The 72089-nt window shown below is 33.3% G+C and overlaps 4 protein-coding genes and 1 long non-coding RNA gene across 7 annotated transcripts; 2 read left to right on the top strand and 3 right to left on the bottom strand.

Moving 5' to 3' along the window:
- Positions 1-20417: 20417 nt before the first annotated feature.
- Positions 20418-22019, top strand: LOC105970265 (uncharacterized). Its single transcript, XM_012995075.2, has one exon. It carries the CDS (start codon positions 20434-20436, stop codon positions 21514-21516), a length of 1083 nt encoding a protein of 360 aa, XP_012850529.1. The 5' UTR covers positions 20418-20433; the 3' UTR covers positions 21517-22019.
- Positions 22020-36541: 14522 nt separating this feature from the next.
- On the bottom strand, positions 36542-38309 carry LOC148768790 (uncharacterized). Its single transcript, XR_016032911.1, has 2 exons — positions 37605-38309; positions 36542-36899 (listed from the first exon to the last, which is right to left on the bottom strand). It is a non-coding gene; the product is annotated as an uncharacterized LOC148768790 (long non-coding RNA).
- A 6712-nt stretch (positions 38310-45021) lies between these two features.
- LOC105970469 (gibberellin 2-beta-dioxygenase 1) lies at positions 45022-49041 on the top strand. Of its 2 annotated transcripts, XM_088822371.1 has the most exons (4): positions 45022-45637; positions 45871-46222; positions 48610-48830; positions 48936-49041. In XM_088822371.1, the coding sequence occupies exons 1-4, from the start codon at positions 45234-45236 to the stop codon at positions 48949-48951; spliced, it is 993 nt and encodes a 330-aa protein (XP_088678497.1). In that variant the 5' UTR covers positions 45022-45233; the 3' UTR covers positions 48952-49041. The 2 variants fall into 2 exon arrangements, with proteins under 2 accessions (XP_088678497.1, XP_012850750.1); XM_012995296.2 differs by having other exon boundaries at positions 45023-45637; positions 48610-49041.
- Positions 49042-50374: 1333 nt separating this feature from the next.
- Positions 50375-52584, bottom strand: LOC105970445 (interactor of constitutive active ROPs 4). 2 transcript variants are annotated; one of them, XM_012995267.2, is made up of 3 exons: positions 52292-52584; positions 51581-51644; positions 50375-51467 (listed from the first exon to the last, which is right to left on the bottom strand). In XM_012995267.2, the coding sequence occupies exons 2-3, from the start codon at positions 51592-51594 to the stop codon at positions 50564-50566; spliced, it is 918 nt and encodes a 305-aa protein (XP_012850721.1). In that variant the 5' UTR covers positions 51595-51644; positions 52292-52584; the 3' UTR covers positions 50375-50563. The 2 variants fall into 2 exon arrangements, with proteins under 2 accessions (XP_012850721.1, XP_012850722.1); XM_012995268.2 differs by having other exon boundaries at positions 51581-51641; positions 52292-52547.
- A 9541-nt stretch (positions 52585-62125) lies between these two features.
- On the bottom strand, positions 62126-64521 carry LOC105970464 (polyphenol oxidase I, chloroplastic). Its single transcript, XM_012995291.2, has one exon. It carries the CDS (start codon positions 64053-64055, stop codon positions 62322-62324), a length of 1734 nt encoding a protein of 577 aa, XP_012850745.2. The 5' UTR covers positions 64056-64521; the 3' UTR covers positions 62126-62321.
- Between the last annotated feature and the right edge of the window lie 7568 nt (positions 64522-72089).

Below are 72089 nucleotides of genomic sequence, written 5' to 3'. Positions count from 1 at the left end.
TACTTGAGTTTAAGCTGGGACTCTTCAAATAAATTAACAAGTTAATCATATGAACTCGATTTATTTCTATTTTTTTAATAAAAACTCATTGATTATTTTTTTAATTCTTTTTTATTTCACTTGAAAGAAACACGTGGCACCAGTAACTAATTAAATTATTTTTGTTGTCACTTTCCGTGATATGTTTTTCTAATTTACTTTGTTGCATCACCCAATCTATGATTCTTTGTCGAATTTCTGTATTCCCACACAAGGCAAATGAATTGTCAAAGTTAGTTACCTTAATTAAGTAGAAAGCTTTTAAAAATAAATAATATAAATAATAATAATAATAATAATATTAATAATGTTAATAATAATAATAATTAGAAAGCAAATGAGATCAATGAGAATGTGCGTATTTCCTCCTAGGGCCTTCTTCTAGAGAAACTGAGATCGTCGCTAATCCCCACAAATTTAATTATGAAACTGGGGCAGTTAGCTAAATGTTTGGTTTAAGATGGTATTTGCAAAATTTTATTTTAAAAGCAAAAGTTAGTGATTGTAAGTTTGAAATTAAGTGATTATTTTTTAAAATTGGTGGTGTTTGCGAATTCGGTGGAATATCAACAAAAATAGATTAAGCAGTAACATGAGTATTTTTAAAATTAGGGCAAATGGCAAATAGGCCCATGACCAGGGCACTTAATTAAAAGAGTGACATCCAACTTTCTTGTCTTTCAAATAAATTCAGTTCATTCAAATTTATTTGCAAATAAGGAAAATTGTTTTATATATACCAAAATTACCCCTAATTCATTGAAACTCAATTCAACTCCAATTTCATGATTTACACCATAATTTAGCCCAATTTAACCAATTAACCAATTTTAACCACAATTTCAATTTGACCCCAATTTTGACCCGCCACCACCGGAGACCGCCGACGTTGATTTTTTTTTTTTTTTTTTTGTTTTTTCTTAAAAAAAATATTTTAATTAATATTACAGTCTTGGGTACAGCAGTTATTTAACTGTCAGAGACAGTAATTTAATTAACTGTTAATTGACTTTTTTTTCTTAAAAAAATATTTTAATTAATATTACTGTCTTGGCTGCTAAATTACTGTTTTTAGCAGTTATTTAACTGTCGGAGACAGTAATTTAACTATTAATTGACTCTTTTTTTTCTTAAAAAAGTATTTTAATTAATATTACTGTCTTGGCTAATTACTGTCTCAAGCTGTTATTTAATTGTCGGAGATAGTAACTTAACTGTTAATTGATTTTTTCTTTTTTAACTTTTTTTTCTTAAAAAAAAATATTTTAATTAATATTACTGTCTTGACTGCTAAATTACTGTCTCCAAAAGTAATTTAACTGTCTGAGACAGTAATACTGTATTAATTAAATTCATCATCTTGGACTGCATTTATGTTGTGTTCGACTGTAATATTACTGTCTCCGACCGTAATGCAATAATATTACTATTTGGGACAGTAATATTAGGAATATTACTGTTCGGAAAAATAATATTCATAATATTACTGTCCCAGTAATATTACTATCTGAGACAGTAATTTAGCAAACAATAATATTAATTAAAATATTTTTTTCTAAGAAAAACAAAATTTCGAAAAAAAGTAAAAGAAAAAAAGAGTCAACGCTGGAGACCGGCGGTCAACGGCAGTTGACCGGCGGTCAACGGCAGTTGACCGGCCGGAAAAAAAAATCAGAACTTTTTTTTTTCAAAAACGAAAAAAAAAGTCAACGCCGGAATCTGGGCGGAAAAAAAATTCAGAAAAAAATTATTTTCTAAGAAAAAAAATTCAAAATATTATTAAAATGGGGGTTAATGTGAGACATTTGTTTAAATTCGAGGTAAATGTGTAATATTAAGGAAGTTATGGTATAATGGATGGAATTGATAAAAATTATATTATGAGGGTATTTTAGACTAAAGACATGGGGATGAGTTTATTTGAAAGACTGTTTTTGTGGACCAATGTGCATTTAAGTCCTTTGTCATGTGCCTATTTGTCATTCGTCCATAAAATTATAACTTAAAACAAAATATTTTTTAGAGACGTAAACGCAAAAGTTTATTTTGCAAACACCTAAAAACAAATTATAAGCAGAAAAAAAATTCATAATTTAGTTTTAAAAGTTCTTGCAAACACCACCTAAATTAAACTCCATTATCACTTTTGTTTAACAATAACAATCCAACATTTTATCAGCTAGAACAGCAGGATAGGTGCGGCGGCGCATTTGGTGTCCCGGTGCGAGAATTTAAATGATACCCTTAATATGAGGGTTCGAAGATAGCGCCCCGAATTTTATTTATATCTAATGACATAATATAAATAAACAAGTGAAGATTAAACATTTCTTTATTTTCAAAACAATTAAAAAGAGTAAACTTTTCAGACTCCATATGGAGCTCTGGGCGTAAGCCCTGCTCACCCCACCCCCAGGCCAGACCTGGTGAATAGGTCGATCGGCCGCGCCTCTTATATTTATATATAGTTAAATGTTTAATTAATTATACACTAAGTAAATAAATAAAGATTGCTTATAGATGCATTTCGAAAAAAGATTGAATTGTTTCATAAATAAATATTGAAAATTCCGTTCTAACTTAACTTTCACCTATATATGTATCGCCGTCTGGAATCTCAAGTAGTGGTTGGCCTTTTTGTTTCTTTTGGAAAATGTTAGGACTAATTTAGTCAATGAAAGAGATGTATTACATTATTAAATTCTTTTGATTTCTAGGTAATTAGTTAACAAGATTTGTGACATCATCGAAGTTAATTATTATAGTAATCGCAATTAAATAATACGAATCCCTTTATTATGTTCGTTGGTCGGATGAGAAAATCTGAGGTCTGGATGCTTCCTTTCGTATTCTAACTCTGCATACTTTAACTCAACAAAACTTAATTAAAACGGTTTAGAACTACTGATTACGTACGTAACCACGTTATTTTCCTTGCGGTTTCGTCTGAATTCGAAAATAGTGGGAACTTCGTCTTCTTGTTAAATCTTCGTCATAAAATCAACGATTGTTAGTGAGAGTTGATTTATGTATCAATTATAATAAATCAAACCTTCTTAGAAGCTTTGAATTTTGAGAACGACAACAATGCCGAATAACTCCATGGAGTTTTACAAATTTTGCGGACCCACGTGCGACCAATTGGCCATTTCTAGGGGTGGAAATCGGACGGAATAGATCGGAAATGTCTTCCTTGGAATATTTTCAATTTTTATCGGAAATTAAAAATATGTTCCAATTTCCGTTCCATAAAAATCGGAATTTCAAAATCCATTTCAATTTCGGAATACCTCGAAATCTGCGGAATTTCGGAATTTCGAAAATTACATTAATACTTAAATTTTTGTTCCAAAATCAAAAATAATGGTAATTTTAGTATTTTTTTCTTCTAATATTTTCATAATTTTACGGCAAAAGGCATGAATCCAAAATAAAAGGTCATAAGATGAAATATAAACACTTGTAAAAACAACATAATCAGCCTATCAAAGCAAACATAGTTCTTGCAAAACATGAATAGAAAAACAATTCAAAAAAAAATATATATATATATATATATATATATATATATATATATATATATATATATATATATATATATATATATATATATATATATATATATATATATATATATATATATATATATATATATATTAATTATTTTAGATTTCGGAAATAAAATCCGACCGAAAATCGGAATTTCCAATAATTTTATATTCCAATTCCGTTCAAAAAATAATCGAAAATCAGAATATCGGAAATCGGAATGAAAAAAAAGTGTTCCAAATACGGATTGTTGATTTATATGCCTATAGAAATCAATTAACCTAAGTTGTAACAGTTAAGTTGTGGAAAGAGTATTTAGTTACAACTGTAAATCTTGTGTTGGCACAGTTATACTCTACTTAAAGTAAATAAACAGAACACAAGAATTAATGTGGTTCAGACACAATTGTGCCCTACATCCACGTGGAGCTGCAAACACGATTTCACTAGGTCAGATTTAAAGTGTACATTAATAGGACTTAATAAAAACACTAAAGACTCCCTCTTTATGTAATATGCTGTTCTTGCACACAACTCGAACTTCGTGTTCCTTCCAACAGCAGCTCCACATCGCGTGCCTAGAACTCCTTTATGGCCTGAACTCCCTTCAGTGACGCGGTTGATCTCTCAAGAGATCTATTCAGCAAATCTGTATATGTTGACACATCCAACGATGGCACAGTTCTGTTCAGCCGAACGTTTCAGCGATTCTTCAAAGCTATGGAGTAATTTTTCTCCCAACAAAAGTGTCACGGTCTTTGTGAGGTGAGGAGCCTTATATAGGCGTGAGATTGGCCTCCAAAGACCTGTCTTCCAAAGGAACCGAATAACTAGGAAATAGAATCCTAGTCAATATCTAGTTCTAATCTAGATAACTATAAAAGATTTCTAACAAGAGTAAAGTACAAGGAAATGAATCTAAGTCCTAAAGAATTACAAAGGTAGGACTCTAAATTTCCAAAATAAACATGGGAACAAATCTTTAGCCAATCTTTACTTCCCAAGTGAGGCGGATTTCTTCCTTGGTGGAAATCTGGCGCCAACAATCTCCCCATTTGCCATAGATTTGGTCAGAACCCATGTTTAACAAGAACTCCCCCTGCATCACATACTGTTAGCACAAAATATCACATACTGTTAGCACAATAGCAGTGCTACATAAGTATTTCCTGCAGTGAGACAAATAAGAGAGAGATATAGTATTAACTCAAAAATAGTTATCAATGCGGATAAAAAGATAACAAATATAGCAGTTAGTTTTAAGATGAAAGACATAAAAACTCAAAAACATAAATCTCTGCTTTAGTAACTAAAGCCAGAGAAGAGATCATCATCATCACGAGAACTGGGCTGTGGAGGAATGAGGAGGGATGCCTGCTTTTTGCCTTTGTCTTTGGTCTTGGTTGAAGCCGCAGGAGTTGGAGTTGTTGCTACTCCCCCTTTCTGACCAGAATGTGCCAAAGTCCGAAGCAGTTGATCCTGAATAGACGCGAGCCCTTGAGCAAGCTGAGCCTGGATAGTCTCCTGAAAACGAGTGAGCTCATCCTTGGTGACCACATCAACTGGCGGCGGAACAGAGGCAAAGACAGTTGGAGCCTTCTTCGCACGAGGGACCGTCTGAACAACAAAAGGATCGACAGGAGGCAGATCAGCAAAATGTTCAGAGAGGACCTTACCATGGATAGTGATAGGACGGCCAGGAGGATCCAACAAAGTGGCATCACGAGTGGGCAGGCCTTGTTTGATCAGAAGCTGATAGATCAGAGAAGGAAATGGCAGATGCTCACGCTCAGTTCGGGAATTGGCTAACACACCAATCTGATTGAAAATCAATTCACCAATATTGATTTTAAGGTCATGAGTGATGCACCATAGAAACTCAGCTTGAGTGGGATTGAGAGTAGCATTGTGAGTAGTGGGAAACCAGTTGGAAATGCCAATTTTAAACAGGACCGAGTACAGCTGAGTCAGCTTGGAAACATGAAAAGCAGACTTTGGACCAGGCCATTTTTTCAAAACTTTGGCAGTGAGAACAGAGGCCAGAGTATCTTTGGAAACAGAGGGTTTGGAAGAAACCTCGTTTGGACATTTATAGAACTCATTAATTAAGGCAGGGGTTACAGAATATAAGGAACCCCTCACATACACTTTCCCATACCCACGAGACCCCTCAACAGAAAACCGATCAGAAAGATTTGCATAGAACTCAACAATGACAGACCGTTCGAAAGGTTGTGCACTCACAATAGTGCCAAGCAACCCTTGAGATTTAAGAAGACGGAAAATCCCAGACAGAGGTAACACAGCCCTAGACAGCACACGCTCAGAAGAGCATGCACGCTTACTCATACTATCCCAATTTTCTTTAGCAAGAGCGGAATAAAAGAGGGATGAGAAACAGTTACCAGCAGAGAGTTGAGAGCCCACAGATGATTCTGAGGATTCAGAACGCAAAGGGTCATCCTCAGGAATAGGCTCAGAGGAAGATGATTGATGACCTCCAGACTCGGAGAGAGGAGTGGAGACAGATAGGCCTTCGTGTTTTCGATTAGAGCGGCGGAGTTGCGCAGGAAACACAACATTGCGGGGGGAAACCTCTGGATCTGAGGGCAGATCATCTTGTGGGGTTGCAGAGAGGCTATCACCGTCAAGAGCAGCTACGCCGGTGTTTACAGGGTCAGGTACATCACTTGTCTTAAGACTCGGTGATGGTGAAGCCACAGGAGTAGAGATAAGGTCCAGATCTGTGGTGACGGGAACAGGAGAGACCTCCACAGCAGTAGGGCGAACTTTCTTCGAGGATTTTCTGGACTTCTTCTCAGCAGGCGAGGCAGATGGAGTGTGGCGTCGTTTCTTGGAGCCCTCAACAGATCGATTCTTGCCCATGGTGAATAGTGAACACAGAGAAAAAACAAGAGAAATAGAAAAATAACGGCTGAAGAGAAGAAGAAAAAGAATAAAGTGTGAGAGGCAAACCCTAAAAGAGGCGGATATTTAAAGCATAGGGACCGAGAAAATAGGCAGAAAAAGAGAGGACTCTTCGGATACTGGATATTTTCAAATCAGAAAAAGATCCCACAAAATCCGCCACCAATAACAATCAAGATATTCTCCACACGAAACATCAAAAAAAATAGAGAAGGCAGATGACATGGCTATAGCCACGTGGCCAGAGACAACTAGTAGCCAAAAAATTCACAAAGCCCAAAAAAATCAAAAAGATTTTAAAAGGATAAAAAAAAATCACATCTTTTTAAGGAAAATAAAATCAAGAAGATCACAAGATTAAAAGTTGAGGGCTTGGTTTTCATGAATTAATTCGATAATCTTAAAGAGAATCACAATAGAAGGTCACCGAGCAAACTCTTGGATGCACGATATAACTATAACCCCATGACCATACTCAAGAAACCATAATTTAGGTAATTTTTTAGGGTTATGAATGCGTATGCGATTAGCACAGCAATTCGATCGTGGACTTCAAGGATAATTTCCTAATATATGCTTGAATATCATCCCAACTTTTCCCTTTTTTTTTTTTTTTTTTTTTTTTGAGTTTGGACTATTTTTCTTCTCCTCCTCCTTCATTTTTTTTTTTTTTGAATTCGAACTATTTTTCTTCTCCTCCCCTTTTTTTGTTGATATGATGCTCAAGCAAACATTATGAGGGCAACCTCCTTAAGAATCCACATAGTTTTTAAATAGAAGTCAGGGATGCATTTGCGGTAGCATAATTCTCCCAATAGAGGTATGATCTTTGAGATGAATGAGGTCATAGACATTGATCACTCCCGATAGAGGGGGCAGCACACTTCTATCATGGCTAACTGTGGAAACAAAAATTAATTCACAAAAACTAACACACAAACAATTAGTCAAAATGAACCTCCCATCATTCCTATTCCAAAAACAATGATGTCACATTTAGGTGACACATATAATGTCCGATTAAAAAATTCAAGTGCAACCCGGACACAAATATTAATTGCACTTATCATAGAAAATTCAGTTTTGCACATGGCAAATTCCAAGCGCTTTACGCAAGGAATCAAACCTAAGGAAATCAAGGGGCTTTGTGAAAATATCAGCTAATTGATTGTATGTGGACACATAATCTATAGTCACACATTTCTGCTCAACTAATTGCCTGATGAAATGGTGTCGAAGATCTATGCGTTTGGTTCTAGAATGCTGGACAGGGTTTTTTGAGATATTTATGGCACTTTCATTATCACAGAATATATGAAGGAGTTTTTCATGAAAGCCATAGTCATTTAACATATGTTGCATCCAAAGAAGTTGAGTGCAACAACTACTCAGATTCAGCTGTTGATAAAGAGATGCAGTTTTGTTTCTTACTGTACCAAGATACTAGGTTGTTTCCCATGTAGAAACAGCCTCCTGTAGTACTTTTTCTGTCATCCACATCTCCTGCCCAGTCAGTATCACTGTATCCTGCAAGACAAGTATTAGTATCTTTGGAGTACCATATCCCTAGTTCAAGAGTTCCACTCACGTATCGTATGATGCGTTTGACTGCACTTAAGTGACTTTCTTTAGGATATGATTGGTACCTAGCACATACTCCTACACTGAAACAAATGTCAGGTCTACTGGTAGTAAGATAAGGTAAACTTCCAATCATACTCCTGTATAATGTGGGATCCACGTCTGTGCCCTCACAGTCGCGTCCCAACTTTTCATTAGGACTCATTGGAGTTTTTAGAGGCTTTGCATTATCTAACCCAAACTTACTTACCAGATTCTTGGCATACTTGCTTTGTGTGATGAAAATTCCATCATTCATCTACTTTACCTGCAAGCCAAGAAAGTACGTTAGCTCTCCAACCATACTCATTTCAAATTCGTTTGACATTTGAAAAAGTTTAAACGTCAAAGCACAAGCTACCGAGAGTAAAAGACGTATTGACTCAAGACGAGCTACAGGGGCGAATGTTTCATCGAAATCTACTCCTTCAATTTGGGTGTATCCTTGAGCAACAAGACGGGCTTTGTTGCGAGTTATATTACCAAGTTCGTCCGTTTTATTTTTAAACACCCATTTTGTACCTATAACGTTTACCTGGTCGGGTCGTGGAACAAGTTCCCACACTTCATGTCGAGTGAACTGCTCAAGTTCCTCTTGCATAGCTTGTACCCAATACTCATCAAGAATTACTTATTTGATGTTTTTTGGTTTTATAGTAGAAGTATAGCAAACGTACCTGACCATTTCTTGGTAATCAACTTTGGGCTTACCTTCATCAAATTCTCCTATCACCTGTTCAGAAGGATGATTTTTTACAACTCGTTTTGATGGTCTTTTTCTTTCATCTGTGCTTTCTTTCACAGCTGTCACTCCTTCTGTGCTTTCCTTCACTGTCGTCACTTCGTCTGTGCTGACGTCTGGCGTTTGTACTGGTACAATGGTTTTTCCAGGATTAGCGTCTTCCTCATCCATATCTGCAGATAAAACTTCATTAAAGCTTACATTAATGGATTCCATAACAGTCATTGTACGTTCATTATAAACGCGATATGCCCTGCTGTTTAGAGAGTAACCAAGAAAGGTACATTTATCTCCTCTTGTAGAGAACTTACCGAGTTGTTCTCTATCATTCAAGATGTAACATTCACATCCAAAGACATGAAAGTAACTTAAGTTGGGTTTCTTACCTTTCCACACTTCATATGGAGTTTTCTTGGTACCTGGTCTGAGGTGTACACGGTTTATGGTGTAGCAGGCAGTGCTCATAGCTTCAGCCCAGAACTTTGTGGCCACTCTTGCGGAGATGAGCATTACGCGAGTCATTTCTTGAAGAGTTTTGTTCTTTCTTTCTACCACACCATTCTGCTGTGGTTTCTTTGGTGCGGAGAATTCGTGAGAGAAACCATGTTTATCACAAAATTTTGTGAATGAAGAGTTTTCAAACTCTCTTCCATGATCGCTTCGAATTCTTCCAATATTGCTGAATTTTTCAATTCGCAATTTTTCGCACAGAGTTTTGAACTCATAAAAGGTCTCTGACTTTTCCCTAATGAAACGTACCCAAGTGAACCTTGAGAAATCATCAACACAAACTAGAACATACCTTTTTCCACCAATGCTCTCGGTTTGCATTGGTCCCATTAAATCCATGTGAATGAGTTCCAAGGTCCTGCTAGTCCCCGCATGATCTGTGTTCTTGTGAGATGTCTGTACTTTTTTTCCTAGAGGACAGTCACCACATGACTCAGGTGTGTCAGTCTTCAGTTGGGGTATCCCTTTCACACATCATGTATTAACAAGACAGATTAGATCATGAAAATTTAAATGACCTAGTTTCCGATGCTAGAGATCAGTGAGATCAGAAGAAGTGTGATGACATTGATCCGATTTGTCAATCTGATCAATTTTGTAGCAATTATCTGATGACCTGTATCCGGTTAGAACACAATTTTTGTTTTCATCAAATACTTCACACTTACGCTTTGTGAACAATACAGAGTCGTATAAATCACACAACTGACTTACACTCAGAAGATTTGATTTCAAACCTTCCACATACAAAACATTGTTCAAGTTTGGCAACCCTCCAACATTTAAGTCCCCTTTTCCTTTTACATAAGCCTTATTTCCATCTCCAAAAGTAACCTGTCCACTAGACATGTTATGCAGATTTGATAAGAAATTCCTTTAACCTGTCATGTGTTTGGAGCATCCACTGTCAAAATACCAAGAGTTAGTAGCACATGCATTTAAAGATAAAATAGCTGACCAGCAGTTAGTACTATCATTTGTCATCCCTTGTTTATAAGAGTTGTTACTTTGAGAGTAGCTAACCCACGCAGCGGATTTGGATGTCTGATATGCTAACTGTTTATTTATTAATTTCCATCTTTTAAAGCATTTAGGCCTGACATGCCCTATTTTGCAAGGTTGTAAAAATCGGTAATCGGGTCCGAGTCGGTCAGGCACCTTTTAAAGCATATATTCTAATAACATAATAAAAGTTTAATAATAATAAGATCATAATACATAAATATCCTTATAAAATATAAATAAAAAGACATTTTTTTTAATTTACATACTTTCTTGGCAAACATCATTAGTTCTTTAACAATAATAATTAACATAAACAAAATAAAGCATAAACTCATTTTTTTTTATTAAAATCCCAACTTTTATTTTGATTTAAAAAAAAAAAAAAAACCGATTTTTGACCGATTTTTTGCCGATTTTTGCCACCGAAGTTTGACCCGCCTTAAAGGTTTGACCGCCTTGGACCGCCTCAGACCGCCTCACAGGCAAAAAACCGATTTTTCAAACCTTTACACTAAAATCGTAAAGGTTTTGGACCGCCTCCGCCTCGGCGACCGATTAATCGGCCGTCTCGGCCGATTTTTAGAACACTGCTATTTTGTGAGAGAAGTGACAGATATGAATAAACTTAGTAGGATAGGTTTGGTTGTTCACACGAGAAGATGTGGAATTGACAAATCTGATTTTCTGGTTTGACCCAGTGTTAGCATTAGATTGTCCATCACAATACCCTAACCCGATTCTTTTGGAATTAGAAGGATGAGCATTTCTGATTCCATCTAATCTATTTGAGGGAAGAAATGCAGTGCGATTTAACTTACTGACAGAAGCCTCAAACAATGTGCTAACAGGCGGTGAAGCATCTTGGTGATCATCAGCATGCATTTTTGGAAAAAGATTTTTCCTGATTCTTTTTGCTCTTTCACCATCATAGTCCTGCCAATACTTCAACAAATCTTTGAGATTGTCGATGTCTCTTTGTGCGAAGTCCTGTTCCACTTCAAAGACTTCAATCTCGATCTCAAGTTCATCAATCTTGTCATTCAGTTTTGTGATAACTCCTTTGTTTTCTTCCTCTTGTTCTTTGATTCTTTCTTTCAGGAGTTTATTTTCATTACTGACTTCATGACATTGCTTTAGGAGATCATCCAATTGTTTTTGAATCTGTTGGATGGACTCCTCACCTTCATCTTCTGATTCGTCACTTCCTGTGGACAGAAAAGGTATATTTAGATTTTCGTAATTTTCATTTTCCTGTGTGACATACCTGAGATGTGGTGGTTCTGTGCATGTGATGTCCTCGAGTGTGTCTTCTGAGATTCTGCAAGTTCCACAGAAATCATTGTTTGTATCATCGTCACTAGCTTCACTCTCATCATCAGATTCTGAGTTGTCATCACTCCAAGTTGTGGCAAGTGATTTTCCTTGTTTTTTCAGAGTGTTAGCACATTCTTCTTGGATATGACCATAACCATGACACTCTCTACATCGAATTCCCTTCTTGACTTCTGGCTTATCTGTAGAGGTCCTGGGTTTTCTCTCAGAGTTTGAAGGATGTCCATTTCTCTTGATGAATTTTCCAAAATTTTTTGCTATTAAGGACATGGATTTTGTGAGCTTGACTTCAAGTGCTTACATAGGAACAATAGGCACAGATGTTGTGGTGTCCGATACAGTTTGCAGAGCAATTTTCCTTTCCTTGTCCATTCTGCTGATGTTCAACTTGTTTTCAAAAGTCTGTAGATTTCCAATCAGATCCTCAATTCGCAATGAGTCCACATCACTTGCTTCCTCTATGGCAGTGATCTTGTACGCGAATCGGTCTGGCATGGATCTGAGCACTTTTCGTACAAGTTTAACTTCAGGATAAGTTTCACCAAGGCTATGAGCTTTGTTTGAAATGTCACATAATTTGGAGTTAAACTCGCTCACGGTCTCATTTTCTTCCATACGAAGATCTTCAAATCGGGTGGCAAGCATTTGAAGTTTGGATAGTCTGACTGAAGCAGTTCCCTCGTAAGCTGTTTGGAGTTTCTCCCATGCTTCTTTAGCACACTCACACGCCGAGATTATCTTGAATTGATTGATATCAATTCCATTGAATATAGTATTCAAGGCTTTGGAATTCATATTTGCTGCAATTTATTCGGCTTTGCTCCAATCTTTCTCATGCTTTTCAGTTTCAATCCCTTTCTCATCTGTGGCAACGGGTCGCTTCCATCCAGTTAGCACTGTTCGCCATGCATCTTCATCCATTGACTTTATGAACATCTTCATTTTAGTTTTCCAATAGGAGTAGTTGGTTCCCGTGAGTAGTGGTGGGCGAGTAGTGGAACTTCCTTCCATATGAGAACTCATAGTACCTATGAACAATAAATGGCAAATAAATCAAATTCCCAAAATCACACACTATGTATATCTAGTGAGAGGCTCTTGATGCCAATTGTTGATTTATATGCCTATAGAAATCAATTAACCTAAGTTGTAACAGTTAAGTTATGGAAAGAGTATTTAGTTACAACTGTAAATCTTGTGTTGGCACAGTTATACTCTACTTAAAGTAAATAAACAAAACACAAGAATTAATGTGGTTCAGACACAATTGTGCCCTACATCCACGTGGACCTGCAAACACGATTTCACTAGTTCAGATTTAAAGTGTACATTAATAGGACTTAATAAAAACACTAAAGACTCCCTATTTATGTAATATGATGTTCTTGCACACAACTCGAACTTCGTGTTCCTTCCAACAGCAGCTCCACACCGCGTGCCTAGAACTTCTTTCTGGCCTGAACTCCCTTCAGTGACGCGGTTGATCTCTCAAGAGATCTATACAGCAAATCTGTATATGTTGACACATCCAACGATGACACAGTTCTGTTCAGCAGAACGTTTCAGCGATTCTTCAAAGCTATGGAGTAATTTTTCTCCCAACAAAAGTGTCACGGTCTTTGTGAGGTGAGGAGCCTTATATAGGCGTGAGATTGGCCTCCAAAGACCTGTCTTCCACAGGAACCGAATAACTAGGAAATAGAATCCTAGTCAATATCTAGTTCTAAAGACCCGTGCCATATGTATGGGATTGCATTTTTTTAATTGAAAATATAATTATTTAGATACATGACAATATAATACTAATGATAGGAAATATATTGTTTTAGGGTTGATATTGATTGGTTGAAATGGAAAAAAAACGTGCTCATTATTGTAATAGTTCATATGATCATGAGTTGACTCTCGTGGTTTGTTTATTTATTATTATTAATTTATAAACATTTATACAAATATGAGCAATAATATTAAAAATTTAAAAAATTGCATTTGAGATATAGACTCAAAGATATATATGTTTTGTAGATCCATATTAAAACCAAAAACCTACTAGCTAGTGGACCATCATTATGATTTTTATGTACTCAAACTATAAATGTTATACTCTTTGAGTACTCAAACTACAAATTTTAATACATAATAAGGGTGTATTTTCAAAATATGATTTTGTAAGAGTTTTTTGAAATAGAAAGAATAAGTGGACTTTTTGCATAAAGGGAAAATTACACTTTTTGCCCAAGTTTATCTTAAATTTCATATTTGATCCCCATTGTTCAGAAAAAAAAACAGATTTAGACCCTCATGTATTTAACACTTTTAGTTTTTCTCCATCAATTTATCGTTAGTCAATCAGTTAAGACAATGACAGACACATGCTTTGATTCCGTTAGGTTAAAGTGTTACTTTTTTTATACATGAGAAACTTAATATGTATTTTATGAACAATGAGGATCAAATACAAAATTGCAATAAACTTATCGGATGAAAAAAATTACTTTTCCCAAATAGTCCATTAAGTCGGAAAAATTACAGTTTGCATCCCTCAAGTTTGCACCGTTTTCACATTTAGTGCCTTTTGTTCACAAAAAAACACATTTAGTCCCTTTTGTTCACAAAAACACACATTTAGTCCCTCATGTTTCAATAATTTAATATTTTTGTTCATTTCCGTCAATTTACCGTTAGTTTGTCAGTTAATTCATTGATGGACATAGGCTTGATTCCGTTAATTTTAATGGAAAGGACTAAAAGTATTGAATTTTTGAAACATGCGGGACCAAATATGAAATTTGTGCTAATACGAGGGACTAAAACTGTATTTTTCCCCCTTAAGTCAGATTACGACCATCAAAAAGCTGAAGTTTGAATTCAATTTGTATGCACAGAGTATTTTTATAGTACAAAAACCATGAGCTGCCTCAGCTTTCTGTTGGCTTGAAAAGCTGAATTTTGAAACTGGTGTAAAACTATGGTAAAAGTTCTACTTATTTTTTTCAAGTGGCGGAATAATATTTTTTTCGAAAATTAGATGACCAACTCAACATATGTGAATGTTTCGGGACAACGCCTCCGATTTAATTAGAGATACTCGTAAAAATTAGAGAATTGGTAAGTATATATATTTAAAAAAACAACTAAAAATGAGGAGTGGGAATTGGAAATCCATCTCCAAATCCCTCAATATCCAAACAAGTCCAAGGAATTTGTTATTATACATTTAAAACCCCTCCTCCAAATCCCTCCATCCAAATGGAGTCTTACTGTTTTTCTCATCAGCGAAGGTTTCACGGTAAACTGTTGGAAATAATGCATTTTTTAGGATAATCTACATCCATGTACAATGTATGATAAACTACACGAATATTTAGATACATGATTATTTAGTAGGTTGTTTGGCTAAACTTATACGATGTTGAAGAGTTTATAAGCTCTTCGAAAGTGTTTGGTATTTTTTTTTAAAAGATCTTAATTTATAAAAAAAACCACACTGTTGGAGAGCAAATAAGATTTTTTTAAAGTACATCTACCTCACCTTTTTATTTAAGATCTAACAAATAAATGCATTATCCAAACACTTTAATGCTTAATTCTAAAAATAAGATGTAATACCTTATTAACTATTAATATATCTTATCAGACGTAAGAATTTATCAACTATTTAAAATAAGTTTAGTTAAACGGACCCTTAATATGATGCGTGTACTAGTTATGCCTACACTAGTATTCGTGATTGTATTTCTAATTCAATAAGTTTTAACAAGAGCAAAATATGTAGAATGAGATGATACATACTCCAAAATATTTTCTTGTTAATTTTGCTCACATGTTCCCGCAAAATATTGAACAAGTGGTATTAGCTAAACTTTGTTATAAAAAGGAAGGGAATATAGTGATCTAGATAGAACTGATGAATTTTAAGACAAATCTAAAGGGGATAAAAGAGTGGGTCCTAGTTGTTTAAGGGGTGTTTGCAAAAGCTTTTGAATAAGTAAAAGTTGGTGATTTTCAGTAAATAGTGAAAATAAATACTTATTTCTAAAAGTTTGAGGTGTTTGCAAATTCTTTAAAAGAACAACTATAAGCAATAAATTTAAAAATTGTTGGCGCGCGTTGCAGATCAAATTTTATTTTAAACTTATTTGGCTGAAATATCTTAATTATCCAAATAAAAATGATTCAAACAAAAACAATAAGGTATGAATCTAAACAAATTGGTAGTTATCTGGAGAAGTGCTTTTAATTCGAGCTACCCCGTAAATGCTTTTGAATTATAATTTAAAACAACTTATTTGAAGTAAACGCAAAAATATTTTTTTGCAATGACTTGAAAACTAATTATGACAAAAAAATGTATAATCAGTTTGCAAACGCTTTTGCAAACACACCCTTAATATTAGTAACACAATACTTTTATCTAATTACTCAATGTTATATTTAAGAGCAATTATTTTTTTCTCGTTTTATTTATTTAAGTGATTCAAATATATTTTTTGTCCTGCGAATATTGTTGTGTTCATTGCATCTACATGTACGACAAGGTTTCTGATGATATTTGATATTGGTTACACTCAAATATAAACGCCTTCGAACCAAAACTAGTTCTTTGAATTTAAATATACTCATACTATCGTGAACTAAAACATTTTTTGAAGAACTAAACAAGATCCGCGTAGCTCAGAGAAAAAAGCTACTTCGATTTAGACGTAAATGCTTCATGAAGCTCTGTTAAGTTAAAGATTTATAGAATTTAATTTTTATTTTTCAATATAAGAATTGTGTGTAATATCGATTCCTTAAATAGAACGATCCTTAGGTAACTTAATATTTAAAATAAAAAAATTGAAATATAAACACTGGTTCCGTCAAATATTTATCATCAATTAGTTAAGGCTAGAGCCTTTCAAGTTAACATGGTTCGTAGAATAAGAAAACGAATGAAATGACGTTTTCAAAACTAAACAATCTTCAATAAACACAACAAACGAGAGACATGAGGATTATGTCGCCATTTTGCAGAGCTTCTGTCACCTGGCTACAATCGCTCTCGAGACTAATTGGATTCCATCCCTCCGTGACTGCAATCGACAGAGCATGTTGACCAGCTCGAGCCTCGGCAACCACCACATCCCGTCAACCTTGAATTCTCTCCACAGTCCACCATAGACAAATTTCAGAAGTCCTAGCCACATTTTCTCACTTTATTTATATGCACATTTCACATTCAAAATTTGCCACTAATTTATATGTATGGACGAGTACTAATATAAACTATAACATACATGATGAAAAATTAATTGAACGTCCATCTTGAATTAGACATTTACATAATATTAATTTGATAATAACATAAATCTACTCGGTCATAAATATCAAAATTAATTCACCATATTATTCACTATCTACATCAATTGTTTAATAATATTGATTTCGAAAATAGAGTACATTTTTATTGAATTTGTTTGCCTCAATGTTTCTATTATTTAGAAGCTCCAAAATAAGAATTTACTCTTAAATATATGCTTATAAAATACTTATATTGGTGAAGATGAAATATCCCATGTATATGATAAGGGCAATGTTAACAATACGTTGAGCAATAAGCTTTTAAAAATAGATTGTGAGCTTTTTTTATCACATAATTTGTTTTAAGGTGTGTGTAAAATCGACTTTGTTTTTGCTTCTCTTAAAATAAGTTGCTTTAAGCTATAATTTTAAAAGCCACCCATGTACCACTATAATTTTAAAAGCCGCCCATGTACCTGCTTTTTCTATTTTAGTTAATTTTCCAGATTTTTTGCAAACACCCCCAACTTTTAGAATTAAGTACTTAATATCAACTTAACTCACAATCACCAACTTATGCTTTTAAATAAGCTTTTGCAAACACCACCTAAATTTGAAACTAACCAACTTATAATAATTTAATGACCACAAATGAGAGTTTAAACTAAAAGATTCATTTTAAAAAAAAAAAAAAAATCTATGCTTATAAATAAAGGTAATATTTATTTTCTTGCTCGTCCCAAGCACGCCCTTAATATTTGTTTGTAGTGTGATTTTGTTAGATGTTAACGGAATATTAAGGGAAGGATCACGTTGCGACAATTTCAGGAGATGAGGGATGATATTGATGCATATTAAAGATGATGGACTAAAGTGAAACCAAATTTATATTTGAGGGACTGTAAAATAGATCAGTTGGCTTATATTGTTTAAAAGGTACACAACTCCTCTAACTGTCAATCTACAAATAAAGAACTGCGTGGAGAGTGATTTCTAACGACATTCCCTTTAAATCCAAAATTATAAAAAAAAAAAAAGTGGATTTTAAAAAACTATCAACTTATTTTTTATATAATTTGGAAACCATTAATAATTTTTTTTTTAAATAACAAAAACATAGTCACGTAATAAGACATTTACCCGTTGTTAATCGGGCCGGCTACGGTTCTTTTCTTTTCGATTTTTCAGAAAGGTGAACCGGCTTTTCTGAATCCATGGTTGAATTTAACCAAAACTGAAAATTTAAACGACTATGGTTATAAAGCGTAAATCATGTCCATAACGAATTTATATTCGTCAATTTATTTTAATAAAATCAAATTAAATTTTCGTGTTTCAAGATCCTTAACTAAATCTAAGACCTTACTTTTTTATAAAACAATAATCCTTAAAAGCGAAAGATCAAAAGTGGGGATGGAATGGGGTTTTGAGAAGGACCACAGAACGGTTCCGATGTCCTTGTCAATATCATGGTCACTTGCATATATTCTTCGATCCGTAGTTAATCATCGTTCTATACAAATCACAAAGTCGATGATACACGAACCTAAATGCTAGAGAAAGCTGACATTGATGGCTATATATTATACAATAAGCAATTATTTATTTAGATACTACTTTGAAGAAAATTCAGATCCATATCTGCTGGATAATTTCAACTCTAAATTTTATGGGATTTTATTTCTTTTAGCAATAAATTTTCGGGATAATTAACTATAACTCCCTACAATACTATAATTGGCTCCATGAAAAACCTATTTTCTTTTTATCAACTATTACCTATGTAGCACGAACACGCGATGGTAACGCCGACACGGATAAATGGGCACGGTAAATCCCATATGCCATAACTGGATACCAAAATATGGGAAAACTTGTAAATTTTAAAATATATAGGGTATATTCATAAAGTTTTAAAATATATATATGAACATATATCCTTATCGTCAGGGGCAGACTCCGGGGGTTTTGGGTGGGGGGCTAGAATATGTTTTTACACTAGAATGGTTAAAATTTTAATTGTGGGAGACTAAATTATATAAATTAATAGATAAATAACACAAAATATTAAAACAAATTAATAAAAAAACTGGTAAAATAAAATCCTACAGGGGCGGGTCCCCCCAAGACATACCTTGGGTCCGCCCCTGCTTATCGTCAAGTATAGATAGATGTGTATCCACAAATTATATATAGTTTACAAGTCATAATTCGTATTATCAATCCACAAATTATATCAACGGTAGAGAAATGTATCTTAATGTAGGATTATAGCATCCACGGAAAGTATCAGAACATCACTAGAAGTGAAAAATGGACATAAGATTCAAGACTTTTTCAAGCATATGCAATCTTCACCCTAACGCTCCATGTATGAGTGGTCAAGATTGTCTCAGTCAAATAAACGGTCAAGATCAGTCTCCCACTTTAAGAGACCGGGTCAAGATTGATCAATACTAGGGAGACTCCGGTAATGGGTTACTCAGGATAAAAACAAGTCTTGCCCAATTCACTGTCATTTTCGCCCACAGGTTTAACAATTCTTCACATTTGGCCAAGGTGGATTCTTCGGAACTTTTGAAGGACATAGATGCAAGTTCAAAGGAGTATTATTGGGAGGAGGATCTTTCCCGTTCGGTTTAGGTAGCTCTTCGGTGCAACTATCTTAGTTATGGTTTAATCCTTTTATAATCTCTGAGATCGATTGTCTATTTTTTCCTCACTACTGGAGGTTTGCAACATTTATTCGACAGATAAGTATCTTGCTCGGTTTTTATACATGTTATTAGGGGTACTTTTTTCTTTGCACAGATCCACAAGATTTTTAACTAGGCCACAGTGGATTTACTAGAATAAAAAAAAATTGACGAAAAAAAAAATAAAAAAAAAAAACAAAAAAGAAACTCGCAATTTTGCATTTGATGCTCCAAAAGTAGTTTACTAATGCGCCACTTCACGTGGGGGTCACTGCCCTTTTAAATCTAATAATTGTGAATGATGTGATAATCATCATATTGTTATGACCACATGGACTCAACCAATAGAATTAGGTATATACATATGCCTTCACGTGATCTTCATATGTATGCCTTGTAGACCCTTGTATTAATACGTGTATTAATTTTAATTAATGACTATCTAAAACATATGATTCGTGTCATATCTGTAATAGGTAATCTCATGTATAAATAGATGTAATCTGGTGAGATGAATAATCACCTTTTAATTATCAAACATAATTTCTACACAGAAGCTTTGAGTGGCTATATTCCCTTGTTTTCTTGTATTAATTCTAGTATAGTTTCTTTATATTATTTTATACTATATTCTACAACACGTTATCAGCACGAGCTTTTGCTCTACAAATTTATAGGTTTGTAAAATTTATCTTTTCGTTGTGCTATTTCTACTTATTTTATTTTACGATGGCCGGAATCGAAAAACAAAAATTTCAAATCCTTGATGTTACCGGCAGTAACTTTTTATCCTGGTGCTTAGATATCAAATTACACCTCCAAGGGCTAGATCTTGTAAAAGCCTTGGATTGTGTAGATATCAAGGAGGCAAACAGGAAAGATGAGGCAAATGCTATGATTTTTATTCGTCATCATCTTTCCGAAGATTTGAAAGACGAATATATACAACTTGAAAGGCCATCAGAGATATGGCAAAAACTCAAAGAACGGTTTGATCACACAAAAACTGTGATTCTCCCACAGGCCCAATACAATTGGCAGCATCTAAGGCTGCAGGACTTCAAATCTGTTGCCGACTATAATTCGGCACTGTTTAAACTTGAGTCCCGATTAGCCTTGTGTGGAGTTAAAATATCTGAATATGATAAATTGGAGAAAACTTTCTCTACTATGCATGCCTCGAACTTGGTGCTCCAACAGCAATATAGGCAGCGCCAGTTTAAAACATATTCGGAGTTGATCTCTGTACTCCTCACAACAGAAAAAACAAATGAATTGCTGTTGAAAAATCATGATTTGCGACCATGTGGGTCCCAAGCTGTGCCTGAAGCACATGCTAATCAAAATAGAAATATGGGCCGATTTAGAGGCCGTGGGCGTAGATACTGGCGTGGTGCACGCAGAGGTGGTGGACGTGGTCCCCCTCAAGATGCCCGAAATAATGACCGAGGTGGATATGAATATCCCCGTCGAAATAATAATAATACGGTCTGGCAGAGACAACCATTTCAGGCAAAACGCGATAAAGGCAAGATGCCCGCGGAAAGAATTCCAGAAAATATGTGTATTAGATGTGGAATGACTGGACATTGGGCCAAAGTTTGTAGAACCGCCCAACATCTGGTAAATCTGTACCAGGATTCAAAAAGAGACAAAAGAAAAAATGTCCAGGCAAATGTAACTGAGGCAGAAATGCCACTTGCTGTTCTTGAAGCCAGCACATCTGGGAGCATGCTTGATCAAGATCCTGCTCAGGATGGAGCCTCTCTTGAGTTATCAGATTTCTTTACAGATCTTGATCCTCTTGTATAAATTGCCAAATGAGCATCTCTTTTGGGTTATTTTGTACTCACTATGTATACTTTGTATATATCTCTCTCGGATGATGTAGTACCCGAGATTGAGCTAGTTTGTCTTTTGATGTATCCATGTACATATCTCCCTTGGAAGTTATGTTCCCGAGGTCGAGCTGATATTTTGATTATGTATAAAATTATGAGTTTGTTATTATATCATTTACAAACTATATTACGATTCAATATTAATTTTATGTTATTTAATTCAGGCAAACATGGAGAACATCGACAAAAGAGAAAATTGCCTACTCGATAGTGCAACTACACACTCAATATTCAATAATAAAATATATTTCTCGAGTGTGACATTGTGCAAGGCACAAGTTAAAACCATAGCAGGTTCCGCGGAAATAATAGATGGCTCCGGGAACGCAACAATTGTGTTGCCTAATGGTACCACTTTGCATATTGAAAATGCATTAATATCAGGTAGATCAAATAAGAATCTACTGAGTTTTAAAGATGTGAGACGTAATGGATATCATTTAGAGACACTGGTTGAAAATACCGTGGAGTGCCTCTGCATCACATCATATGTTATGGACAAAAGAATTGTTCATGAAAAACTCGAAGCGACAGCTTCTGGAGTGTATTGTTTCCAAATTAGAGCTTTCGAATCCTACGCCACTATGCCATGGAAACTTGTTAATCCCAATATACACGGATTATGGCATGATCGACTGGGTCACCCAGGAACGACTATGATGCGTAGGATTGTACAACACACTAAAGGACACCCATTAAAAGATACAAAAATCTTGATGTCCAATGAATATTTCTGTGAATCATGTTCACAAGGAAAACTCATTATAAAACCTTCCATTGAAAAGGTCGGTTATGAATCACCATCGTTTTTACAACGTATTCATGGTGATATTTGTGGACCAATACACCCTGCAAGTGGGCCATTTAGATATTTTATGGTTTTGGTGGACGCATCTTGTAGATGGTCCCACGTATGTTTATTATCTACGCGAAATGTTGCATTTGCGCGTTTGCTAGCACAAATTATTAAACTCCGAGCACATTTCCCTGATTATCCCATTAGAAATATAAGAATGGATAATGCCGGAGAATTTACATCAAAAACTTTTGATGAGTATTGTGCAGCACTGGGAATAAATGTCGAGCACCCAGTAGCATACGTTCACACTCAAAATGGACTGGCGGAATCTCTGATTAAACGCGTCCAAATAATTGCTCGTACTTTGCTGATGAGATCTAAACTCACTAGTGCAGCGTGGGGCCATGCAGTATTGCATGCATCAGCACTGATTAAATTACGCCCCACTGCTTATCATATGCATTCCCCAATGCAATTGGCATTAGGCTTTGAGCCCGATATTTCGCACCTTCGCACATTTGGTTGCGCTGTGCAAGTGCCAATTCCTCCTCCTCAGAGGACTAAAATGGGTCCCCAACGCCGACTTGGCATATATGTTGGGTTTGATTCACCGTCGATTATTAGATTCTTAGAACCAATGACGGGTGATTTATTTACCGCTAGATTTGCGGACTGTCATTTTGATGAGACATTATTTATACCGATTGGTAAAGATATTCAGAATATCCGTGATAATGATAAACAAAAACCAATCGAGAATCTCACATGGTGTGAGCAACGCTTATCTCATCTCGACCCACGTACCTCTGAATGTGAAAATGAGATCCATAGAATCATTCATTTACAAAATATTGCCAATAGACTTCCTGATGCATTTAATGATGCCAGTAAAGTTACGAAGTCTTATATTCCAGCTGTGAATGTTCCAGCTAGGATCGCTGTTCCTGAAGAACATGCGAAAATGGATGATGATCCCCCACGACAAAAAAGGGGTAGACCAATTGGATCAAGGGACGTTGTTCCTAGAAAAAGAAAGGGGAAAATTGATGAACCCTCGAACCAAGTGGTTCCTAGTGAGAATGCTCCAGATAAATCTGTTGAGCCTGATATCGAAAAAGCGATATCAAATCCCGGGAATATCGAGAATCCCATAAGTTATTGCAATGAAATATGGGATAGAAATGAGATAATCATCGATAATATTTTTGCATTCTCGGTTGCACAAGAAATTATGTACGGTGATTATGATAGTGAACCGCGTTCCATAATGGAATGCCGCCAAAGAAATGATTGGCCTAAGTGGGAGGAAGCAATAAAATCTGAACTGGCTTCCCTAGAAAAACGAAAAGTATTCGGGCAAATCGTTCAAACTCCGGATAATATAAAGCCCGTTGGGTATAAATGGGTATTTGTCCGTAAGAGAAACGAGAACAATGAAATTGTAAGATATAAAGCCCGCCTTGTAGCTCAAGGTTTCTCCCAGCGACCTGGGATTGATTATGATGAGACGTATTCACCAGTGATGGATACGATCACTTTTCGTTTTCTTATCAACATGGTCGTCCAAGAAGGACTGGACATGCGTCTAATGGACGTTGTAACGGCCTATCTATATGGTTCACTAGATTCTGATATTTATATGAAAATTCCCGATGGATTTAAAATGCCAAACTCTGGCGCTCCTCGTGAGCTGCACTCAATTAAATTGCAAAGATCATTGTATGGTCTAAAGCAATCTGGTCGCATGTGGTATCATAGATTGAGTGAATACCTTATCAGGGAAGGTTATAAAAATGATCCTATTTGCCCATGCGTTTTTATTAAACGATCAGAAACCGGATTTGCTATTATTGCGGTTTATGTAGATGACATGAATCTCATTGGCACTCCTGAAGAGTTGGCCAATGCTGCTGAGTATTTAAAGAAAGAATTTGAGGTCAAGGACCTTGGAAAAACCAAACTCTGTCTTGGTATTGAGCTTGAGCATAAAATTAACGGCATACTTATACACCAATCTGCATATACTAAACGATTGCTCAAAAGATTTAATATGGAAAATGCTAATCCATTGAGCACTCCTATGGTTGTGCGCAATTTAGATCCTGAAAAGGATCCGTTCCGACCTAAAGAATTTGACGAAGAGATACTTGGCCCAGAAGTACCATATCTCAATGCTATCGGAGCGTTAATGTATCTAGCACAATGCACTCGACCTGATATCACTTTTGCGGTAAATGTGCTTGCGCGGTACAGTTCTAAGCCTACCCGGAGACACTGGAATGGTGTTAAACATATTTTACGATATCTCCGTGGTACTGCAGAATTGGGTTTATTTTATTCAAAGAATGCAACTAACCAAGGGTTAGTTGGTTATGCCGATGCAGGATATAGATCTGATCCCCATAAAGCTCGTTCACAAACTGGATATTTGTTTTGTTATAATGGTGCAGGTATATCTTGGCGATCTACCAAACAAACATTAGTGGCCACCTCATCAAATCATTCAGAAATAATAGCTCTTTATGAGGCAGGCAGAGAATGTGTTTGGCTAAGATCGGTTATATCGCATATACGAAATTCCTGCAAATTACATCCAGTTACAAACACGCCCACAGTCATTTACGAAGACAATGCTGCTTGTATAGCGCAAACAAGGGGCGGATACATAAAAGGTGATAGGACCAAACATATATCACCAAAGTTCTTCCACACACATGAGCTTCAGAAGAATGGAGAGATCGATGTTCGACAAGTTCGCTCATGCGACAATCTTGCTGATTTGTTTACAAAGTCCTTGCCTACTTCTACATTTGAGAAATTGGTATATAACATTGGTATGAGAAGAGCCAATGTGACTCAAGACTGAGAGTCCATCACTGCTCATTTCAGGAGAAGCCATGATGTGCTACACTCTTTTTCCCTTATGACTGGTTTTGTCCCATTGGGTTTTCCAGCAAAGGTTTTTAACGAGGTAGCCTATACACATGACGTTGATTTTAAGGAAATGATGTTTCGTCCAAGGAGGAGTGTTATGACCACATGGACTCAACCAATAGAATTAGGTATATACATATGCCTTCACGTGATCTTCATATGTATGCCTTGTAGACCCTTGTATTAATACGTGTATTAATTTTAATTAATGACTATCTAAAACATATGATTCGTGTCATATCTGTAATAGGTAATCTCATGTATAAATAGATGTAATCTGGTGAGATGAATAATCACCTTTTAATTATCAAACATAATTTCTACACAGAAGCTTTGAGTGGCTATATTCCCTTGTTTTCTTGTATTAATTCTAGTATAGTTTCTTTATATTATTTTATACTATATTCTACAACACATATATATATATATGGTTAAGATTTGGAATAATTTTCTGTTACTGGTCAAAATATGATTGTGAAAAGCAAATTCCTGACCACCCATTTTTAAAAGGAAACGACACAGTTTTGTTATTCCGGTTTCAATATTTGTCACTGCCAGTTATATCATTCAATTATATATTTATATGTGCAATTCCTGACCACCCATTTTCTTGCATACCCTAAAATAGAGGTGAAATAAAAGAAAATAATCATAAATTTCTGAAAGTCTTCCAACTTGTATGTAGAAAGAATGTTTAATGATAATAATGTAAAAAATTGTCATTAGGGGTGTGCATTAATTGAGAATAACAACTGATCAATCCAAAATTTTTTTTTAGTGTCTCTATATATTCTCTTTTATATTATTTGTCGATTTAGAATTTCACTGCGGAACAATTTTGTTTGTCCAAATTCACCCTATCACTAGTGACCAATTAATACGGTGATAAATAAAGAGAAAATAAAAGCCCAAAAAGGGGTATGCAGAGATGTAAATGAGTTGAGCTGGCTCGTGAGCTTAATGAGCCGGCTTGACAAAAATTCGAACTCGAGTTAGAGTTTTTTGAGCTCGAACTTTCTGACTTGTTGAGCCTGAGCTTTTTTTTTTATTTAATTATGTTTTCTTTTTATTGTAATTAATATAACTAATGTCAAATTTAATAATATATTCATTTAAATAATTAAAAAAGGTAAATTACAGTAAAAAAAAATTAATTTTTATTTTTGTTATAATTTATAATTGTAAGAACCTATAATATTAAAAAAACAAATAAAAAAAATACACAAAATGGGCTCACACTCCAGCTCGAGCTCGACATGAATAATAACACTATTACAGTGATTGAGATAGAAATTCATAACTCTCTCATTCCTATATAATAATAATAATAATAATAATAATAATAATAATAATAATAATAATAATAATAATAATAATAATAATAATAATAATAATAATAATAATAATAATAATAATAATAATAATAATAATAATAATAATAATAATAATAATAATAATAATAATAATAATAATAATAATAATAATAAAAAAAAAGAACAACTCACATGGATCTACTTAATTAATAAATTAAAGAAAAACAATTTATTCCATTGGGGCGTGACCTAGTTCGTGCAACAAGAGAATGTGGTGTTCGAATCTCCATCCATCAATTGATATCTTCTAGGGCTAACTCGATACATATAGTTAGCGCCTAGAGTAGTTTATATCTCTCATGCAGTTTGCGAACTATTGTACGATAATAAAGTTTTCCTGATGCCACTACTTTGAGCGTGGTTACGGTTTCTTTTATCAATAATAAATCACTTAGTCATGAATAAAGAAGTGAAATGCTTGTCTAACATTCATAAATATAGGTATGCCTAAACGTCATCCCCATGCAGCAAAGACCGGCCACGAAAATCGGTGCTTCTTTGGAGAAACATACAACTTTCTAACCGAATCATTAATTTCTAACGGGAATCGTCATTAATGTTTCGATTTCGAATTGCAGAAAGAATATATCATGTGACAAAGTTATCTATTTTTCAATGTTATCCTCATGAAATTCCAAACATTTTATGAATGTATCTTACATAGATTCATCGTATTGTCGACTCTAACTTATTCAATACAAACTAACAGACCCCTAGACTTACAAACTGTGCACTTAAATTTTAATTTTGATGAAAAGCAGTTGGGGAAGAATTTCAAATAATAATTCATCATCAGCACTAATTCGAATTGAGAATTATTCGTCACATGCAATCAGATATTAATCATTTTCAATGATAGGATTTTGATTTTATGACAAGTTAAGAAAAATAAGGTAACATGAAGTCATGTATTCGTCCAAAAAAGGGATGCAAAATCGAGAATTATAGTAATTAAAGAAAAGCAAAAAAGAAAAAAGAAAAAACATTATGACAAAATAATATATATATATATATATATATATATATATATATATATATATATATATATATATATATATATATATATATATATATATATATATATATATATATATATATATATATATATATATATATATATATATATATATATATATATATATATATATATATATATATATATATATAGGGGCGAGTCCCACCCAAGGGCTAGGGTGGATTCAAGCCCCCCTCACTTCCAATTTTTTTCTCATTATATATACTAGTACTTCACCCGTTCGTTGCACGGAGGTCAATTTTGAAATGAGAAAAATAATAATATGGAAACGACTATCTTTTTATAACAACACGAATTCAAGTATAATAAAATGGAAGAAAATAAAAAAAAAAACATAAACTTTATCTCTTAATTCATAGTTGTAACATATGAAATTTAATTAAATATTACAAATAAGAAAACGCGAAGCGAGCAAAACACGATATGAAGATTACGTGAAATCATTTAAAACATATTATTTAAAATATTAAAAATAAATAATTATAAAAATACCATTAGGGGTTCTTAGGGTAGAACATATTATTTAAAATATTAAAAATAAATAATTATAGAAATACCATTAGGGGTTTTTAGGGTTGCCTACCGTTGCTTTCTTTTATATATATATATATATATATATATATATATATATATATATATATATATATATATATATATATATATATATATATATATATATATATATATATATATATATCCTATTTACTTTTTTAGTTTATTCAATTATATGATTTAAGCCCACTTATTTTCAGTTCACTTACTCAAAGCCCCCAATGTCTGACGTACTCTCATCTTCCATTTGTCAACTTCGTTACGTTTCGTGAAAAAGAAAAAGAAAATTAATAGCGGTTAAATTGTCACCCACCGACGATCGTTTAGCATTTGACAACTTCTCTCTCATCTTAGTTTTCAGATTGGATATCAATTAGAAGTCGATTGTGTCAATTTGATAATCGACTTGATATTCATGTTTCTTAAATTTTCATAGCAATTTAGCTTTCGCGATTCATTTTGATATTATCTTCTGAAAGTGAATAAAAAAAAATTCATATCAAATTTTCATCTCAAATTTCTTTGGTAGCAAATTTTTTTTCGAGAGCGTTGTCCCCGAAACCCCGTGTGTTTAAGCCCCCTCAACCAAACTTTTTGGCCTCGCCACTATATATATATATATATATATATATATATATATATATATATATATATATTATATGAGTTCTCGATCACAATGAAATTAAATTAGTGCAATTCAAGTTTGATATGAGTATGACATCTAAATGAATATCAATTTTCTAGAAATGGTACAACGACGCTAAATGCAACTTGATAACGATGCATGTCATAAACACGTGCAGAGCACGTGAAGACTCGTGTGTAGATATCGTAACATCAACGCAAATACACAATAAATAAGTAATCTGATAATAATATTTATTTTGAGGGTCTTTCTAGGGTGAGATACCCCATGTTCTAAACTTTTATGAGATATGCATTAATCACCATTAATTTTCTAAGATTAAATCTGGACCCTAGGAAAATAACATGGCTTATGTTCTAAAAAATGAAGTACTTTACCAAATTATCCTTCGATTATTTTTTTTATTAAATTAATATAAAATGAACATTGAATTGTCTAATTTACCCCCTACTATATTTTAATTAAATAATTAATTTAAATTCATTGTGAATGAGTTTTATATGATAAATAATCGAAAAAAATGCATTCATTGGAAATTGAACTTGTAACCTCTTAATACATTTATCATTCCAAACCATCCAAGCACATTAACTTATTATGAAATATTTAACCATAATTGTATAAATACTGTTAATGCAAATATTAATTGCAACATTCATTATTATTAAATGGTATTAAATAAATTATTAACAAATTTAATAAAATAAAGTTTGAAAATATAAAGAATTGCAGTTCAATACGCCAAACATCTATCATTAATTATATAATATTAGAAGTATTAATAAAATCCACAATTTAAAAATGTAAAGAATGCTCAATTAAATAAAAAAAATAACTTAATTCAAACTCACTTATGTTATTTAGTCGATAGTGTGGCAAATCCAAATAAAAATTAAAAAAAATATGTTTATTTAGAAGAAGAAAAAATTATAACTCATTCCAAGTAGTAGTTTTCTTACTTTAAAATAAAACTATATACTACAAATACTATATTGTGAATTTTCTTTTAATATTTAATTTAATCAACTAGTAAGATTTGAATCGATGAAGTACAAACCCTTTCAATTAGTAAACATTATTCAAATATTTGAATCAGTTGCTTAACTATTGACATAACATGTTACAAAACTGATTTAACTATTTATAAATAATGTCTAATATCTTTTTAATTCAATTTTGTCATAAAAATAATAAATTTAATTCCTAACACACGTAAGAACCTAATCGTAAATCATAATATTTTATCAAAGCGTAATATTTGAACCAATTAAGCTCAAGTCCTTTCAATTCGTAAACATTATTCAAATATTTGAATCGATTCATTAGCGCGCTCAACTATTGACAAGAACGTCTTAATCAAATTAACTATTATTAATTAAAGTGTAATACATTTTTAATTCAATTTTATCATAAAAAAATAATTCCTAAATTACGCAAGAATCAAATCATAAGATTAATTAAAGCGTATGATTTGAATCAATTAAGCGCAAATCCTTTTAATTTGTAAATATTATTCAAAAATTTGAATCGATTAAGTTCAACCACTGACAAGAACGTATTAATCGAGTTAACTATTTATAATTAAAGTCTACTATCCGTTTAATTCAATTTTAACAACAAAATAATAATTTAATTCGTAAAATCGTAAGAATCAGATCGTAAATCGTAAGATTTAATCTAACCATGAACCGATTAAATCTTACGATTTTTACCAATTAAATTTTATTATTTTTTATAATAAAATTCAATAAAAAAAAGTTACTAAACTTTAACTATACACAGATTGATTAATACGCTATTATAAATTATTGAGTTTAACTGATTCAAATATTTGAATATTGTCTACGAATTGAAATGAGTTGAGCTTAATCTATCAAATCTTTGAATATTGTTTTTGAATTGAAAACACATGAGTTTAATTGATTCAAATATTACGATTTAATTAAATCTTACAATTTACGATTCAATTCAAACTTCAAATTCTTTCGAAATTAATTTTTAAATTACACGAGTCGAACAACATTTACTTAGATTTTTAAATTATATTATATAAAGATTTGTTAGTATGGGATATTTTTAATATATAATAATAATAATAATTATATGAGAATTAATAATTTATTTAACATTATTTATATAAGTTTTATAACCATTATAAATTGTAGCTTTGTGATATATATCCGTATTGTTAGTTTATTGTCAATTATGTGTTGTGTCTTAATGGTAAGTATTCTTTTGTGTTTTCAGATGGTCACGAGTTCGAATTCAGGTTGATGCAATTTTGGATCGGTGGTTTAATGATTTTTACGAATTTTAATGATATAATTGACATTATAAATTTTAATTCAGCAATAAATATATATTTAAAATTGCATTAAAAATATAGAGGGTAAAATTGACATTACATTAATAATATATAATGGCCGATTTTTTGAAAATATTAATTATACGAAGGGTATTTACGACAATACGTAAATGAGGAAAAATTGGATTTTTTGGCAGGGACACGTGGCGCAATATAAAGGGGGTATCTCATAAAAGTTTAGAACATGGGATCTCACCGTAGAAAGACCCTTATTTTGAATATATTTGTATGGAAATATATAAAAAAAAATGCAATAAATAAAAACTTATAGATGCTTATTTATCATATTGTATCTTTTTTTGGGGTGGAGCGCTGCCCCGAAATCTAAAAATTTAAGTGCCCCGAAACCCAGAAAATTTAAGAACACCCCGTACCAAATTATTGGAATCGCCACTTATTACAAAAAAATTCTCGATAATCTGTTCAATCGGACAAGATCCGCTTTTCATTACGACCTTGAATTAAATAGTTAAATGGCAGTTCAAATGTCAAATGTTTGACACTGCCTACATACACAAATTAAATTAGAGATGGACGAATACCAACTTTTGATTCCTTTAAATACCCTCCAAAAATATAGAAGTGACCATATAGTGGGCAGAAATCAGTAGTATAGCCAAATGTTTCATTTCTTGGAGACAATTGCAAAGAAACACTAAGCTAGTACTCTACTAACTGTCACTCTATCTAGTTGTTCACTCAAACCAACTTGCATATGGTATTTTTGTATTTCTTGTTCAGATTCATTGCATCTCAAATAAAATATTTGTTAAAAGAAAAAATAACAAAGGAAACATGTAAATATTATTTATACTTGGACTTTATTTAATGTTAGGTATCTGATCCCCAATAATTTCTGGATCAACATGTAAATATTATGTTACCGCACATTTGTATTGTCTTTGATGGAGTTTTTTAATTGGATATTCCAGTTGAGGGGAGAATTATATTTCTGGTCTCTCATGTTTGGGTCGATTCCACTTTTGGTTCAATTGTTTCAAATTGAACAAAGTTCACCTCCAAGGTTCACTTTTAAACATTTTTTGTCCCCACTGTTACATATCCGTTACCAAGCAACGGAAAACACTATTCTGGGGTGAAAATTGAAATTTTAAATTTCTAATTTTCAGAAAAAAAAAATTTAAGAATTCAATTTTCGCGCCCAAAATAGTGTTTTCCGTTACTTCCTAACAGACATGTAACGGTGGTGACCAAAAGTGTTTAAAATTGAACCTTGGAGGTGAATTTTGTTCATTTCGGAACAGGGGGAGCAAAAGTGGAATCGGACCAAACATGAGGGACCAAAAATATAATTCTCCCGACAATTGAGTTTCATTAGACAATTTATACTTATTTTGACTGATCTGATATTGGCAACCAAACGATGACTGCTAAGTTAGAATTAGCCAAAATAACATTAAGTAATCTAATTAGTTTTACTGTGAAATTATAACAAGGCTTCGTTTGGTTGTCAAGAGAAGATTCAACAGTCTAATGAAAACTTAGTTATTTTTTCGGACCTCGAGAGTCCAACAAAAAAACTAACTAAAAGGCAGTCATGATAACATAATATTTACGGATCGACTCAGCAAGTTATTGAGAATATCAAATATCAAACAAAGTCCAATAATTTAGTTAGTAATTACTAATCTCCCCAACTAAACAATGCCTAAGTATTTATATATGTATTGAAAACCCATGTAACTAGACGAGGGAAAATTCTATGATACACCCGATTATTAATACTGGGTGATTGTTAGCCGTAGATTTACACATAATCACACTCACACTCACACTCACACTCACACTCATATGTATGTGTGCTTAGTGAGTGGTTATTTAGCCTCATCTACGGTTAACTAATACCTAGTATAAATATTGTATATAACTTCTCCTAGACGAGACCTAATGAGTTATTTCAAGAAGTTTATTTTCCAATAATGTGACAAATGTTTGCCAAATTAATGTAGCAAATTTGTTACATAAACAGCTTACATGCATTGTAATAAATAATAATTGTACCCAACTATGTATATTATTGACATTTTCACTGTTTTGATAGTATATTTATTTTACTATTTCTGGAGTAGCAAGTGAGGTCTCAATGATAGAAATTGACAGGAAAAAGGTAATGGTGACAGATCTTTTGAGTTCAACTAGGCATCAACAACTGAACATCCAAACTTCTTCCATTTATTTCTATCCTCTTTAAGATAAGTATTATCACCTATTAATTTAGTTATCTTAAATGTAATAATTATAATTAGTTGTTTGAGCCAGATTTTTAGTGAAAATTGAGGAAATTCGTCCTACTTTGGAATTAAATGATTGGTAAAGATTTGTTTTCATATTTATTTTGGAATTAATTAGAGTCCTATTTTTTAATACTTTTATTATGACTTATATTTATTTTCGTGTATTATATTCTAGTTAGCTATCTTTTGTACTTATATAGAATAGAAATAGAAATCGACTATGATTCTATTACCTAGTTAAATCGATTTATTTTGGCTCAAGTTACGTTTAGGGTGGTGAATTCCGTGCCTATATAAAACCTTCAACCTCATATGAGTCACATGGAGCTTTAATCGAAAAATCCCAGTATAAAGGCTTTGAAGGGTGCAGCCGGTGCTGCAGCCCTGTCTGCACGTCAGGTGTGGCAACATGACGGGTTTCTTCTACCAGACCATAAAGAAGATCGGCGTTTTCGGGTGAAGGGCTTAAAATATCTCGGAAGAGGTCGATCCGCCGTCTGAAGGGAGTTCAACATTGGAGGGAGTCCAAGAGTGCGGATGGGGGAATTGCTTTGAATATCAACAAGTTCGAGTCGTGTTCAAGAACAGCATATAACATAAAGAGGGAGTCTTTAGTATTTTTACTAAGCCCAATATTGTACACTTAAATCTGAACTAGTTTGCAAGTCCTCGTGGATGTAGGGTATATTTATATTCGAACCACATTAAATTCTGGTGTTATTTTATTCTGCTTTTAGTAGATAAATTATGTATACACACAAGAATTTTGTTACCACACCTGATGTAACTAATAATCTATCTCAACAGAACGAGTAGATTTTCATAGACATATAAATCAAAATTAACAAATATACATTGATAGCAAGAGTGACTTATTTGATGAGGTAAGAGAATAGAATGTTAAATGAAGAGAGTTTAAATTTGTTTGCTAATATTTTGGAAATAGAGTTCATTTTACATGGCTTAAATATAGCAACTAACCCTCATTAGAAGAGTTCATACATAACCTTTAGTAATAGGGTAAATGTCTAGGGTTTGAGTACTCTCTCCCTTACTTCTCCTTGTAATGTACTTGAATGTACTCAAAAAAAAATGTAGCTAATATGATTTACATTTCTTGTTTGTTGTGCAAATTATTACTCCTTCTGTTCCACAATAACTGTTTCTTTTTTAAAATATTTTTAATCTATATTGTCTGTCACTTTAGATTTCCAATACGGCGTTAAATACATTTTTTATGTTTTAACCTTATCAATGAAACTCTAATCATTAATTTTCTCTTTTAAATGATAAATGTTGGTTTAGTCATTTTTATATGATTTTTCTAAGGGGTAATATGCTGCAAGTCCCTTAAACAAAACTTAATTAGATATGGAATACGAGCCTAATATTTTTTTCGTAACTAAATCCTCCGTTTGGTAAAATATATGAAATAAGGGAATTTTTTTTTAAATAATCCCATATTACCCTTATTATTAACAGAACGTTTGTGACGTTCTGTGGGGTTACATATTTTAACTAATATCACGTCCCTTTAAATTAGGGATCACGTATCAATCACGTTCCAGATTGAGATTAACTGTATCATAATCTCATATATATACAACACGCCAGTGAAGAAGATTCACAGATATCAATCTGCTAAAAATTGAGTGTGTTTTTTTAAGATTTAGCCGCAAGAAGGTATGGGTTTTCATCGTCACGTAGTAGCGGGTTTGTGTTGTGTGTTGGTTCGATTGGGTACATGATTCTTTACCGCATGTTTGCAGATTCAAGTTTTGAAATATAAGGGTAATTTATGGCGCCAGATGCATATTGTACGATGTCTATTTTTTTTCTGTTTTTCATGGTGATGGTTTATTTAATTATTTAATTGTGTATAATCGTTATGTGTTCACGTTAGGTGTTTTGTTAAAAATATTTGTGTTCCGTTGCATATTTCGTGTTTCGTTGCATATATGACTCGGTATATGAGGTGTTGAGTGAACCTGTTGTTGTAGTTGATTTATGGAATAAATCATGTTCATGCCGAATGTGGCAAATTTCGGGATTCGCTCATGCTGCTTGTGTGCTCTACAAAGCTGTGAAGATGGAAGGATACAATTATGTGGAAGAATACTTTCATATTTCGTCATACAGACAAAGTTATGCTAAAGCAATTTTTCCATTTGCTAGACCTTTTGTTGACCCTCCGTTGAATGTCGTTGGTCAGCCTGAGTTCCAGCCAAACCGTGGTAGACCAAAGACGAAGATAATTGCTTGTAGAGGTGAGAGTGTAGCGAGGATGATGAAGTGTAGTAGTTGCAACCAGGTTGGAACGCACATCAAGAATTCATGCACGCACATCAAGAAGACATGCATAAGGCGTATTGACTAGGTTCATTTTGGATTGCTTTTGAGCTGTTTTAATTTGCTTTTAAAGTTGAACATTAGTTTTTTTTTTTTTTTTCATTCGTCGATTTATGTTTGAGAAGTACTTTTCTCATTTCAGCACTGTGATATTTTTGCGGTGGATGTTTTCTTTTACTTTCATGGATTTTCTTGTTGATTGAGTACTTGAATAGTTATTGCAGTTACAAAATTCAAATTTGCATAATCTTGTGATTTGTTTTCTTTTTACATGTGTTTGGTTGTATTTTGTTCATATATGTTCCCGTTAAATTCAACCATCTGTAGACAAGTGCGCATAAACATTCGATAGAAACTTATTGTATTGTTTTTGTGTTTTCAATTCATATCAAAGACTGTCTTGGAACAATGGCCATTTTCGAAGATAATGCAACTTATTCGGGGATGGTGCACAATAAACACTCATTGCGCAAATACCAAGTTCATGTAGCTAAACATAGCATACAAAAGACGCATACAGTATATCATAGGATTATATAGTCGATAATCCTTGTAGAGTACTACCAGGCTGTGTAACAGTGGGCATTTGGTTAATTAATTTACGTAAAGCAGGCCATACTCCAAACGTACGAAGATATGCAACAGTATATGTCACATGATATCAATGACTTCAACTCATTAAATTGAAAAGGTACAATAATATATAGATACGAAGCAGTGCTAACAATGACCGGCTAGTCTCTAATATTTTTACCCAAAAATTAAAGGTTTAAAACCATAATTATGTTTAACTAGGCAACACTGCAAATATTATTCGCAAAATGGTTTTCATTTGCGTACAAGAAACAAAAAAAAAATGGGAGAAATTAATCGTTCATTCCATCTTGTAATTTAAAAGATATTATATAATGCTCCTTCTCATGTTTGTGACCCCCTCTTCTGCTTCTTTTATTTCCAAGGGCGACTGAAGAAAACATTGTCTCGCCTGCAAATTTGACAAATCATATTTGTTACCAGGAAAGCTAAATGTATGATAGAAGATCAAAAAATACATAGACTATATAGTTTCAAAAGCAGTAAATGTCTTAATGAATTTGACATTTTCTAATACGTAGACAACTACAGAATATCACAGTACCTATAGAGTACCACAGTATTACATATGTATATAATTAGTTACCAAAAAACCTACATATCCAAAAAAAAGTGGATTAATGAATCAGGATTCAAGACCTCAACATTGGTATGATTGTGTTTATTCAATAATAAAATTTTGAGTGTCTTATAGGACTTGCACAAACTGGATGTACCCAGATCATGAATTGTCCTAATACGTTCAAGGAGATTAGATAGACTATAATCATTAAATCAATACTCAGCCTATCACCGGTACCCATAGAGTACTATAGTACCCATAGATTATCCATAGATTATCACAGTAGTACATAGAACACATAGATAATTACAGATACATATAGAACAATAATCTTCACGAATCACCCAACTCAATAACGTTTACATAATATGCAGTATTGTACCACTCATATGTAATAAAAAATCTAGAATATATACTACAATCTTCACATAATCAACTACAAAACAAACCACCAAACTTTTTTTGTATAGATTTGTGTCATAGACACCAAAATACTTCAATATAATTAAACAGCAAAACATATGTATTTCGTACCTGGATCTAGCGCATTTATGTCTTGCGTGCCTTTCATCCTCATCTCCCCTGCGAAATCGATTTTGTAAATTACAGAATCAAATTTGTACTCGATATATGAATAAACGTAGACATTGGAATGAATAGATGGCAACGAAAGTTGGCTTCTTCTGTTGTATACTACATCGGTGTTCCCGTCCGATTTGCAGAATAAACACCGTCCAATTTGCAGAATAGAAAGAAAGGAAAGAGAATAAAATTGGGTGTGATATGATGCGGTTAATAAGGGATTCGGGAAATTAGAATCACGTATATTAGTAATGGCGAGATTAGTGGGATTTTATTTCAACTTGCCAAATCATAAAACACGGCGTTAAAAATCACCGTAAGGGTAGTATAGGAACTATTTTACAAAAGGATGTGGGGCTAATGTTTTTCTGGGCTTGAGAGTAGCTTCTAATATGTTTTCCCACTAGGGATGTATATCTTAAAGCCCCTTTTTCTAAAATCAAGCGATATTTATTGAGTTCCTTAATCTTTGTGAAAAGTGAAAAGAGACACGTATTTAGAAACGGATTGAGTAATAAGAATAGAGGTTTACTCGCTGCACTAATTTTGGATTCATTCTAATACCGATACCATACCGAGAATTGTGATATACCAATGTTCAGTATACCATTACTTTCGGTACGATATGATTGGTACGTTGTATACCACCAATCATTTACTTGCATCTAGACTTGAACGATGTTATTATACAAAAAAAGACCAAATTATTTTATTTTTCTAAATAAAAAATTGACACATTTAAGAAATCCCAACACCTAACTAAATATGTGTTCGTATTCAATTTACTATTGTTAGATAGATCCTTTTATGGACATGACGTAGTGATAAAGTACAATCAAACTAATAATACGTATTGTTAGTTTGAATCTAGTCAATATTGTTGTAGGGGTAGAATAAAAAGTCTTAATTTTATCCTATTTATTTTTATTTATTATGCTTTATTTTTATTGAATTATTATGTTTTGTTATTAGTACAATCAACTATATTGTCCTCGTATAGAGGCCCATAATTTTTTTAACGAGGCCTCCATTGACCATTAAAATATGAAAAAAAAATAGCCAAAAAAATGTATGGTCAACTCATAATTAAGATGCAAGAGTTACTTGCATTGATGTCCATTGTTCCATCAGTAGAAGATGCATTTGGTGTGTTTTATGAGTGAAAATTGTAGTGCAATTTTTTAATTTGGCCGATCACGATCTGAATATTTTTTTTTGATTTTCGAACAATATCTTTAGTTCTGAATTTTGAAAGTTCCAACTTTCGATTATTTCCAATTTTTTTGGGGGAAACAAATTTGAGTATATAAAAGATTACAATCAACTTTAATTTAGTTTCTGAATAATATTTCCAAAAATTCCAAAATTTTTTTCTGAAAATTATACCTATAATGTATATCAATATTATTATGTATTACATATTATTCATTTCAATTTATTTTAGGACAAGTTTTTTCTTTCATTTCAATTTATGAATTTTTGATTTCTGATTGTTACTATTTTCTTTTTTTACTAAATTGTAAGAGCAACTTCAGCCCAAAAATAATAAAATGAATTATCAAATATTTGTTTGTAAATTATTTGCTCCAACCATAGGTATCAAATAATTGTTATTTAAAAATAATTAAAGGGACTATATATTTAATAAACACGTGTCATTTTCTAATTGGTAATATAGGTCACTAAATTATGTAACTTCAATTTGATATTATTTCTTCAAAATGCATTTTTACATACCAATATTTAAATTATTAAAATAAAACCTCAGTTGATAACTTTATTGGAGTGGAAAAGTTTTAGTTTGGATTATCAATGGTGGTTAAGGGTTTTGACACCCCATTTATGAGTTCAGTTAATACACATAAAATTAGAATGTTGGTTGTTATCAAACTTTGGATCATTGTTCACAATCTAAGCTAGATTGGATAGAGAAAACCATCGGAATAAATGTAATAAATTATTTTAGCAGGTTTGCATTAGGGGTGAGGAACTCGGACCCATCAACCTGTCGAACTCGTCTAACTCGGTAAAAATTGTCTTGCGGATCGGACGGTTAGATCCATCAATATGATTGGGTCCTGAAATGGAGAAGACCTGCGGGTTTGGGTCTAAGAGGGGTTCATATTTTTTTAATACCCGTGAAACCCGTGCCGCCCCGCCATACATATATACGTCATTTTGTTTATATTATGCAGTATAATAAGTTAATAATATATAATACATTAATAAAGTATCTCTTACATGTCAAAACTAATATATATAACGACGATATCGTCTCGTTTTGTCTATAATTATTTATTTAATTTTAAATCTTATCTTATAAAACTTTGAATTTATTTACAATTTTAAACAAATTTATGGTTAAAGCTAATTTAATTTTGATTTACTCTTCACATTTATTATTGATATTATTCACGTTGGTTTCAATTTAAAATTTTACGCTTGGTCATTCATTTTAATTTCTAAATAGTTTCGCCAAAAACTTAAAAATTATTAAAAAAATATAACATGTTTAAGTTATGACCGCTTTCGACCCGCGAATATTGGGTCCTACTATAAACCCGCCATGGATCTGCCTGCATGTCCTAAACCCGTCGAAAAGCCACAAATTTGATTCTTTTAAATCAAGAACCGTTGGTTGACGGACGAATGCGGGTTTTGTTAGAATCCGCGGATTTATGACCAACGCACACCCTTAGTTTGCATTCACTATATGGAGTAAATGAAGTAACTCAATGTTGTTGTGTTGATTCATTGTGTTAGTACACTTTGGCCTGGTTTAGTTGAGGGGATTAGTCGTTATTAATTAAATATTATATTCTCATGGCTTATTTTGCTTTTTAGTTAGTTTTTTTGTTGCACATAATATAATAAAATATTTGAATTTTCATTAGATTATTTAATCTTATATTGACTAATCTTATTTCGACAACTAATTGAGACCTTTGTGTATTGAACATGATTAATTTGAGATAGTTTTATTCACGTTGGTTTAATTAGTGCAAAAACTTGCATTGGCCTCTCTCGGAGTAAAGTGAAAAAGTCGCATAGTAAACCGGAAAACGTCATTCAAACTCAAAATTTGGTCAAACCGAAGATTTAAAACCTTGTTGATATCTAAAATCGATTTAACAGTTATGTATTCTCAATTTCGGTAATCAATCCCTTAATCGACTATGCCTTAAGTTGATAATCGATTAATACACCTGACAGAAAAAAAAAAAAGGTAAAAAAAAAAAGATTATATAAAATTATATAAAAAAGGAAATTATTATTATTACATTATTATTATTATTATTATTATTATTATTATTATTATTATTATTATTATTATTATTATTATTATTATTATTATTATTATTATTATTATTATTATTATTATTATTATTATTATTATTTTAGAGTTTAAAAACAGAAAATTAATTTAATAAATAAAAAGAAAGGAGAAATGAGTATGGGAGAAGGAGGATAATATAGTGGAAGGGCAAATTTCGGAATTAGACAGAAGGTGAAAAGAGTGTAGATTTATTTCAAATTATGCAAAATAGTTTGGGACTTTCCTATTAATGAAAATATTGAGGGGTTCTCTCAAAGAACCTCTAAAAAATCTATAAATTTATGCGTATTTATCTTTGAATCACAGGACTTGGATCCAAACAATGTGTCATATATATAGAGGACAAGGGCAACCTCTGCTATGATGGTATGATATATATTGATAGTGGTGTGAACGGGTCATAAACCCGTGGGTTCTAGCAAAATCCGCCCTCGTCCTGTTGACAGATGGTTCTTAATTTTAAGGAACCAAACTTCTTGGTTTTCGACTGGTTTAGGATAGGCGGGTCCATGGTGGGTTTATAGTACGACCCAACCTTCACAGGTCAACCCCTAACAATTTAAACATGTTATTTTTTGTAATAATTTTTAAGTTTAACGCGAAACTATGTAGAAATTAAAATGAATGATCAAACGTAAAATCTTAAATTGAAACCAACATGAATAACATCAATGATAAATGTCAAGATTAATCAAAATTAATACGATTTAACCATAAATTCATTAAAAATAGTAAATAAATTGAAAGCTTTATAAGACAAAATTTAAAATAAAAATAGATAATTATAGATAAAACGATGCGATATCGTCGTTATAGATATAATGTTGACATGTAAGATATACTTTATTCATGTATTATATATTATTAATTTATTATACTACATAATATAACAAAAATCGTTTTGTATGGCAGGGCATGGCGGGATTCACGGGTATCAAAAAATGTTGAACCCGTTTTAGACCCAAATTCGCGGATCTTCTTCATTTCAGGATCCAATCCTATTGATTGATCTATTCGTCCGGTCCTAGCGGAACGGTTTTTACCGAGTTTGACGGGTTCAACAGGTTCATTGATTCGAACTGCTCACCTCTATTTATTGAAAAACAACTTATCATGGTTGTTCCGCAACAGAGATGCATAGATGCGACTAGGGGTGTAAGTTGGAACTGAAAAAATTCCAATTTTCATCGATTTTGATATGAAAATTTTCGATTTTGGAACAACTTTTTTCAATCCAACTTCCGAAATTTGATTTGTAAATTTTTCCGATATTTTTGTATTGGAATTGGAATTATATAAAAAAAAACAATTTCCTATTTCCTATTCGATTTAATTTTCGAAATTAATTCCGAAAATTTCTGTTTTTTTTCTCAAAATATACACTTATAAATAATATACATTATATAATACTTGATTCAATGTTTTTTTTTTTTTTTTCCCGAAACAGTAATTTGATTTAAGTTTTGTTATAGGATTTGACATATTTAGCATTGACAACATGAAAGTTGGAAGACCAAATCCATCAATAAAATTCAAGTCAACATTCTTCAAAATATAGCATTTGATCCGAGATTAAGTCGGGAGACTCTAGAGAGTTGTTATTGAAGAAAGTAATCAAATCCGGAGAATATAAATTGTTCTTGAGAGAAGAATCAAATTATTAAATTATAGATTGTAAATCACGATATTTAACTTGATTCTATAATTCATATTTATGCAAGTTTTTCTTATTTATTAGATTCGTAGATAAGAAAATTTTGTTGCTATAAAGTATAAACATACCGTATGTTCACGTCCAATTTCAACCATTTTTCAAAAGTCCATCAATTTACTGTCATATTTTGTTAATATACTCAATTTTTCATAAGTTTACTTTCAACTTTGAAAATTTACTAATATTTTCAAAAGTTCACTATCATAACATTGCTTTCAAACAACTATTATGATATTAAAAAGGTTGTGGCTATATACAATATTAATTACACTAGTGCAAGACTAAATTAGAGAAAGATTCCAAAAGAATCTATTTTATTAAAATGAAATGACAAATGTACCAATAAATTAAATTGACTTTTGTTTGCTAATGCAAGACCAAATAACAAATAATGCCAAAAAAAAAAGACATAAAATTAAAACGTACAAGAGAAAACCCAGCCCCCCTGTGAAACCCTTCCCGTCGCCACAGCAACGCTGCCCAAGCTTCGCCACCGCAAGCTCCTCGCCAACCGCCGCCGCCAGCCCCGCCGCTCACAATCATGAGCGACCAAAACCCGCCCAACTATGCTTCAAAAATGCTAATTCTCATTTTGTTCAACTTTAAAAGAAAGAGGAAAAAAAATTAAATTTGAAATTTGTAAAAATCTACATCAAGGTGTCGAAAAACTATACTAGAAATCGACACTTACGCGTCGAAAAAAAAGACCCAAAAATTCGACATCAACGATATGTCGAATTTGATAGGTAAAAATTGACACCTGAGATGTCGAGTTTATAGCAGAAAAGTCGACATTGTGAAATGTCGAATTTGCTACTACAAAATCGACATCTCAGTGTCAATTTTTACCTATCAAATTCAACATGTACATGTCGACCGCATCTGTGCCGGATTTTTTTTCGGAAAAACGATATTCTAGCTAAATACACCTTCTTGGGTTCTTCCACCGTAAAATCTTCTATTTTGATGTGTTCCGACTCCATATTTGCTATCTTTGTAAGATTTGTTGAGTTTTGATGATTTTGAATGTTTAGGTTTTGTGGGTTTATAGAGCAGGAAGGAGAAAATTTTTGTGGGTTTTGGAAGATGGAGAAGATGAGAGTTGATCTTGTGGTTTTGTCATAGGTTATTTTGTGGTTTTGAGTGTTTGGTATTGAACATTTGGATTTTTCTACTTTTTTTAACAAGCAAGGGTATTATAGTATTTATACATTTTATATTTTTTAATTTGGTCTTGCACGAATGAAATTAATATTGCATATAGCCACGGCCTATTAAAAAATGTGTGCAAAAATGTAAATTACAGAAGTACTAAATTATTTCAAATTCACTGTGTGACTTCAAATTAGCTTGGCCGACTTCAGTAACGACATTACAATGAAATGTAATATAATCTTAAGCAGGTTTTACATGCTAATGAAATAAATCGGGTGATCTTAAATTATTAACAAAAATACTCATGTATATACGAGTGCTTAATGAATGATTATTTATATAGATCTATAATTCAAATCTACACTGTAAATTATACTAGATATAGCATCTCATGAACAATGATAAGCATGCTTGAAAGATAGTAACAAACTTTTAGTACATCAAAATTTGAGGGGTTAACTTTTACCCAAGCTAAAAACATATGTTTTTTTTTTTCGTTTGTGCTAACTTAAGCTTATTTTCAATATAAATCTATAACTCCTAAATCATATTTAACAAGTGTAAATTACATCTACCTCTGAGGTAATGTTAAATTACGAAATCTCTCCTTTTGTTTGGGTAATTACAATCATCCCCTCAACTATGAATTTTCTTACTGTGTTAAATTTAGTGGAATCTTCTAGATTATATGGAATATTCTCAAATTTGTACCTGTTTTATCTCATTCGAGCTCCAAATTTTGAAGCTAGATGATCATAAGATGTGTTTTTTCGGCTTGTAAATATCAGATTGTGGTGCATCAGAAACTGTATTTTTGCACAAAACGAGTACAAATTAGAGAACATTGCACATAATCTAGAAGATTATGTTAAATTTGACATGTAAGAAAATTCATAGACGAGGACGTAGCTGTAATTCACCAAGCAGGAGGGGATTTTCGTAATTCGATCTTACATCGTGGTTGTAATTTAGCATTATTTAACAATGAAGGCAACATTTTCTATTAGAAAGAAATGCATGGTAATTACTCTTTTTTTTTTTAAAGGAAATTACTACCTTATGTAAGAGAAAAATAAAAAAATAAAAAATTAAATTGACCCCTCACCCCAACACACACACACACACACACACACACAGTCCCCCAAAAACACTCTATAAATAGGCAAGCAGCTCTTGAGCCCCATGCCTTCTTATATACCTGAGCTACCTTCCACAACTCTCCAGCTCATCTCACAATTAATAAACCTTCTCTAAAATCTCTCCTTCCATCACACAAATCTCTCTCCCATTCTCTCTTATCCCACATCCAAAAACAAAAACAAAAAAATTAAATTCATTTCTTTTCTTTTTTATAAAGAAATCATAATTAATTATTATGGTGGTTCTCTCAAAACCATCTCCAATGGAACAGTTCACCACCACCGCCACCACCACCACTAGCACGACATTATTCCCATTGATCGACCTCTCGGAACCACCCGAGTCGTCGAAGACGAAGCTAGTCGCCGCCTGCGAAGAATTCGGATTCTTTAAAGTAATCAACCACGGCGTCCCGATTGAACTAATGGCGGAATTGGAATACGAAGCTCTTAAATTCTTCTCTTTGCCCCTCTCGGCTAAGGCGAAAGCCGGCCCGCCCGACCCGTTTGGCTACGGCAACAACAAAATCGGCCGCAAGGGTGATGTCGGCTTGGTCGAGTATTTGCTCTTGACCACCGATACCCAATCCGATTACCAAAAGTTCGCCTCCATTTTCGGGGAAGCCGCCGAGAAATTCCGGTTAGTTTTTTTTTTTTTTTTTTCATATTACAGTTAAACCTCTATAAATTAATACACTCGGGACTAGCGTAATTCTATTAATTTAGCGAATTATTAAATTATCGAGCGAGTTAATAATTGAACACATTTTCACCGAATCGGGGACAGAGAAAAACTATTATTTAATTGAGGTTATTAATTTATCAACTATTAATTTATCGAGATTCTGCTGTATATATATTTTTTTTGGGTAGATGCGTGGTGAATGAATACGTGGCGGCGGTGAAGAAAATGGCGTGCGAGGTTCTAGAAATGGTGGCCGACGGGCTGAAGATTCAGGCGAGGGATGTGTTGAGTAAGATGCTGATGGATGAGGAGAGTGATTCTGTTTTCCGGCTGAATTACTACCCATCGTGCTCGCCGGAGTTTCAAGATTCCGGCGGCCGAAATCTGATCGGATTCGGGGAGCACACAGACCCGCAGATAATTTCAGTGCTTAGATCAAACGATACTTCGGGGCTTGAAATATATTTGAAAGATGGGAATTGGATTTCGGTGCCGCCGGATCAGTATTCTTTCTTTGTTAATGTTGGCGACTCGTTGCAGGTAACCACCGCTTTCCTTTCTTTCTTTCCCGCCGTCAATTTATTATTATTTAATTTTTATTTTTATTATATTATTTTTATTTATTTATTATTATTATTATTATTTTATTTTTCTTTTGTGGGATTGCATTAGTTGAAATGTGAGGATTTACATGAAGGGTTTTTTATCTTTATATTTTTATATAAATTTTTTTAGAAAAAAACTAATTCTTATAGAAAAATAGTTTTGCAATTAAGGCTTTTTAACAATTTTGCTCCTTAATTTCAAGAAAAATTAAAAAATAATTCTTATATGTGGAAACTCGAATATTTTTTCTCTATTTTTATTAAATATTTTTCTTTGAATTCATTGTTTTTTAGTACCCTTGTATCATATAAAATTACTAAAAAAGACTCCCCATATTATTAATATTACAAACTCCTATAATTCATTTTTAGTACACAACTCCTAAATATTAAAATTTTATAGAGTAGATTGCTAAAAATATTATGATATTAGGGGATGTTATTGATATTAATAATATAAAAAATAACAATTAGAGTAAACATAAAGTGATGAATACAATAAACCCTGTTACTTTCAAAACCTTTTAGATTTGACCTAGTGTTTAAATAATCATACTCCAAAAGGAAAAAAATAATATAATAATAATAAAATAAATAAATAATCATACCTCTACATGTGATAATGATTGATTAAATTATTATGTTTTACATGCAAGATTTAGCTAATTTATTTATACCAAATAATTATAATTTGCATGATGATTTATGATTTTATATATATATATATATATATATATATATATATATATATATATATATATATATATATATATATATATATATATATATATATATATATATATATTAAAATAATAATATGAAATTACACGTAAATGAGAACGTGTGTGGGTATAGGATGATGTGAAAGTTTACTAGATTTGACTAAGAATTATTTTCGGTTGGACAGTGTGTTGTGAGCCCATCACTTCTCCCTTATTTCCTGCACGCGTTTCTTTCATTCATTTTCGTTTTCCATAATTAAATAAACAATAAAAAAATAATTCTTTCTTTTTTCTTTTTTTTTTGAGAAAATAAATTAATTATTCAATGGACCTACCTTGATTCCTCCCCAAATAAATTATTTCAACTCATTTTCAACCAATTAGTGCTTCTAGAAAATACTTTGATTTTTTATTTTTTTTAATGTGAATAAATTTCATCTCAAATTGAATATTATTGTTTTTCAATAAAATATTTAAATTGAGTAAAATCTAGAGTTAGCTAGAAATAATATTTCAATTTGTAATTGCTCTAGATATTCAGTAGATAGTACGTACATTCGATGTAATATACCAGACTATTAACTATTGATCTGCACATAATTACACACACTCTCATTTATTTGTGTTTAGTAAAAAGTTATTTCGCTACATCAATATTTAATAATTACCAGTATTATTTCATCGCGTGTAGCATCTCAATAACCATATATACACCCACACTTATTAAATATAAGTGGGGATTGGTATTAAACACCATATTCGAAATGGGTACGGATTTTATGATTTTTCAACATGTATTTGTCCCTCCCGTACCTTGTTGGCATAAATAATTATTTATAATACAAAAAATAATTAAAAAAAAAAAAAAAAAAAATCAATTTCAACTCATTATGTAGGGTACTCGATCTACTCCTTGAATTTGATATATAACATTTTATCTTGTTAGCAAATATTGAGGGCCATAGGTATAATAAATTGTGCCTATAGTAGTACGAACTGAGTAACTAGGGGAATTTGATATATAACATTTATCTTGTTAGCAAATATTGAGGGCCAAAGGTATAATAAATTGTGCACACAGTAGTACTAACTGAGTACCTAGAGGTGGAAATTGGAATGAAATTTCTAATTTATGCTAATTCCGATCTAGAATTTTTTTGATTTTGGATTAATTTCTTTCAATCCGAATTTCAAAATTACGACGTCCATTTTTTTTCGAAATTATTTAGATCAGAGTTGGAATATATATGAGTTTCCGATTTTCTTTTCGAAAATTTTGATTTATTTTCCGTCTTTGGTACAAGTTTTTCATTCCTACATCCGATTTTCCTGAGGTCTTTTGGGACGTAATTGAAATTAGTTTTTCACCTTCGGAAAAATCGTATTTCCTTTTCTTTTTCAAAAAGGCTAATTCTGATCCGTTCGATTTACACCCTACGGGCTTCCAGTATATAGCAATACTCACTCCATTGTCATCCTGCAACTTACTAGGAAATCAAAATTTATTTATTCGAAGGATCTTCTTTATTTTATTAAATTTTGAAAAAAAAAAAATTAAATTTTTTTTTGGTGTGTGTGTGTGTGTGTGTGTGTGTGACAGGTAATGACTAATGGGAGGTTCAAGAGTGTAAGGCATAGAGTTGTGGCGAACAGCAGAAAAGCAAGAATATCAATGATTTATTTTGGAGGACCACCTTTGTGTGAAAAGATAGCTCCTTTGCCTTCTTTATTAATTCAAGGGGATCAAGACAGCTTGTACAATGAGTTTACTTGGTTTGACTACAAAACTTCTGTCTACACTTCTCGTCTTTCTGATAATAGGTTGGGCCTTTTTGAGAAAATTGCTGCCTGATCTTTCTTTCTTTTTTCTTATTAATTGTCGAAAATTCTTAGATTTTTTTTTTTTTTTTTTTTTTTTTGGGATAGGTATAGCTTTGATTGATTTTTTTTCACGAAATCTCTACTCTTCGTATTGGATTTTCCCGAACCCCGAAACAATAACTAGTTAGAAATAAATTTTACTTGTTAAAGACATTGATTGTTGATGCGTGTACGTTCGTGATGTTGCTTCGATCGAGGTTGGATAACTTGGAAGCCATCTCAAAGATATGATAGATAGAATAGGGAATGCGATGGGTCACCACCATATATAGACGAGCTTGAAGTAGTTCGACACTAGATATTCATTTGTGGACCTACGACAAAGTGAAACATTAGGTGACTCGTCGAGGTTGCCACAACGATTATCCTCCAAACGCTCGAATCAATTATTGGGCCAATAAAATTTGTAGAATTCAATTAAACACTTGAACGATATGAATGAGTTCACATTTTTTTGTTCCCACGGGCTTTTTCGATGGATTAGTTAGCTTGGCTTAACTTCAAACCCCTAAACTTATAAGTAGTGCATAATTAGGTCTATTGGGCTAATATCCATCTAGGTCAAATTAGTCATGGTATACATATCGTAGTAGTCTTGCGACTATAATACATCTTCGTTAAACGTTGGAAGTCTTACGACTAGAATACATCTTGGTTGTGATCGATATGGAATAAAATGTGTAAGGTCAACGAATTTAAATGTGGAAAGTACTAAATGGATCGGTACGGAAAAATGCAATTGTCGTTGGAGTTCAACATTACGGGGATATATATATATATTTAAACTTCTAATATTATTAAATTTCGCAAGAGCAATATGCGACTACTGAAATGTTTACCAAAAATCATGTAAAGCCGAAGATGATTTTAGATCAATTGCAAAACCCGCCCCATTGCCATCTCTAATTATTGGTGTCACCCTGGTGGAAGTTTTTTTAATTATTGCATTAGCATTTACGCGCCAAGAAAACAAAGAGTACTATACATTGGTATTGTATATATTGAAAAAGGCTTCTCGTAAAAGGAAGTGGATTAGGCGTAATTGTGACAGATAGAGAGATAGGAAATGTGTTTCCGACCGCAAATCATCTATTGTATCTATTCCAAATCAATAGGAATGTGGGTGTGGAGCTTGTGTGTTCTAGGCATGGAACTCCATTAGCCACTCCCATTTGGGGCGTGAAACATCGTTGCTTCCGTCCATTTTGGACCTGGAACAACTAGTTTAACATAATTTGACTCTTAGAGAGAGAAACGCATGCACTAAAAGTTGAAACCACTCGTAAAAATAAAACAAAAAATAGCATAATGTATAATAACAAATAGTGTGATTCGAAACTCGGAATCTAGTTATAATTTTGGCATCGTTCGGTATTTCATCGAAACTCCCTAATCTCATAAAAAAAATAAAAATAAAAAATCAAAATTGTGTTGGGATGCCAACATAGGCACACTACCTACCTAGATAAATCAAAACTGCCATGTTTTTGGTAAAATCCTAAAATCATATTAGCTAAACCCCATTTTACACTAAGCACATACATTCAAACACATACAATCAAACAACAAATCCAAGAGAATTAGGTCTTATTACATCAAACACTAGAAACAAACACATGCAAAAATGGTAAGAGATCAAAACCATTTTCCTAAATATCATTGTGAAAAACACTCTACTTATGGCCCTTCTTTCTCCACAAGTCTCCAAACATTCGAATACCCGAAACTCTCCTCTTTTCACCGCCGAAAGCATCCTCGTGTTCATACTCAAATGCACGACCGTAATACTTATTGTCCATCGAACCACATCTCTCCGATATTCCTCTACCGTTGATCTCCAATTCCCCAGCCAAAACCGACGCTGCAGATTCCGCCGCTTTTCTCCATTGCTCCGTTTGCACTTTAAGCCTCTTCATCTCGTTTTCTAGCTCCTCCTTTTCCTTTTCGGTAGCATCTAGCTTCTCGCTCAAGCGGGCCCCACTTACTCTACTCTTTACCACCTCATCTTCGGCCTTCCTCAACTTCAAACTCATTTCCTCAATCTCCGATTCGGACGACGACAACTTCATCGACTTATCGTCCAGCTGGCGCTTCAAGTTCTCGTTTTCTTTTCGGAAAAACTCCAATTCTTTTTCTCTCTCATCCAACATTGACTTTACCAAATTTATGTCATCTAAAGGAGATTCGGTCAACTTAGATTCCACAACTAATTTCTCTACCGAAACTTCGAAAACGTCAGTTCCCTCATCTTCATTGTTCGATACTCGAGGAATATTCTTCGATAGATCCTCGGATTTGTCGTCGAGTACTTCTTGAGCCGCGATCTTGTGCTTGAGCGACTTGAGCTCGTCTTGCGCTTGACCGAGTTGAGATTCCAAATCGGAGATTCGGGTTCCGAGTTTCTTTTGATTCAACGGCTCCGATTGCGAGGTGATGCGAGGGGATCGACCGTTCGATAGCCTCGGACTCCTCTCGGTTCGTGGCCGGTGATGTAGCGGATCCGAATCGGAGCTCGACGATGTACGGATATTAGGTGGGCCCCGCAGAGATGATTGCCGTTGTGGCATTTCTGTGGATCTATTGTGTACAATATATCATAATGATCAAAATCAATCCAAATTCACACACACAGATTTTATATTTTATTTAGATATTGCAAATTAAAAAATAAATAAAAAAATAAAAATTACCTTGATCGAGGCATTTTATTTCTTCAATTAAAGCAACTATGTGAATGCAACCGCGATGAACCTGCTGAGATAAGTTTGCACGTACATATTAGTTATTACAATTTGCTATGAATATTTTTTAATTTTTAATTTTTTCTTTTTTTTTAGAGAGTGAGAAAACATTGTCAGAACAACAAAGACAGCTCTGCTGCTTTAATTTCTGCTTATTGAAAAAAGTTAAAGTAACTTTATTACAGTCACACTTTATTGCAGCCATGCAAAATAACAGTATTATCAAAAGATGTGATTTTGCTCAGTCCAAAAATTCATTTCTTATCAATAATAAAATAATATCAAACAAAATAAAATAAAATAAAAAATGAAAAATTCACCTGACTTATTTTCAAACTGATATTAGCGTTGAGCCCATTAATTAATAAAGTAAACAATATTGTTAACAAAGGTCCTCTTAATTAATAATAAAAATAATAATAATAATAATAAAATCCTCAAGGAATTTTTCATTTTTTTTTATTACACACCAGAAGAACATAAAAATGGAACAAACAGATGTCTGTAATGGAAAACATACAGCAAGGAAAATAATAAGCCCACAACATCATTAAAATCCACAAAAGTAGCAGAATAATTTATACTATTATACAATACATATATATATATATATATATATATATATATATATATATATATATATAACATAAAACATCTTACCCTGATTATGTTATTCTTGGACGATCAAACAAAGGAGAAGAGGAAGAAGAAATGGAATTTTAAGTTTGAATGGCATTTATATTATGAATACATATGTTTATTTTATAAAGGCTAGAGAGAGAGAGAGAGAGAGAAGCTCTTTTAGGGAAACGAGAGAAGTTGTAAAAACTGTACGCATAGTGCATTTAACCGACACCAAGTAAAGGCTAGAGAGAGAGAGAGAGTGAAAGAGGAGAGAGAGAGAGAGAGATGTTTTGAAAATTTGAATTAAAGGGTTGAAACTATAAAAACATGGGTACAAAAGTAGCAACTGTTGGGAATGGAAAAGGAGAGAGAGAGAGAGAGAGAGAGAGCGTGCGGTTGGAAGAGGACAAGAAAGTAATTTCGCAAGGTTTGAAAGAGGACAAGAGAGTAATTTTAAACAAAGTTTTCATTATTGATGAAAATCTTGGGAAGTGCCAACTTGGACGACACTAGTATCTTTTCCCAGCTTCTCACTTTCAATTCTCTTGTCTTTTGTTTTCAAACGAGATCTTTCTCTCTCCTCCTCTATCTCTCTCTCTCTCACTCACACATAGTGTGTGTGTGTTTGTGTGCATCAATATTATTAGTTAAACTTTCTTTGATCTTTTTTTCTCAAAAAGGTGGAGAGTGTCTCTTTTGTTGTGAGATTCTTGAATTGTCACATGAAAATGGTGTATTTTATAACTTCCTTGACTTTTTATTATTATTTATTTCTTTTCGAAACGAGTTAACCTCACATACTTAAGATTATTAGACTAAGGCCCATTGAATGATAAAAACTTAGGCAAATTACGGTCAGCTACCGAGTTATGGTCAAATTACGAAAATCTTCCTCTTATTTAGGTAATTACAGTCACCTCCCTTAATTATGTATTATCTTACGAAAAGACCCCTGCAGAGGTAAATTTAGGAATTTTAATTTGGTAAAATCGAACCGAAATTTCGTTACACCAACACTTCATACCGTTTACTGAACTAAATATACAATTTAGTACGTGGATTTATTTTGGATTAATTTATATTTCTGTTTTAATTTATGGATTTGGTATCTTATAGGTACAAATCGAATATTAGGTGTCCAGGAAGCAAAAATGATCAAAGAGTAAGAAAAGAGTTGCAATTAGAAAAATAAAATCAAATTAGAAGAGAGAATCCCAGAACATCTTTGGTAGTGTCCACGAAGTCGAGCATAACTTTCTCATATGGACTCCAAATCAACTGGTTCTGGCGGCATTAGAAAGCTATTTCAGCTGGCTACAGTTTTCTGTCTAACGGCAAATTTCCAAATTCGGGCTCGAACATGGTCAAAATTGGATTCCAAAAGCGATCATGAAAATACGTAATACAGTTCGAGGACATGAATGCGCATCAAGAAACGTGCACAAAAACACTCGCTCAAAAAGATACGCACACAAGTTAAAGTACAAAAGCATGCACAAAAAGGATCATGAAAACACAAACTACAATCCTAGGACATTAATACAAATCAACAAACATGCACAAGCACACTCGCTCAAATGGACATGCACAAACGTACATGTAAAAAAAACATGCGCAAAAGTGCATTCGCAACAACGTTCTTAAAAACACGAACTACAATACTAGGACTTTAATACGCATCAACAAACAACAGCAAAAACACTAGATAAAAAAGATACAGTGGAGTGTAGAAGTAAAACTCTACGTTTACGTTTACGTGGATTTTTATTTGGATTAATTTATATTTCTGTTTTAATTGGTGGATTTGGTATCTTATAGGTTCAAATCGAAAATTAGGTGTCCAGGAAGCAAAAATGATCAAAGAGTAAGAAAAGATTTGCAATTAGGAAAATAAAATCAAATTAGAAGAGAGAATCCCTTAACATTTTTGGTAGTGTCCACGAAGTCGAGCATAACTTTCTCACCCGGACTCCAAATCAACTGGTTCCGGCGGCATTAGAATGCTATTTCAGCTGGCTACAATTCCTATCTAACGGCAAATTTCCAAATTCGGGCTCGAACATGGTCAAAATTGGATTCCAAAAGCGATCATGAAAATACGTAATACAGTTCGAGGACATGAATGCGCATCAAGAAATGTGCACAAAAACACTCGCTAGACAAGATACGCACATAAGTAAAAGTACAAAAGCATGCACAAAATTACTCACCCAAAAGTGCATTCGCAAAAAGGATCATGAAAACACAAACTACAATCCTAGGACATTAATACAAATAAACAAACATGCACAAGCACACTCGCTCAAATGAACATGCACAAACGTACATGTAAAAAAACATGCGCAAAAGTGCATTCGCAACAACGTTCTTAAAAACACGAACTACAATACTAGGACTTTAATACGCATCAACAAACAACAGCAAAAACACTAGATAAAAAAGATACAGTGGAGTGTAGAAGTAAAACTCTACGTTTACTTTTACGTGGATTTTTATTTGGATTAATTTATATTTCTGTTTTAATTGGTGGATTTGGTATCTTATAGGTTCAAATCGAAAATTAGGTGTCCAGGAAGCAAAAATGATCAAAGAGTAAGAAAAGAGTTGCAATTAGGAAAATAAAATCAAATTAGAAGAGAGAATCCCTGAACCTCTTTGGTAGTGTCCACGAAGTCGAGCATAACTTTCTCATATGGACTCCAAATCAACTGGTTCCGGCGGCATTAGAAAGCTATTTCAACTGGCTACAATTCCTGTCTAATGGCAAATTTCCAAATTCGGACTCGAACATGGTCAAAATTGGATTCCAAAAGTGATCATGAAAATACGTAATACAGTTCGAGGAAATGAATGCGCATCAAGAAACGTGCACAAAAACACTCGCTAGAAAAGATACGCACATAAGTAAAAGTACAAAAGCAAACACAAAAGTATCACGCAAAAGTGCATTCGCAAAAAGGATCATGAAAACACAAACTACAATCCTAGGACATTAGTACAAATAACCAAACATGCACAAGCACAGTCGCTCAAATAGACATGCACAAACGTACATATAAAAAAACATGCCCAAAAGTGCATTTGCAACAACGTTCTTAAAAACACGAACTATAATACTAGGACTTTAATACACATCAACTTGTATCTTGCCCAAAATGCCCCTCACAATATAATTCACATAAATTTCATCCATAACGTCCCAATGTAGTAATTATTGCGCATTGACCCTCAATTTTAACAAATATATCACATAAACTCTCAATTTCACAATTTTTTGAAAAAGTATTTTTTTTTTTCAGAATTTTTTTTTCCTGAACCTTTGACCGCATGTCTCATGCGTTGACTTTTTTTTTCCAACAATACTATTGTCTAGACATGGCCACGGGTCCAACCCGAACACTGTGGAAACGGACCCCAGTTTGCGTGGGTCGGTTTCGGGTCTTGATTTTGCGAACCCGAGACCCAACGGGACTCCTGGGCGCGAGTCGATCCGAGGACCCGAAAGTTTTAATGTGCAAATAACACAAAAATGCAATGGTTAGAGGTCGAACTTGGGGTGTTCGAATGGTTTTGTAGAGTACTAACCATTCCGGAAAGACAATTTCTTACAATATTACTAATTGCAAACATATAAATATGAATAAAACTGTAAAATAATTGTTGATACTTCGTCCAGGTATTGGAACAATTTATTTATGTTTATTCATAAGCTCTGATTGGAAGAGGAGGTTGTAGATTTGGGGAGTGGCGCTGGAGGAGCCTCTGGGGCGGCTCGTCGTTGTACTTGAAACGCCGTGGGATTTTGCTGATTTTACGGATTTCATTTAGTTGTTTCTGCCGACGAAAAATGGGCGGTCTAGTTCCGACGCCGTGGCAAACTACAGCTTTTTTTTGGCTGGTTTTGGTGATTTAGTTGATTTCAATATTTCTCATAGTAGGTTTCGATAATATTGTAGTTGGTTTCAATATATTGTAGTTGATTTCGATGATTTTGTAGTTGGTTTGAAGATTTTGTAGTTGTTGGATAAAATTGTAGTGTATTACTATAAATTGTATTTGTAGTTGGTTCCTAAAATTTGTAGTTAGATTGAGGTGTTTTATAGTTATTTTTGTTATAAATTGTAGTCGTATTCGAATTTTGTAATTGATTATTGTATTTGTATTTGATTATTGAAATTTGTAGTTGTTTAATGATGTGGCAGGTATGCTAGGAAAAAAACTGATTTTATTAAAAAAATTGAATTTATTAAAAAAAAAAATTTGTTAAGAAATTAATTTATTAAAAAGAACAAAAGAAAAATGTAGAAAATAAAACAATATATAGGTAATGGGTAAGACCGTAAGAGGGATGGGAAATTAGAATAAGGGTAAAATAGAATTATGAAAAGTTGTGGGGTGGAGGCTTGGGGCGGAAAATGGCGTGGACATCATAGAAGAATCTTTGCATTCCGAAGTCTAGAGGGGGCATGGGATTCAGGGATTTAAGAAGTTTCAACTATGCATTGTTAGCCAAGCAGTTGTGGAGGATATTAACGCAATCGGATAGTCTCCTTTCCAAAATCATCACGGCTCGTTATTTTCCACACTGAGATATTTTTAGAGCAGGCGTTGGTACACGCCCGTCAGCTACTTGGAGAAGTTTGCGAAAGGCTCGTCCTTTTCTCACTGCTGGAATTAGAAGAAGGATTGGCGACGGACATGAGACGGCAATTTGGGCAGATCCATGGTTATGCGATGACGGAAATTTTAAAATTATTACGCGAAGACCTATGGACTCAAGTTATCCCGATCAAGTGTCCGATTTAATCGACCAAGATACTAGGACATGGAGGGTTCAACTCATTGACAAGGTTTTTTGGCATGTGGACAGGGAGAGGATTATGTCCGTCCCAATTGGTAGTAGAATTGCACGGGATAGATGGATATGGCATTACACTCATTCTGGGCATTTCACAGTCCGATCATGCAACCACAACATATTGTCGAACGACCGTTATTTGAGTAGAGCTGGATCTGGAGAAGATGGTTCAAGCAGCGGCGAAAATGTTCGGCGATGGAATCTTATTTGGGAGATTCCTCTTCCTCCGAGAATTCGTATTTTCTTATGGCGGGCATGTTCGGAGATACTACCCACTGGCGCTGAATTGTGGCGGCGAAAGGTGGCATCATCTCCAATATGCTCTCGATTCAGAGCAGCTGTGGAGACAGTTATCCATGCTCTCCAAAACTGCGGCGGCATGGGGATGGTTTGGAACTCATCACCTTTCCACTCGAAACCTCTTGAGCAGACATGTTCTATGTGGGAGTGGGTCAATCACATGCACAACAATCTTAATGGGAACAATTTTCTCTTGGCTCTTATTGTTACTCGGAAAGCATGGGAGGTAAGGAATAGGGCTATACATGGAGAGGAAGGGATTACGGAGGAAGAATTGGTTCAATGGTGTTGGGCTTATCTCTCCGCTTACCAGCAAGCACAACTGTCAAAGTTTGCTTCTCCAAGGGCTCAATTTCAAACTTCCTGGACTCCACCCCATGAAGGAGTAATTAAAGTGAATTTCGATGCAGCTATTCCCGTGGGCAATAACTTTTATTCAGTGGCCATGATAGCTAGAGACTGGCGAGGAGAGTGTTGTAGGTGGGTTGTCCGTAAATTTCCGGGGCGGCCAAAGGCGGTAGATTGTGCAGCACATGCTGCTCTTGAAGCTATTGCACTGGCTAAATTACATGGTTGGAACTCGATCATTTTAGAGGGGGATTGCTTAAATGTCATCAATGCCTTGAAAGCCGGAGTTCTTTCTTCCTCCTCATTTGGAGCATATATTGAGGAGCTCTTAACTATTACTGCATCTTTTGATTCATGTAACTTTCTTTTTATTAAGCGTAACGGCAATTCTTTGGCACATGTTCTTGCCACGAAGTTAAACTTTACTTTCAGTGAAGGGACTTCTCTTCCCCAGACTTTGGCGATATATGCCCAATAAAATCATCATTTTCTCAAAAAATAATTATGAAAAGTTAAGAGGCTACAAATAACAAACTGGATCAAGTTCTATTAAAAAAATAAGAGGGGGTCTCATTAACAAAACCTTTAATTTAAGGAAAAAATAGTGAGAATTTCTTCACTAAGCGACCTAATTTGAGGTAATGACAATAAACACCATTTTTATACGAGCTAAGTCCCTTGCAAATTTTTCTAATTATAATTTATCAACTTACACTAAAAATCAACTGATTTCAGCCATCTCTCCCATTCTATCTATGCCCATCTCGAGTCAGCTATTTTGAATAAGCTGAGTGAATATATTAACAATTGAGTCAATTAACCTAAACAAGTCGAATCAAGTTATTTTAACTTAGTTGATCGATTCAAATCAGTAGAGTAGATTGATTTACAACATAGTGAATGAGTTATTCAACATATTTTAAATTTCACGAACAAACTTGTGGTAGTACGTTTTCATAAAAAAATAGTGTGACGCATATTTTTTTTAGTAACAAAGTAGTGCTAAGCTTCTCTCTCTCTCTCTCTCTCTCTCTCTCTCTCTCTCTCTCTCTCTCTCTCTCTCTCTAAATGTTCTTCTTATGTCAAATGGAAACATATTTGATGTTTTTTGTCAAGACATTAAAATTTGTTACAGTAGGACATCGATAAATTAATAATCTCCTTTAAATAATAATTTATTTCGGTCCTAATTCAGTAAAACCCTACCGATGGTGCTCGAAATCCGCACCCTCAAGATCTCCTTATAAACCTTACTCGTTAAGTCGTCGGAAAGTTCAACACCCGTTGGATTAGAGACCGGTGGCGTTAAAACAGTGGACGGAATATAGAGAAGTAGAGAGAGTTTAGAGAGATATGATTATTATTGATGTAAAACGTAACCTTAATTAGGGTTGTTACAAGTGTTTATATAGGTGAATCATTCTAGGTATTTTCCTATTATCAAAAGACGTGTGATATGCCTAATTGGGTCAACCCAATAAGCTTACAATCTCTCTATCTACTGGACCACGAATCCGATTTAGAAGAACACTATTACGAAAGCCCAATCACCTTCAAATAAGGTTTTGGGCCCAACAAATTAATCTCAGCCCAATCGACAAGGTATAAATAACGATTTAATTCATTTATTAAAGATACGCCCTATTATCTGGACAATTCGACAATTCATATTCTCTAAACTACTTCTACTATCCGCACGTCTGACTTGAGTGTCGGAGGGGTTTCCAGATCAACCCCCAGCCTAATCAACGTTTTCTCTGTTCGCAGATATCTCAGGACCATCTAGCACGTGAGCAGTGATCCACTTTGCTCTCCCAGCTTCTTTTACCTCAACTACTTGAGGTGATCGATTTATAACATCATCAGCTTGTAATATGCCAATCATCTCTAAATTACACATTTCCTTCTTAACTAAGCCAATTATGTCTCCTTTCCTTATATAAAATATCTACTTTCATTCTTCTCCAAGTCTTTCGGTGCAGTTCGCACCTTGTCGCACGTGTTCTTGAGCTGAGGCGAGCTCATCACTTTAATTGAGGCAAGCTCGTCATCTAGTTCTCCCAGGACTAGCCCTTTTGCGAGCTCCCATCCTTAAATGCAACTTGTGAACTCCCAAGCCCGTCATCATAAGGCCCCCTTTAAGCTGCTAATTCGTACAAAACTCCTCAGGTCTAGCGTCCGCTTCCTCCTTCAGCCCACTTTCTTGAGCCCAGCCCAACCTTGTCAAAATGGCCTCCATCACCTACTAAATTATTAGTTCGATAATTTAATATTTCATTAAATTAAAGAATTTTACTAATCCTAACTATTAATTTATAAAAGTTTAATTATACAATTATTACTAGTTAGCAGCCCTCTCTTAATAGTCAATTTCGACTTTTCAAGTAGTTAATTGCAAAGAATAGCACTATCATGGCGTCAGTTCAACCTAACACAATTGACAAAGTCACAAAGTATATTATAAGGTGGGTTTTGCAAGAAGGCGGCTAGCCAGCTGTCACTCCACCTTGGACACACTCGGGTTACATCTTACACGTTGACATTTATAAATTTATAAGAATAATTAGATGTTACTTCGTGTTATTTATATCAGGAGAATTTTAACGGTCGATCACTACATAATCACACGCACATTATGTGTGCTTAATGGATTGTAAGATTTTAGGCAGGAGTGTTCACTCGGTCGGTAAACCGATCAAACTGTACCGAACTGAAACTTCGCTACGTGCCAAATACCTAACCGAAATTCGATTCGGTATTTGGTAATTTTTTTTGAATTTCGGTATTCGATGCAATGTACAGTATTGATGTTGGGTATAGTGTACATACTAAATAACAAAATATTTAATATATATTTTTCTTTTATTTTAAATCCTTCAATGTTATAACAAATTATACAATACTCATACATTGATAATTTTTTTCATTATTTACAAATTAGACTATTGATAATTATTTTTTTTTTTATTTATGATCGATTATTGAAATTTGAATGCCAAATTCAAGAATAATTAGTTTAAATATCTTTTTTTTTACCTTCTGTAGAATAAGAAAATATATATAGTTTCAGTTTTACTGATATCAAATCGAAAAAACTGAATTAATTTGGTAAAAAATCGTACCGAACCGAATAGTTCGGTTAGATAAACGGTATAAATTTTTGGTGTACTGAAATTTTAATTTACCGAAATTCTAGTATAGTTGGTACGATTTTACCGAATAAACATTGGAGACCCTCATGAACTATGCACTAATTTATTTTTATAAAGAAAAAGTACACAAATTATAAATTATATATAATAAAAAGTGAGACTAACTGTATTCTAGTCATAACAATTTGTTATTATGGACCCCATATTATATTCTACAAAACCAAGTGCAATGTATTATTGCTGATTAAGAAATTAGTGATTCGACTCCACCACTAAGCAGATTGGACAAATTAAAGATGCACATCATTAAAATTAATTTTTTTTTTTTTTTTAAGTGATTCGTAAGTTTTAGAAATTTTTGAATCATGTTACTTATATAATTACAGATTAAAAAAATGAATTTAAATAAAACTAAATACATTTGAAGAAAAAAACCATTTATCTGCTCGAACCATACAAAGTAATTTTAAAAAAAATTACATTTTTTTTCTTTGTCATGCAACTTTAATTTAATATATCCATGTAAGTAAGTATATTTTACTTGTGTATAAATAATATTGAATATAGATTAAATATCTAAAAGTATTAATAACAAATATAATTTTTGGAATAAAATTGATATTTTGGAAAAAATTTTGAAATTAAAATCAAAAAATTAAAACTTATTGTTGTTCGCTTCCGATCCACAAAAAAAAACATGAAGGAAAAAAATAGTTAAAAACAATTGGAGAAATCTCTTATTATTTTTTTTATTTTTTTATTTTTTTTCTTGGCCAAAATTTTATTCCATTAATTACTTTTGAAAGTACAAGGGGGCCTCGTTAAAAACCTTCTGGGCCTACACCACGAAAAGAGTACCCCTATAAATGTTAAGGAATAAAAACGGGGAAAGAAAAACCCTATACAGTCTATTACAAAGTACGAAAGTCACAAAAGAGGGATAAAATTGAAAAACCAAAAATTAAAAGCTCCTATTCTGCTAATAGATCGTCTAGCATTCACACATACTCACTACGCTAGGGTATGTATTGAGGTTAACGTGGCTCAGCCACTGCCGGAGTCAATTTTCATCGGAATATCGAAGGATGATGGTTGGTGGCAGAAGGTTGAATATGAAGGAAATCATATGTATTGCGCTTACTGTGGGTTATTGGGACATCTAGTAGGTGAGTGTAGAGAAATCTCTTATTAACAATGGCCAAACACACATTATTACACAAATTTCAATTTCATTTCAACAATAAATATCACTTAACAAGATCCAAACCACACAAACAACTGGAAATTCTATGCTACACCTGATTTATTAACACCGGGTAATTGTTTAATGAAACCCTCATCTACATTTAATAAATATCCGATGTAAATAACCCGGTGTACGCAGCATATAACTTCCCACAAACAACTCTCAATCGTCGGCATAGATAATATTGATACCACCAATAGTAATATCCTCCCCGCCCGCTTTCGGCACCAACGTAACGAGAATCTTGTCGTCGTCTTCGACATCCAAATCTTCTAGAAGCTCCGTCAGCCCTAACCTAATCCTCGTCTTAACGGTCGTCGAATTCCTGTGCGGCACGTGTGAGTAACTCCCCGCGTACTCGGCCTTGTCCAGCTCATCAGCCGCCTCGTCATCCTCGTCGTTCACAAAAACATCGAACTTCACAAACTTCGCCGTGTCGACTTCGATCCCTTCGATCACAAGCAACTCCTCTTCGTTCTCTTTCTCCTTCTTGCTCCTCGATTTCTTCGGCCTGCTCACGAGAACCTTCACCACCTTGTCCAGCTTCACCGGAAACACCGTCTCCGGCGGCGGCGCCGCCGTACTCGCCGCCACCTTCGACTTCGTCACACGCGCCGTCGGCCGGTTTTTCAGCCATGGGAGGTCGACTTCTTGGTAGACGTACCCCATTTTTTCGTTCTCTAAAGTGTCGCTGTTCTTCACGCGCACCAGACGCGCGTTCTCATCGTAGAATAGGTAATCGGCGTTCAGCCAATCAGAATCCGGGAAATCCTTGGGCTGCTTCGGCCCTGATCTCTGGTTCCGCCATATAGTCCAGAGACGGTCAACGTTTGTGTGGTGACTATAGAAAAGTGGGTCCCGCCCTGTTGAGTAGAAGTTCCCCATATCCTCTCCGCTGGCGGTGTTCTCACCCACCCACGCGTGCATCGCCGTGTGTGACCCACGCTCCACCGACCCGGGACCCGGATCCGGTTTCGTCCCGACCACGTACTTCGCCCCGTAGAAATCTTCCAGCTTTTTCACGTTCCGCACCATCTCGCCGTACATGATCGTCAGATTATTAGGGATTATCTTCTTCGGATTCGTCGGCGACTTCGCGGAATACGCGAGGTCCGTCGGCGTCGGCGGCAGGTGCGTCTGGTTCCGCCGCGGGTTGAACAGCGGCGAGTCATGAACGGCGAACCGCTCCGGCATCACCATTCCGGCGGGATTGTCCCAGTTCCAGAACGGCAGCCCGAAAGTCGGGTCGCCGATCAAGTTTCCGAGAATTCTCTCGTAGAAATACAAATACCATCTGTGCCATGGGAAGAAATGCCAGCAGTTGTGGATTTGGAGCTTCAGTTTCGGGTCGCCGGTTTGCGGGTAAGTCAGGTTGCAGTACGCGCAGTGGACGTTCGCCTGCTGCATGAAGCTCCGGGGGTCGTCGGCCGGGAGGGCTTTCATGAGGGCGATGGCTTTCTCGAACTTGGCGTAGTACTCTTTTCCGGCGAGGTGTGCCGCCGGGCGGTACCGCATTTTGGTGACCGGCGGGAGTTGGTAGTCGATGATCTCAGCGGATTGTGGCGGGCAACAGTTGATGTCCAGGGGCTTTTGGGTGTTGAGGTTTGTGCCGGTGGTGCATTTCGATATGTCGGGAGATGTGATCGGAGCTGCGAACGCTGCCGGGGGATTATCGGCGGAGAGGAGGTGGGCTGCTCCGCCGTATACGCCTCCGATTCCGAGGAGGAGGTTTCTTCTGTCGAGTTTCGGAGTGGGTTCCGTGTTTTTGTCGTTGTTGGTGGATTTGCATGTGATGTTATTACAGCGGCGGGTTTGTGTCTTGAGGGAGGAATTTGACGGGGAAGGTAATTGGGAGGAGGCGGCGGCGCTTGACCACGAAAGGGCCAGAGAAGCCATGGTTGTGTGTTGGTGTTTACTAATTGATTAGTAAATTCGTGCATGGCGAATAAAGCAAGAGGCTCTACTCATATTTATAGACTTAGTTTAATATATGTCGGAAAAAATAAAATAAAATAAAATTATTTTCGGATATCAAAATTAGATAGAAAAATTGGAATTTCAAAAGAATTATATAAAATTCCAATTTCAATCAACAAAATATCGGAGAAATCGGAAATGGTAATATCGGGTATCAGAGTGAAGATATTTATTATAAAGTCGAAATTTTTCGAATTGAAATCGGTGGCATTAAGAATTTTTGTTTCAACTCGCGCCCCTAGTTAATATGTATTTAATTATTGAATAATATTTGCAAGTGACTATTCATGTATTAATCATTTTGAATAACGTTGTTTCTGCATCCAAATTCCAATTGCAACTTGTAAAAAATAAATACTGTTTTTATATAAATATTCCAGGCGGCTTGGATTAGGTATTTATTTATGCTGACAATTATTGGAATAAAAACAAAACATTACTTAACAAAAATAATAGTAATTATTTGATAAGAAATGTGATCAACCTAATCCTCTATAAATATCTAAATCGAGTAAACGGTAAAATTACCCATGTGTAATCTCTAAATAGCAAAAACTTTTCTGTGATAAATAAACTAGCAAACTTCCTCCTATAAAATTATTTAAATAGCACACTCAGCCCATTATTCATTTAAGCGTTGACTTGATATAAAAAGACACAAATACCCCCAATGTTTTGCAATTAATAAATTCTTATATTGTATAAATATTTTAATTATTTTATTTTTGTGATATTTTAATTAGAAAAGTACACTGAGGTCTTTTATATCTATTTTTATTATCAGATAATTTGTATATATATTTTAAATTATCCATACATCAAAAGAAAACTTAAATTCCATTATTATGTATTTCTTTATTTTGTATTTAAAAAAATCTATACTTAATTTGGTTACCAAATTTTTTAATAATTTTTCAATTTAACTGTTTACTAATTTTTTAATTTATATATATATATATATATATATATATATATATATATATATATATATATATATATATTGAGGAACAGTTTCGTCATTTCACGTCAAAAAATTAGCTATACTAGCCTCACATCCAGCGTGTGAGCCAGACGAAAGTCAACCAGAGAAGTTTATGCCTTTAACTAAATTTCACAAGAAGATTTTTGCTAGTTTATTCACCACAAATGGTTTTTTGCTATTTAAAGATTTCACAGAGATACTTTTTGCAGATTACTCTATAAAGATCTTACGTCTTTCATTCAACGGCTCTCATGCAGTAATTTACCACGGCGGCTACGACCTGCTTATTTCTTTTTTCATCTCTTTTGATTTTAAATGGAAAAGAAATACATTTTAAATAGTGATACGATTTTTTAAAATTTTGGAGTTATTCTTCTATAAAGTATAATTGTTTAATCTAGAGCATTTATTTTCTTTGCAAATAAAAAGTTTTTTTTTAATAGAAAAGTCCCTAGATTTATTTTCATTTTAGATAAGGATAACATATTTTTTTTTTAATTATTAAAGTCCGTGCTGTCCTTCCATTGGAGTAATCCCAAACAATTTTGTTAGTGAAAACTTAAAAGTCCATCACCTTCTCAAATATGCATGCGCCCCTCCTTCCCATATTACTATTAACTATTTTGTAAAAAAAAAAAATCGTTCAAATTATTTGTTACTTTATAATTTTCATTAAATTATTTATTATGTTTTTCTCGTTTTTATCATTTGTCACTCTTAATTACTCCCTGCTTCCCTTAATATTTGTCACTTTTGCCATTTTTTCATATTTCAAATTATCTGTCATTTTACTATTCCAATGAATAATTAATTGCAATCTTTCAATTTTGCCCTTCCTCACTCATAATTAATTGAAATATAATTATTTAAAAATCAATTAATGACATGGGCATTTTAGTGATTTACTATACTTTTTGCTACTATCTATGCATATTTATTGAGTTTCTTAATACGCGTGCAACTAACAAAAGTGACAACTATTGAGGGATGGAGGGAGTAGTTAAAAGAGAATCAGTTCAAAAATAATTGATGACATGTATTTTAATAATTTCATACTCTCCATGTCCCATATTATTTATCTTTTTGATTTTTTTTTTGTCCCAAATTATTTGTCAACTTACAATTCTAATAAAAATAGTAATTGCATTATTTCAATTTTATCATTTATCACTCTTAAGTCTTAATTAATTAACTGAAAAATAATTAATCACAATGATATTTTAATGATTTTCTATGTTGTTTGTTATAGTCTAGGCACATTTATTAATTTTCTTAATACGCGCACCACAACGAAAAACACGTTAAAATAGGACGGATGGAGTAAACATTTTTGCTAAAATTCATTATATTTATACGCACGCAACAAAACAATATGACAACTAAAGGAAGGAGGGAGTAGTTGAAGCAAATCAGCTGACTCAACTAATTCATAAGGACATATTATCAAATTTAAATAAAATATATGAGACTTGACTCAAATAAATGCCTAATTTTAGGGGCTTTAATTGAAATAAATAACTTATGTTCTTACCTCTAATTAGGTGACGTAAGTAAGGGAGTTTTATCTAATTTTTCTAATATAAAAAATATGTAATTAATTTTAATAATTATCATTTTCATTAAGTTAAGAATAGTCAATCTTGCAAATAGCATTGACTTGTAGGTGATAACTTGCAATGGGGACTGGTAGGTGAGGCTGCTCCTCCCTCGACGCCGTTACTTTTTTTTGGTTAGTTTTTTTAGCGTAAATTACAACCACCCATGAGGTATGGCTAAATTACGAAAAATCCCCTCTTGTTTGGATAATTACATGTATTTCTTCATTTATTAATCTTCTTACATCTCCACCCTTATGGTGTCAAATTCAACATAATCATTTAGATTCCGTGGAATGTGCTCTAATTTATACTCGTTTCACCATAATCTGATATATACAAGCCAAAAAACACATCTTATGATCATCTTGCTTCAAAATGTGGAGCTCGAATGTGATAAAATGGGTACAAAAGTGATAAGATTCAATATAATCAAGAAGATTCCACTAAATTTAAAACTACAAGGGTGGACGTGTAATAAAATTTATAGTTGAGAGGTTGCTGTAATATCCCAAACAGAAGAGGAGTTTTCATAATTTTATCATACCTCAGGAGGTGGTTGTAATTTACCCATTTTTTTATTACTCAGTTTTGTATTCCCTTTGTTTACTAACAATAATAACGTACAGTTCACGCATTATTTTCTGATTTCTTTTTTTTCAGAGTATATGTAAGTATCAATTATTATCATGCAATATATGATGAAAATAAAAATAAAAGTCAAGTTAAATTTTATCTTTTATTTGTCATGAGCATATAATTTGTATTGTAGTCAAGATTTTGATAAGTGTGTCACATCAGTATTTTTCAACGTTATATGTTGTATATGTTTAATTTGAATTATTTAACGATTGTTTTGTATAGTTGATCCTATTTTATTTTTAAATAAACATTTTTAAAATCATATCAAGATTGCATATTTCAAATAACAAGTAACATCACTAATATAAATTATTAGAGAGATTAAGAGCTCTACGGTATGAATAAAAAAGAAAGATTACATGAAATCAATATGATATACAATTTAGTCTTTCAATCCTAATTATACCAGAGATTCTATAAAGGAATCCACCAACATAATCAGGGTATCTCAGAAGAACAAATCTCCACTCACACTGCCTCTCGAACCCTGGATTCACCCAGATACCATAGAGAGAAGCAATATTAAGCACATAAACTCACATACTCACCAAAATAGTCTCATATACCACATAAGAAGGATTTGAGAGTTTAGGGCAAATTTATGTGTCTTAACCGCATCCACTCTGCATGACTTGTATAAATGTGACTCAAGTCAAATGTACGGTGAAGGCAACAACAAAAAGTCAAAGTCAGTCGCATACGGTGACATATTTGACATCTGGTTTAACATAGTCTCATGCAATACGAAGGAGAAGGATAACAAAAAACGCAAAGGAGGAAACGTTAGAGTTTGCGAAGGAAGAGGGAGAATATATAATAGGAGATAAATGGTCAGGATTAAACTATCTTGATCCAACGGATGAGATCAATAATTAATCAGACTTAAACGCACTTAAATATCTAACTAAGCTTCTCATAGTGATGGGCAAATTTAGGAGCAAATGGGCTTTCTGGCCATCACTTTATTTGGGCCGAAACCAACAAACTATACAACAGTACAATGGGTGGAAATTGGTACGAAATTTTCGATTTTTTCAAATTCCGATTCCAATTTTTCAATCTTGGAACAATATTTTTTAATTTCAATTCTGACATTCCTACTTTTGATTTTTCTGAAATTATTTGGATCCGAAGTGGATTATATATGAGATTTCGATTCCCGGTCTAATTTAAATTCTGAACATAATTCAAAAATTTCGATTTTTTTCCAAATATTACACTTGAAATACCAATATTATTATGTAATTTATATTTAGGTGACAAAAAATTGGACATGTATGAATTCCGATGATTACAATCCGAAATTTTCCGATTCTGGAACAAGTTTTTTCCGTTCCAATTTACGAAATTCCGATTTCCAATTTTTCCGAAATAGAATTGGAACTAATTTTTCACTTCCGAAAATAAACGATTTTTTCTTAAAGGGCTTATTTATGATTTCAATACTAGAGGGATAAAGAATCATTACCCTTATTTTGATTCCTTAGCCAGAGTTTGATTCATTTTGACTATGGTCATTCTTAGGCTACATAGAAATCAAAACTGTTTAAGATTTTCTAGAGGTGAAGAAACTATTAGAGGCATTAGTAAAATGAACATTAATCATAGAAATCGATAGACCAATCAAAACAACAACAACAAATTTTTTTAATAATAATAATAATAAAAAAAAAAAAAATTAGAAGTTGTGAAACTTGCTCCTAGAAATAAATTTCTAACAGACTGGTCACTATATATGCAATAAGCTTCCAAATTAATAACAAACAAAAGAAATTATTTGTTTAAGAAAAACCAAATCACTAGACCATATAATGCAACAAATTCTCTTAATCAATTTAATTGGCCATCTAATCAGCTACGATAATTTCTTATTAAAATCGTCTTGTTCTACATTTTACATACTTTCACCTCAACAGTTATACTACCTTTTTTATTTTCCTTCGTATATTCGATTATCTCGATTCTCATTCTTATCATTTGATGTAGTTGCTCCTCTTCGACAGGCACGGTGTTAACAACAATAAACCTCAGAAAAACACATGTTATTGGCTAGAGATCTGAAGTTAACAGATATATAAAGAATACTAAAATAAAGAACAAATAGAGCAAGTAATATAATAGATCACAACTCAGTCTTTTAAATTATTTACACTAGAGATTCACTAAGGTCTCCACCAAGATTGCACCAGAGAGAACATATCTCTCACTCTAACCCACCCAGGCTCAGAGGTAAGACCAGAAAACGAGGCACTCAGAACTCACCCACTCACCACAGGTCCAACTCACAGAAGAGAAAGCAAAAGATTAGGGATTTATGGCTTTCTCTAAGTCATACTTTCTACCACTTTACTCCCGACATTAAATAGGAGCTCCAATCAAAATTCAAAGGTAACTGTTGAAGGGACCTCCACTGGGAGGTTTGACCCACTGTTGCTGGAGTAAAAGGACTAAAGAGCAGAATGAGACAAAGTAGGAGTCCATAGACTGTCTGGGTTGGAAAACGGGCAAAGGGTACAAAAGAGAGAGGGGCTGAGATTTTAAAGAGATGAGACAATGGACTGGATTCAAGACCTTAATCCTACTGCTAGGATTAAGTCTCCAATTCCTTCCAACTAATGGACTCTCAAATATCTTTTGGGCTTTTCTTGGAGGTGGGTTGATAAAATAGGAGAATTGGGCTACATATCCATAACACATTGGGCCACAACCTCAACATCGACTCTATTGAGCCCTTACACCCCCTTTTTTTGTCGATACTTTTACAACCGCGTGACGAATTGACCCCTGAACTACCAAAAAATGCACATTTTTACCCAAACTTGCTTGGATGGTTACCGCTGCCCAATCTGTTTTTTTCCCCCTTCCGGTTATAGTTGACAAAGGCGAGTGCCAAAACCCTAGTGCTCGTACAACATCCAAGTGGAAGCTCTTTAATTTGTTCCGTTCATTCACCGGATTGCATGATCCTTGACATACACACAGTTTGTATTGAAGAAACTCTATTTTTGTTTAACTAATCTATGTCTAACTTTTTCTATGAAGAAAATATATATCTAACTTCGGTTACCCTAAAAATTGTTGAACTTTGTGTTCGTTTAATTTCATTTCTCCATCGGATCCAATTTTTTGTAATTAAAATTACAGTAAACATCTATTAATTTATATAGGGGATTTTATGCAAAAGTCTCCAACCAAGCATGTTTATTATTCTAGGTTTATGTGACATATCTCTTTCACCAATAAGCCCATCCCTTTAATATTTATTATAACTAAAGGAAACATTCATGTATATATCCCAATATTACCCTCAACCATTTATACCCAATTCTTAATTGTAACCCCAATTTATTAATTTTGTTCACAAAAATCCAATTTTGACCACAAAAATTCAATTTTGACTTTTTTTGGAGCATAATTTAATATGCTCCAATTTCATCATTAACTTAATTTAATCTCAATTTTGACCCAAAACTTTTTTTTTTCAAAAAAAAGTTTTTTTGCCGCCGGATTCCGGCGTTGACTTTTCAATTTTTTTTTCTTTTCTTCTTGATTTTTTCGCCGGTTTCCGGAGGTCTCCGGCGTTGACTTTTTTTAGTGTTTTTTTAAGTATTTTTTTTTTGTTTGGTTTGTTTTGTTTTTCCACGTCCGCCGCTAAACGTTGACCGTAATTGTGCTGTCACTAACAGTAAATTAACGTAATTATACTGTCAATGATAGTTAATTAACGTAATTGTACTGCCGTTGACATTACATTTATGTAATTGTGCTGCCGTTGATAGTAAATTAATGTAATATTATTATTATTATTATTATTATTATTATTATTATTATTCTTATTTTGTTTGATTTGTTGACAAGTCAACGTAATTATATTACTGACGTTGACAGTAAATAACTGTAAAAACAATAATATTATTGTCAACAACATCAATATTATTATTTTTTTGGGGTTTTTGTTTTGTTTGAGTTATTCACGGAGTAACGTAATAATATTACTGTCTATTATTGTAATATTACTGTGTAAACACAATAATATTAATGTGGTTGACGGTAATATTACTGTTGTTATAGTAATATTGCTGTCAACCACATCAATATTATTATTTTGTTTGGATTTTTTGTTTGTTTGAGTTATTCACGGAGTAACGTAATAATATTACTGTATATTATTGTAATATTACTGTGGTTGACGGTAATATTATTGTTGCTATAGTAATATTACTGTCACTCACAGTAATATTAATTCTTTTGGTTTTTTTCATTATGTTTACATTTATTGAACGGTCAACATAGTAATATTACTTTATTACACAATAATAATGAGTTTTGTTATGTTAATATTAATGTGCTAGAGATTAATATAGCAATATTACTGTGTTAAACTATAGTTTAGTTAATTTTACTGTGTTTAACAATAATATAGTTAATATTACTGTCAATCACAGCAATATTGCTGTTTAAACGGAAAAAAAAAAGTTACAGAAAAAAAAAGAAGAAAAGAAGAATTAAAAAAAAAATTAAAAAAGTAAACGCCGGAATCCGGCGAAAAAATCCGGAAGAAAGAAAAAAAAAAAGTTGAAAAGTCTACGCCGGAATCCGGCGGGAATTTTTTTTTTTTTGAAAATAAAAGTTTTGGGTCAAAATTGAATAATTTGTGAAATTTGAGGTCAAATTGAAGTTAAATTAAGTTAAAGATGAAATTGGAGCATATTAAAGTATGAGGGGTTATTTTAG

This window comes from Erythranthe guttata, chromosome 8 (assembly GCF_056151865.1).
Source record: "Erythranthe guttata isolate IM_541 chromosome 8, IM_541, whole genome shotgun sequence".
Taxonomy (NCBI): domain Eukaryota; kingdom Viridiplantae; phylum Streptophyta; class Magnoliopsida; order Lamiales; family Phrymaceae; genus Erythranthe; species Erythranthe guttata.
Note: the sequence above shows the minus strand (reverse complement) of the source record. Positions and strands in the feature narration are given on the sequence as shown.

Bases quoted from the DNA above. Each gene is read 5' to 3' on its own strand.
- LOC105970464 (XM_012995291.2), bottom strand. From the start codon at position 64,055: ATGGCTTCTCTGGCCCTTTCGTGGTCAAGCGCCGCCGCCTCCTCCCAA.
- LOC105970265 (XM_012995075.2), top strand. From the start codon at position 20,434: ATGGCCGGAATCGAAAAACAAAAATTTCAAATCCTTGATGTTACCGGC.
- LOC105970469 (XM_012995296.2), top strand. From the start codon at position 45,234: ATGGTGGTTCTCTCAAAACCATCTCCAATGGAACAGTTCACCACCACC. The intron at 45,638-45,870 runs GTTAGTTTTTTT...TTTTTTGGGTAG, and splicing joins GAAGCCGCCGAGAAATTCCG to ATGCGTGGTGAATGAATACG. The intron at 46,223-48,609 runs GTAACCACCGCT...TGTGTGTGACAG, and splicing joins ATGTTGGCGACTCGTTGCAG to GTAATGACTAATGGGAGGTT.